Source organism: Aythya marila, assembly GCF_965140915.1.
Source record: "Aythya marila genome assembly, chromosome: 3".
In the NCBI taxonomy this organism is placed as follows: Eukaryota; Metazoa; Chordata; class Aves; order Anseriformes; family Anatidae; genus Aythya; species Aythya marila.
In genome coordinates this window covers 76685104-76757192 of record NC_139044.1, presented here as the reverse complement: position 1 = coordinate 76757192, position 72089 = coordinate 76685104, and the positions used below count along the sequence as shown (strand labels likewise).

At 37.9% G+C, this 72089-nt stretch overlaps 1 protein-coding gene across 1 annotated transcript; it reads right to left on the bottom strand.

Moving 5' to 3' along the window:
• Window positions 1–43137: 43137 nt before the first annotated feature.
• On the bottom strand, window positions 43138–52636 carry GJA1 (gap junction protein alpha 1). The gene is made up of 2 exons (XM_082755878.1): window positions 52332–52636; window positions 43138–46207 (listed from the first exon to the last, which is right to left on the bottom strand). The coding sequence occupies exon 2, from the start codon at window positions 46193–46195 to the stop codon at window positions 45050–45052; it is 1146 nt and encodes a 381-aa protein (XP_082612004.1). The 5' UTR covers window positions 46196–46207; window positions 52332–52636; the 3' UTR covers window positions 43138–45049.
• Window positions 52637–72089: the final 19453 nt, after the last annotated feature.

Here is a 72089-nt window from a genome sequence, read left to right as displayed (position 1 = left end):
AGCTTTAGAAATCAAATGTAAATGGTAGCATTTCTTAAGATAGAAGTCAATCTCTAGGCACACAGCAGGAGCACAAACATGTGGCAAAAATTCAGAACATAAAGTGATTTGTTCCCATTAGCAAACTACAAGGAAAGGCTCTGAGGAAAAAAAAAAAACAGATTGGAATACAACAGGGAAAATGAAAAAAGCATAAGCCAAAGTACTCTGTGACCAGACTTTAGCTCATCACCTATAATAGCCAAGCATTGCTTCAGACAGCTTAACTCCCACTTCAGTTTTGTAACTTGTTTCTACAGAGCAACAAGACGCAGCTCACGTCCAGCGGGTAGTGGCCATATAATTGCATGTGCTAATGTGAAGTTGTGGATCAAGAAAGTGCAGGAACATTTAGGGTGGATCCACAGAAACAGAGGTGCACAAATACATGCTTTGTTCTTCAGACCACTTAGTAGGGGCTCACTCTTTAGGTGGACATTGAAGGGTAGTGTTAGGCTTCTTCAAGTTTTCTATTTGATTAGAACAGATCTTATTGAACTTTCTAGGTTTTAAGAGCAGAATAGTCATTTGATTAAAAATAAAATAAATAAAATCTCTTTCATATATGCAACTATGTAATAAATGTACCAAATTCTTCAGATTAGATTATTTCACCAATGGGTTTTCTTCATTAATTTGTCCCTATTAATCAACATTTTTTAATGAAGGTAGCACACAAGTCACTAACACTCAGATCCATCTGTGCCTAAAATGTATTTTAATTTGATAAAATAAAAAGAAGAAAATAGACTGGTCTCAATTAGATGAATCATACAACCAGTTCTTCTGACTTGTTATAATACAGCTCTTAAGTAGATGAAGAAAGAAACACACAGTGCTTACACAGACAAATCTCCCCAGAACAATAGGGGAAATCTAGAAAAAAAAAAAAAAAGAAAAAAAAAAAAAGAATCATTTTCCACTGAGTTAGCAGCAAAATCACTATTATGCAGCAGTCACTTAGTATTATAGACAAAAGTATTGTCTTGCTGCAGAACATGGCTTTGGGGAGATTTTGACTTCCTGACTTGAAAACAAATCCTGCAGCTTGCTGCATTCCTCCTGCTTCATGTGATCTTGATACACCACTGCTATTATTGTATTGATTGTTTGATTGTCCTGTAGGAAGAATCCCAGCACAGAGAGGAAAACACTTCTTAGTGTTCAGTTTGTCTATGGCAGTATGGGGGTACATGGAGAGGGGAGGAAGACACTGTGGAGTGTCTTCACCTGCTTTCACATTAGTAAGACTGATACTGTTTCTCCCACTGAGAAGTAATGCATTCTTTAAAACGTTAAAAAAAAAAAAAAAAAAAAGAGGTAACTTATTGGCTGGAGAGAGGCTGAGCCAGTTACAGTGCCATGGCGTGATTGATTTGTTTGTTCTAACACAGCCTGTGCAATATCAATGAGTTGAGAACACCCAGATGAAGGGAGAAGGATTAGGTAATACTGATTGAATTTCTCCACATTCTTTTATTACCCAAAAAAACATTTTCATTGGAATAAGACATATTTGTCAGATTACACTAAAGGGAATACATTTTCCTGGTAAAAGGGATGTTCTTGTGGTTAAAGCATGTGCCTGGTAATTTGGGTTTTCTATTCTCAGATACTTGTCATGTCAGGCCACATTCATCTCTGGCTATCACAACAGCTCCCATTGGATGCAAGGGGAGCTATATCTGCTTAAGCCAGGTGTGCTGTTTCTGTCTAGGAAGGGTACAAATATTACTTAATGACTCTCTTTTTCCAAGTGTGTTTATGAAGATAACATTCCCTCCCACTTTTGAGCACTCTGAGGTGCTGCTGTAACACCAAAACTGTTTATCATTATTTTACAATCATAGCAATCATGCAATTCTACGATCCAGAAAGTCCAGACATTTTAGTATTTGATTTTATTGGGGGCCATCCTAATGATTCTTTAGGGAAGTGCACTTGTCCCATGACTGGGCTTCTTCTCCACTAAACTGAGAAGGGCACCAGAGAGACATTGTTCCTATAGCCTCAAAAAGGAAAGATTAAATATGATCTTACATCATGAACAGTTTTCAGAAACTCCAAGCAGTTAAACACATCTCTCTCTCCCTCTGTAGCAAGTTAGGCCTGCCTGGTTTTGAGTCCCCATCAGAAGCAGCATCTCATATTTTTCTAAGTGTGTCCATTTTCATCAGAGTTTCATTTAAAGAAGTTGAATTCATGCTATTGCTACTTCTCTTCTCAATCACCTGTTCTTCAGATTTAAAGGGATTAAAAAAAAAAAAAAAATCCATCATATTTTCCTTATAATCTTATTTTCATAGAGCCTTTTCTGAATAGAGTGCATTGGTTGGTACATACATATGCATGGTATGGTAAAGTGTGTCAAGTGTGGGGGAATTGCTGTCAGCAATTTACTAGACTCTACCTTTTTGGATTTCAAGATAACCTACTACCCCAAGCTATTTCTGTACTGATGATGCACAGCTTTTAGTTTTTATTTTATCTATCAATACCTCTACCACTCTTATTATTGATTCAAGGTAGTGGCTTAAATTCACTCTGAAACAGGTAACCCATTAAGAAGAGGGGCTGAAGCTACTTAGTGCTTATTTTGAGGTGCTTTTACCATCGTTCTCCAAGCCTCCATTCAAATTGTTTAAATTTGTGTTGAATGCATATTACCATCTGAGAGCAGTTCTGCTAATGTTTTCCATCACATGACATCGCAAAGAAAGTTGTAAATCCCACGAGAGACAGAAAAAAAAATAAAATTAAAAAAATATATATAACCACTATAGAAATCTGTGTTCAAGGACTTTGGTTTGTTTACTCCATTCTTCAAAACATTATCTTGCTATGAGAGTGTGAGAATTTGATAATGTGGACAAGGTCGTGGGAAACATAAGTCTTATTTTGGAGGTACTCACTCAACGTTATTCTTATTCAGCAAAACACTTGTGCTTACCTTTGCTTATCATGTTCTGAAACAAGCAGGCTGGCAAAACATCCACGCCACAAAGACTTCCACTGCAGTTAGAAGCCATATATGATAGTCTGAACTGAGTTGAACTCAGAACTGGCCATTTTTATCTTGTAGCATTTTCTTAAGAAGCCTTTATGTTACAGTTACATACATATAAATAACTCCACCTAAAAAACGCTCAGAACCATCATCACATTGCACAAAATAAGAAAATAGACTATAAGAAAGAACAATCCTAATTTTCTTCGTGCCCTGTGAGCTATTTCCTACCTGGAGCAAACCCTAAGTGTGGGCATTCCCTAGTTTCTGGCCAAACCCAGGCCATCCTAGAGCTACCAAACCCTCCCTGATGCAGCAGGTTCAACCTCTCTCTGATGCTACCTTCAAAATTGCATGAGTTGGGCTGTATAACATAACAGCACACTCTATCCTTGAGGACATTAAAGAGGGTTTCAGAAACAGAAATGTAACGCTACCTCAACAAAATTGGCCTCCCTAACCTTGCCAATAACCTAATCTCCTACTAATTGCTCCAGATAAATCTTCAGTCAGGAAGAAATAAGATGTAACAGTGCGGTCAATTCAAAAAGTAAAATAAAAACAACCAAAGCACTGCAAATTAATCCTATAAAAACAAACAAACAACACAGATTAGCAAACACAAACTGATCCCAGACTCTTCCTTACACTGATTCTGTTCAATCTGTATAGAGTACTTCCTAGAGAGCACCCTCTATTTTCACTGCAGACAGCAAATACAAAAAATAACAGCCAAACAAACAACAATAACAAAAAACTTTTGCCTTAAATTCATGCCTGCACCCCACAGCACTGTCATAACACAGCACCCCAGCTGGTCCATATTATCATAGTAAAATCCATTTCAGTGATGACATTAATTCAGTCCAGCTGAAGACCTCAGTGAGGCTTGCTAGATTCAATGAAGATGTTAAATTCAACCTGGGTCTTCAAAATATCTGTAATCAGCAATGGTGTCCATTTTACACTTGTGTGCTCTTAAGAAAGGGGCAAGAGGCCTTTATAATTATATAAGAAGACTCCCAAATTGGGCTTGGACTCCTCTGGTGGTAGTATGGTCATGGCCATCTTTTTATCATACATCACTATATTTTGAGTCTGGTAGGAAAATTATGTTTAGATAAGCTCTTACGAATGATTGAATGAGTTTTTCCTAACAACTGAATTTTAAAATTGACTTTCAAAGTAATATGTCTTGTAACTTATAGTTTTGTAAAATATTACATACATTAAGCTGTTAGCATTGAGATTTTACTCTTCAGACTTATTGTGATTATTTAAATATATGCATATTTTTGTAAGAGAGCAGAGCCATGGGAATTCCAAACAAATTATATTTCTGAGTAAAGGGTTCTTTGCTGCAGTGTATATATATGTAGTTTTTAACATAAATATACTGTAATAAAAATCATAAGAAAACTTGGCATTCAAACTTTCCCTTAAGTAGTTGAAAAATTCTTAGCTTGAAATTGTCATTTGTCTGCCATTTCTGAAAGGTCATTACATCCGTAATATAAACCACAATGTTAAAAATAAAGGCACTAAACATTCATAATAGAATATGCAGTCTCTCTTTACATTAATCATAGCATTCATGTGTGTGTTTTATGTTGTATTTCTCTTTATCTTTTTTTATATTTATTTCATCTTAATCTTAATTGTTTCTATTAATTAATTATTAAGATTACTGTTCTTACTATTCTTTTTAATATTTTTCTAATATTTTCTTGTGTAGTTGCTTAAGGCATTCAAAATGAAGAGTCTTTCTTCTAAAAGAGCTCTGAAGGTTTTCTCTTGAAAAAGTAAACTTCTAAAATGCACGTTTCTAATTAGCTCATACCTTTATAGTCCACATTTCTTCTGCTCATTTAAAGAAAGAAGAATAACAAGAGGCAAGTAAATGTTCTCTTTTAATGTTTCATCCACTGATCAGAAGTGACTCTGAGTTTCAGGCTTACTCAGGCACCGACCTCTCAGTGAAGGATGCTAGCAGAAAAGGTGCTTTGGAAAAATATGTACTTTTGTGAGCTCTGGGATAATGAGCAACAAATGTCTCCCACTAGGCAATACCAGATGGCAGGTAATGACTTAAGCAGTATCTGACATGGCAGAAATCATTGGTACAAAGCAGTTTTTAAAATACTGCCAGTACATTAAAAAATCAGTATTTGTATGGAGTGCTGTTAGATCTGTAATGTTTCTTTGAACTTTGTGGCAGGCTTTGAACAGCCCCAGATCTCCATTTCCTTTCCTCCCCACCTCTGGAGGAGTTCCACTTCCATTAACTCCTCCATCCCAGCCTTCATGGCCAATATTATCCTTCTCTGCAAACTCAGAGGCAAATTACACAGTTATTTCAGGGACAAAACCAAATTTATCTGTACTGTGCTTACTAATTACTGCCACATGTTTAACGAGAAGTTTCTTCTTTCCTCGAACCTTGTATCTGTCAAAAATATTTTTTGCTGTTGTTCCAGTTCTCTTTCCAAAGTTGAACTTACCTCAGCTTCTAACAATCCACTTTTTCCTTGACAACACCAGCTTTTTTAGCTGATAAAAAAATGTTGTCAATTCCATCTCTAATTTCCTTCTGAAGCTGATTCTTCAATCAGTTAGATGAGGAACATTTATATATGTCTTTTGCCCCAGCACCAGCTATTGAATCAGTGTTGTTCCTGGTCTACTTAACATAAAAAAAAAAAAAAAAAAAAAAAAAAAAAATCCAGCTTGCCCATGCATTGAAATCCTTGAGCTATTCAGTTCAACTGATGTCTTTAACCAATCCACAGTTTTGCAAAACTGGGTTTGTTAGGAATTTATACATATGCACAAAATGAGAAACACTTCTCATATGGACTGACACATTACATAAGTTGTTGCTTGCTTGCTATTCTTATTCTTAACCTCTTTATTTTCTGGAAATTCTTATTGACTTGCTTACCTGTCATATGCCTGATGCTTTTCTTTCACACCTTTGTTTACATTTCTATTTCTGATAGCTGCCTGATGTAGGGTTATTGTTTTGAAAGTGTCAGGTCAGACAGTGAGTAGTTTTTTTACCAACTCTTTTTACAACTTAGATCTTACTCCTACTTGGTTTAGATTCAAAAACCTGTTTTAAAATGTCTGAAGATGGCTTTTAATTGGTGTTCTTCAGAAAAATAATTCTAGCTATCTTCTGGTCCTTTATGATTTTCTTCTGTTTCTTTATGAAGTAAAACGTCAAGCATTCATGCATTTTGTTGTTGTTGTTCTCTCGGTAATGATCTTCTGACTCTTTAGTTGCTTCTTTAGAGCTTTTATCCCCCTTTTAGTTATCCTGAATATGAAATCTGTGTTTGCACAGTGATTCTGTACCAAACCACTATCCCAAATAGTGCCATTTTTAGCTCACACTCACATCTGTGGATTTCCTGTACAGTTCAAATTGCTGTTTGAAACTTTTTCCAGGGCTGCAAATATAAGTTGAGACTGCTACCAGTTCATTTGTTTTCCACTAACTTTTATGCCAGTAAAAGTTGATCACTGGGGTATTCATAAGAAATGGTCTTGAAAAGGATGGTAGATGAGTCCTCTCATTTAATGAGCATAGAGTGACTCTCTGTAAATAATTATAAGGGATTGCTAATCTTATTTTCTTAAAACATCTCTCTGTTGGGTCAAGAGATTGGGCCTGGAGCTTTTGGGATCTCAAAATTGAGTATAATTAACAACAAAATAGGCAAGCCTCTAAGTTAATCTTTTTAAATGACAAAATCATAGTAGATATAGTTTGTATTGCTTATCCAACACTATTTTTTTTTGTTTTTTCAGAGTTTGAGAATTTTTCTTGCTTTTAAGCAAAAAGCAAAGGCATAAAAAATGTATTATTTTCTCAGTAAATGGATTATATGTTACAATTATTTCTACAGAATGGCAAGATGATCAAGAGGCCAGAAGAAGCTAAGTGCTAAATCCAGTCATTTCTGTTTAGACTTTTTACTCATTTAAGCTGTCTTTCAGACAGTGAAACTTGAGTGAGGGATTTTGGGACTTTGGTAAAACCCAAAAAGTTCCAGAGTTTTGTAATTTCAAGGCAATCCTTATGATTTCCAATGAAGTCCAACCTTCTCATCTTCTGTCCTAGCCACAAGCTGTGACTCAACAAGTATGCTCTTCACTGACTCTTTTTTTTTTTTTTTTTTTTTCCCATCTATGTGCCATAGTGTTAAAGTGCCAGCTGTGGTTTCTGCCTGGCCTTCCTTTTCATTTGCCACTGCCTGTACATGTAGTTGTATTTTAATACATGGCAAAGACTTCTTACTAAGAACCCTTATTAATAGCTTGAATGCTGTGTTGCAGAGAGCAGGTACATCTCAGCTGAAGATCCTTCATTCCAGTTACAGACCTGGGACTTCAAAGCACATTGTCATATACGAGCCATCCAGCAAAACAAGCACAGCAATGAGATCTCCAGTCTTGCTACAGGCACAAATGCTGTTGTAGCGACTCTTTCCAGGGTGGATGAAACTTCCCAAGTACAGCATGGCTGCAGTAAATATGCTGAGAGTTACTGGGAAACCCAGCAACAGGGAAGTCACTGGGACCAAGTTGCCAGACACGTAGCGCTAGCACTTCTGCCACTCACCAGCAAAACCAACATGCTTCTGCAAATCCGTAAAGATGACAACTACAGCTGGCTATCTGACAGAGCTCCCCCCAGTGGGAAATACTGTGGCTAGATCTGCAAAATATTTTCCATTTCCTAAAAGTATTGCTTCTATTTGTTCACTGTGAGCTTTAGCTGACCTTTGTGAACGTACTTATTTCAGCCAGGCATTCAGGCCTCTGGATTGTCAGCTTGGGAATGAAGTAGATGCATGACTGAGGGTATCTGCATACTGCTGACCTTCTAGATGTTTCATGATTTCCTCCAGGGTGATCAAATAATAGTCAAACAAGATAAACGTTAATAAAAAGCACACTTGATTCATTTTAATTACAGGGTCATAATTTAAAGTAAAATAATAATAATAATAAAAACAGCACTAGCAGTCTGCAATGTGTTCTCTGTAGGTGAATAGAAATCAGGGAAAACCAGAACTTCATTTCTGTGCTCATCATAGGATTTTTAAAGACATTGAAGGTCACCACAGACTCCAGTGAGCTTCTCTATGAAATAGGCAAACTCGTCCACCTATAATATAACGTTCTTCAGGGTTAGTGTGAAACAGTAATGACTAATATAGTGATTTATTGGGCTGAATAATGTTGACAATGTATTTTAGACACGGAAAAAAGACCAAGCAGAATGACCTTATTATTCAAGGATTATCTGCTGAAGAACAAAATAAACAGCATAGAATATAAAAAGAAAAGTAGAATGTCTTAGGCAGTGCTTAAAAGGCATAGATTTAGAATGACTGAACTGATAAGGAAATGAGAGTTGGATCTGCCAGCATTAAAGGAAAATGAAGGCGAAAAAAGTGCCTAATGATCAGAATCCAAATTTAAGAGTAATTTTGTTTGTTGTTTTTATTAAAAATATGTATGGTGCAATGGAAAATAGAAGCCTCAAGATGCCAGTGATGACTACATGATTAGTCTGTGAGTTCCAGTCTTTGACCAAGACCCTGCTCTGCTGGGTGGGGAAACAAATGGATGGTTGCCATCTCTATGAATGTATAACCTAGAAGAAGAAAAAAAAAAAAGGGGGGGGGTAGAGGGAGGCATGGGGAGAGGATATTAATATGCACATATGCATAGTCAGTACAAAAGAGAGTAGAAGAATATTTTTAAAGGAATTATCAACAGTGCCAGCACACCAGAAGTCTACTTGCTGGGGTAGCAAAATTTGATTTTGCCTACTCTGCTGAGAAGCCTTGAGCTGGGAATGTGCAACTACATGTCTGAAAATCTAAGAAGTGGGTAAGTGGGTGGTGAAGGCTGGCCAACAGAGAGAAGGAATCTGGCTGCTAGAGAGGATGGCAGCAAGCCATGAGGCAGCCTCAGAGGAGGAAGGGGTTGTTCATTTGATGTGGCAGGGAAGGAGGAGCCAGTGGAAGAGCAGAGAGGGGGAGAGGAGCATAGGAACAGGCAAATAAGCACTGCAGAAACCTCCTGTAAAGATAGGAGTAGGGCAGCACTGCATTAGCAAAAGAAAGAAATGAATGTTTCAATATAAAGGTTCATGGAACTTTAACAGAGATCCCAAACAATATCTCTGGATTGTCAGGAAATTTTCTTATAAAGGCGTTACAAAGAAGAGTTTAGACACAGTCTGGATTTGTAGAACTAAAGGAGGCAGTGGATAATGCTTAGATTACAAATGGGACTAACAGGCAGGGGGGCGGTGTATGAAGCACTGTACAGACATCAGGTAAACTCTGACCTGAAAAGTTTGCAATCTCAAACACAAAGCAGGTGTTTAAGGCAAGCAGTGGCCAGTTAAAGTGGAGGGGTGAAATGTGCTTGTAATGCTTAGTGGAGCTGTAGCAACAACCACAGCTCACAATTTACATAAGATGTTATTGCACAGCAGGTTCCTTTTATGCATTACAGCACAGATGTATGTTAAAGTGGCACTTGAAGTAAGATGAGTTGAGACACTGGCATGTCCAGACATGTGGAAAGCAGCTAACACTGCTTCTGTGCAAGTGCCTAGATCTGGAGCCAGGAAAGGACGGAAGGGAACTGAAACTTCTGGTTATACATCTGGTTTGGGGTTCTACAGCATTTCTTGACTACCCTGCTACTAAATAATCAGCTAAATATTTACTTGCTTGCATTATCAAAACCAGACTAATGTCAGTATTTTCCTTTTCAACTGTTATCAGTATCATAGATTTATGGTTTGGGTTAGAAGGGTCCTTAAAGACCATCCAGTTCCAACCCCACTGCCATGGGCAGAGACACCTCCCACCAGACCAGGTTGCTCAAAGCCCCACCCAGCCTGGCCTTGAACACCTCCAGGAATGGGGCATCCACAGCTTCTCTGGGCAACCTGTGCCAAGGTCTCACCACCCTCTGAGTGAAGAATTTTATCCTTATATCATATCTCCCCTCTTTTATTTTAAAGTCATTACCCCTTTTCCTAACACTACATTCTCTGACAAAGAGTCCCTCTCCAGCTTTTCTGTAGGACACCTTTAGGCACTGTCAGGCCTCTGTAAGGTCTCCCCAGAGCCCTCTCTTCTCCAGGTTGAACAACCCCAACTCCCAGCTTGTCTTCATAGGAGAGGTGATCCAGCCCCTTGATCATCTTTGTGGCCCTCCTCTGGACTCATTCTAATACTTCTATGCCCTTCTTGTGCTGGGGGCCCCAGAGCTGAACACAGTGCTCCAGGTGGGGGCTCACATGAGCAGAGGAGAGCGGGAGAATCACCTCCCTCAACCTGCTGGCCACACTTCTTTTGTTGCAGCCCAGGATACGGTTGGCTTTCTGGGCTGCAAGCACACATTGCTGGCCTAAGCTGAGCTTCTCATCATCCAGCATTCTCAAGTCCTTCTTCTCAGGGCTGTTCTCAATTCATTCTCTACCCAGACTGTGCTTGGTATTGCCCATATGCAGGACCTTGAACCTGGCCTTGTTGAACCTCAGGAGGTTTGCACAGGCCTACCTCTTGAGCCTGTCCAGGTCCCTCTGGATGGTATCCTTTCCCTCCAGTGTGTCAATTGCACCACACAGCTTGGTGTCATCAGCAAACTTGCTGAGGGTGCACTCAATTTCACTGTCCATGTCATGGACAAAGATGTTAAACAGTTCCGGTCCCAGTACTGACCCCTGAGGAACACCACTTGTCACTGATTTAAGAGTGTATTGCATATTCCTAAAGGTGAAAATTTATGTATTTATTAAATTTTATTTATTTGTTTGTTTGTTTGTTTGTTTTTAACGTAAGATTGGAGTGCGAGTTATGAAACCAAGTTAAGAGAATGATAGTAATGTACATGTTGTTGTAAGTTTTGGGGCACAGTGTGGACAAGAAGAGAGATCACTGAAATAATGGAAATTGGGTAAATAAATCCTCTGAAGATCAGGAAATTACTCAAGGCACAAAAAGGGCACAAAAACTATATGTCACAAGTTGAGATCCAGAAGGTTGTTTTGTTTTTTGTTTTTGTTTTTCTCATGAGAAAGCTGAATGACAGAACACCACATTGGAAGACAAATGTTCTCTCCCCCAGCTCTGCAGCAGCTTCAGTTCCTCAAACCATCCTGGAGTAATGTCCTCCCCCTTCCCAAGGCTGTACTGGGCAGTGGATTTCACAAGCTTTGTTGGGAACGTATTCCATCACATCACTGTCTTTCAACTTACTTTTGTTGTTGTTGTTGTTGTTGTTGTTGTTGTTGTTTTTTAAGTAGTGCAGCAATGACTTTTTATTGCAAACTAAATCAATAACTTCTTGTCTACCTCCATGGACATGGAGAATAGCTAGCTCTGTACTCTGAAAGGCTGCTGCCATATTGTTCTCATCCTCACTTTCTAGACTAAACAGAGCCAATTTTCTTGGCCTTTCCTCATGCAGCATGTTTTTCATACCACTTATCATTCTTGTTTTTCTCTTCTGGACTCTCTCCAGTTTGTCTCTATCATTTTTAAAGTGTGGTGCCCAAAACAGGACAAAGTACTCAAGCTGAGACTGCCCAGTGCCAAGCAGATTAAAAGAGAATAGCCATCCACATCTTACATAATACACTCTTGCTAATATATGCCACAGTGAGATTCATCTTTATGCAGTAATACAATACAGTTCTTACCCTGATTCACTTTATTGGCCACATTGTCTTCAGATTTCTTTCCTTTCCTTTATCCCACATAAATATTTCCCATTTTGCATCCATGCAGTTCTCTCTCCCTAGTGTAGCAAGTCTTACTTGTCTGTTTGTCTGAATTCATAGTACTTCAGATCATCTCTCCATGCTTTAATACAGTCCTTCAAAGTGCTAGCACTTCCTATCTGTGATCTGCTTGTATAACTTGAAGATGTACTGCTTCACCTCCCATGTTTCTTCTGGAAATATTGAGTAGAACTAGACCAAGAATTAACATCTACTCTGTACATATGTCACGGTGAACTCATCTACAATGTATTTGTCCAGTTTACTTTTGAGAAAAGCATGTAGGACTGCATGAAAAGCCTTCTTAAAATCAAGATCTAGAAACTTTAATGCTCCATTCTTATCCTATAGGACAATTACTCTGTCAAAAAGAAATGAGATTAACTTATTTTTTATAAATCTGTGCAGTAGTTTTTTATCACTTTGGAATGCTTAAAGTGCTCATAAACTGATTATAGACTATAAAATTGTAGACTTTGTTTGGTAGCAGGATTATCTTTCTAGGCATCTACAGTTTATTAGACCCCCATTTTTACAGATAGGTGCTACAACAGACATTTTCTTGGTATCTCACCCTTATATCTTCCCTGGTAATCCTTTGGAATGGTAAGCAGATTCCTGTTTCAAGGATTCAGTAGTCACTTTCATTCTTTTGGGACCAATGCTAACAAATATCAGGGTGAATTTTTAGGGGTGTGTATGATAACCAGTAGTTAAGTATATCTGACAACAACAGTATCTTAATATGTTTTCCTTTCCTTCCCTCATATTTTGTTTGATCACTGCTTAGCGTAGTATTACATCTAATGCTGTGATTACAGTTTATCTTGCTGGTTAGTTTTAGGATTAGCAATACTTTGTTTCTTTATGGTTTATCCCACCTCTGTTATTATAATATCATATTGCCATCTGTCTCAAACAGATTGAGAAGAGCAAAGTATTTAATAAATGCTATGCATTATCACTGCTGCCTCTTGGAGCAGCAAAATGTATTGCTCTGGGTTGAGTGTTCCTGCTCACTTGTCTTAAAGGCTATTTAATTAAAACATGAACAAAAGTACCTGCTCTGGCCAAACATAAAATGCCATCCTAAAAATAGAGCTAAAACCTTCACTTTGATGTAACAGTGCTCAGATCCAACTCACAAGTTAGTGAAAATCTTCCTACAGCATAGAGGAAACCTAACTCAGTGGCACATAAAAACATGCACACAGAACTGAATGCACTACTCAGAAAGCCAGGGGTTTCTATAAAGTTGTCAGTAGCCATGGTATGCAGAAAGAATAGATTTGTACAGGACAAAGGAGAAACTAAAGACTTTAGCAAGCAATAAAAATCATTAACTCTCTAGGCCAGATTCTCATCTATCTGACTATATCATAAGTAACAATACAGAGATAATCAGTATTATATCAGAGTGAAGGATATGGTGTTCAAATAGGAATCAAGCACAAGGTAAAGTCAGTAAAAATGGCATGCTGTAAAACAGAGAAGTGTTACAAAAAAAAAATTATGTATAAGAGGGTTCTTCTTTTGCAGGCATTTCCATGTCAGACATATGGTGGGTCAAGGGGAGTATTGTTTTGAAGTACAAAGTCTATAAAACTAGCTTTACTGTAAGCCCAAAGTGTGGCTTAATATCCAAGGACGTGTACAGAGTTAGTATCAAAATAAACTACTGGTGTTAACCTTCTGCATCTATTCAAAATGAAAATTTCGGGGAAATTTGCCAGCTCTAAAAAAAATAAACATTGCTGGTTAATGTCCCTGAACCAGAAAAAGCTCAGCATGAATAGATTTTATTTATATAAGTGCAGAAGCAGGTTCCATTTGCTATTAGATCTTCTAAGGTAAACTTTCTTATATAAACTATGGAATCTCCCACTAAAATAGTACCATGAAAGAAAGCCAAAATTTGGGGTTAAAACACAAAGGCTGTATTTATTCTCTGAAACACACACAAAAATTCATACTTTTGCTGCTTTGTTCATCCAAGGATTACAAGGCCACAACCAGTTATAATAATGTCAATGCCTACATTAGCATATATTGTCATAGAGTAGGAATGGACCCATAGGCCATAACTGGGGAGGATGAAGAGGTCCACTTCAGAGGCTTACCGATCTGAAATAAAACACCAGTACAAAAACACCCAGGGAATTAGGCCCTGACCAGCAGTAGTGTGTGAAGCAAACTGCATTAAGCCAATTTCATGAATGGTGGATGAAGATCCATCAGATTTACATAAAAAGGAAGTGGCAGAAGAGTGATGAGACTAACTACTGTCCAGAGACAGCATTGCAGGGTACTATGTCTGCTGCAAATGGACAAAGCAAAGTGGTGGAACTACTGCAGGTAACCAGTATCAGGAAAAACAAAGCAGAACCAGAAGTTAAGGGGTCTGGCTTGACCAAGTTATCTTTTTCAGTAAATAAGGATGATTATAGTTAGACTATCTGTGGCAAACAGCAACTTATGGATTATGAGACACAAAATTAAGTGAAAAATATGAGGGCAAAAGAGATTGCACTCCTTGTCTCAGCATTGTCAGATTTAGCACATGCCCCTTAGTCACTGGATGGAGAAACGATCACCCCTCAGATCATCTACTTCCATCATAGCTACTTCCAGGAATACTAGTATTGACACTAGAGCTTCCAGGAGAATTCACAGAACCCAGTTATTTGGACTCCATTGCTATCACTATAGTGACTTCATCACCACAGATGTGTGTATGTTATTTTAACCAGCAGTAAGATCTAATAATGTCTTATTTTGTATGATGCATTCTGTAGTTATCATGTAAAGTAGAGCTCACCATTGCTATTTTTACTTTTTTTCCCTGTTATTAAATATCTGATAAAACAGCAACCCATATTGGGTATGATATCAGCTAGATATTTAATTATTATGTAGCTGTTCTGGAAAGAGCTATGAGAATATTTAGGTATCCCAGATGTACTAGTGTTGGTTTTGGGCTTAGCCTACATTTTTTTTCCAATGAAGAACTTTCATAAGTACATTAAATACATATTTCTGGAGGTCTCTAAAGGAAAGAATTGCCACAAAAACACTGGGAACAGAGAATGACCCAATTCATTGGTAAGGGTATAAGAGAGAAAACAGTGCAATTAGAAAATGGTCCCAGATATCTTGTTTGTTGCAGAAGAAGGCAGCAGGGAGCATGTCATGAAACAGGGCCCAAACTACAGTCACTCCAAAACAGCCATTCAGTAGATATAAAAATATCTGCTGTTTTTATAAATAAAGAGCCATACCTTTCTGTCCTCTTCATGAATTCAAATGTACTTCACCTAGAGGAACAATGGCTTCAAGCTTTCCATAAAAGATATATTTTTTTTTCTCTTCCAAGTGATTTTAGAAGGAATAAGCTTTGAATGCTGTACCTCTATTTGCTTTTAAGTATATATTTTAGCTTTCTCATTATATTAGGACATTTGGATATGAGAGGTTGGTTTTTTTGTTTTATTAATAAAAGGACAGTTGCCCTTTAAAAAAAAAAAATTAAAAAAAATCTGCATCTGATCCTTTCCAAAAATTTGGTCTTCATCTGTTTCTGATCTCTGAAAACAAGCAACAGCAAAACAACACTCAGGTTCCTCTCTCAACCTCCATACCCACCAAAGTTCATTTACAATTGCCCTACTGTTCAAAAGGAGCATGAGAAGTAATTGTTTCAAAAGTCACATAGTGTCAAATGATTGATCGGGACATCCTGCCACCACAGTAGCAGGGACTGCAATTCCTCTGGAAATTCTGTTCCTTCCCTTCATCTGAACTCCAGATTGTGATGCTTTCAAGTAATGTGCAAGTGAACAAAATATAAAGATTTAACATGATGCTGCATTTCAGGGATTGGAGTAGGTGATCTTGGAGGTCTCTTCCAGCCCAGATGATTCTGTAATTCTGTAATTTATTTTGGTCTGACTATAAATTAGTCTTTCTTTCTATGATACTTCCCAAATTCTGTTTCATACCCCTTATCACATTCTTTGGGAGACACTTCAGTTTAAAGTATTTGGTACATCATTAATGTGTAATAATAAATACAGACCAAATAATACTGTTATGGACAGGAAGCAGATAAGTTGATGAAGAGGCAGAAACTTGTCATGAAGACTAGGAATGCATCCTATGGCATTTTAGAAGATGGAAAGAAAATTATTCGATTTTTCCACAATAATCTTAAATAGAAAATATTTCAGCAGTGAAATTTCCTTTTCTTCTGTTCTCTATCCATATTTACAGATCATTGAAAGAACTTGAGCTTATACAAACCAGCAACTTTCTGTCAGTTTCTAAACTATTTGTCTTCTCCAAAATTCCACCTATCTGTCCTCCTCTGGTAATTATGCAACCTATTCAGGAGTCATTTTGACCCCATATATAGTGTCACACTGCATCTACAGCCTTAACTGTGCCTCCGTAAATAACAATTATGTCTCCTTCTGGGAAAGTTTAAATTCAGATTTTTTTTTTTGTTTGCTTTTTTTATTTATTTTTTTCTCATTAGCTCTGCTTTGCAGCTAACAAGATCACAAAGTTGGTCACTCAAAACATTTATTCCCTTTGTTTTAATTTCTTATCTGGGAGAATTAGAACAGACGATTAATATTTATTTGCTTAAGTACAGAGTCTATTTGTTACTTTGAAGTTTAACATCACTAACATCCCTTAAGCTCTAGGCTGAGAACTGAAAGCTAAGGTTTTAAAACTGCAGCCTACCAAAAATATATATATATATATATTTTATTTTTTTTCAGAGTTGCGAAACCTTAAGAACAAAATGTTTATTTCTCCTAATTTCCTTGTTTGTTTTTATTTCTGGAGAATCAGATTTATATTTTCAGATTCATATTTATAATCAGATTTATATTTCTGGAGAATCAGATTTATTTTTATGAGCTCTATATCAATTAGAGTACAAGTGTTTAAGAAATTTCTTCCTTAGCTGTTTTCTGACTAGATTCAAGACAATATTTGGAATTGGCATTACCTACAGACTCCCAAAGAATATAATATTGTCTTCCTACAGTATTTCTGTAAGGTTTAATATATTTTAAAGCCATTTGTCTGTTGTCAGACTTGCATAGCATCACTGCATATTGCTAGGATACAGTAAATGTTTTTAGAAGTGAAAGGCCTCCCCTTTTTCCTATTGCTATCTAGAATATAAGGCTAGATTTTACCCTCTGATATGTGAGTGCAACTCCCAGTGGAGTTAATGGAGTCCTAGATGTGTGGAATGGTAGAATTTGGCCTTAAAGATTTATAGAGCTATAAAAATGCAAGTAGATAGCTTAGATGATATTTTCTGGAACTTAGGACTCAGCCAGCACCCCTAAAAAAAGTTTTTTCTTAAAATGGCATTTGTATCTCTTGGAATATGATTTTTGATTATTGTAATGCTCTTAAGGTCCTTGGATTCATTTGATCCTCAGTCTGATCTGTCAAAGGTAAAATTTACATTTGGCAAGTCAGCCTCATTCACTTCCGTCTTGTTCCCTTTCCTATCATCTGGTTTCAAGGGTGGGGCAATATAGGAGAGAAGTCAGGAGCAGAAATACTGTACTGGCTAACTCAACATCTCCTGGAAGCTGCAATAGAAATTCTCCCACTCTCCAGGAGAAGGGAGGAGAGGTGGGAGTGGAGATGTGTGGTGTAGAACGACGCTGGAGGCACTGACCTAGAAGCCTTAAGTAGGAGGGGAACAACACCGGCTGTGAGCTGCAATAGTAAATTACTCAGGCTTTGCGCAAGTGGGTGAATCTCATTCTTCTTCTGACTTGTCATGGTGTCCCACAAGATCTTTACCCTCTTCTTTATTTCTGAAAATAATTTTCCTATCTCCTAGGCACTCACTTGGGAGCCTTCCACTGGCCCTTTGAGAACTGTATAGCATAATGTATTTATTGCAGACTTCCTTTTTATTTACAGTCTGCTTTTTTTCCACTCTCAAAACAGAATTATCCCAAAATAAACAACAGACAATGAGAATCAAAAGCATGTGTAATAGCCATGCCATTTCGTAACTACTTGTTACATCTTTGTTTGGCACACTGGACTTTGTTTAGCAGAAACATGGTAGTATCACAAGGTCAGAGTCTCCACAACTTAATCCATCCCTAACAAAGACAGGAATTCAAACGACACAGACTTCTGTACAACAGTTTCAAATGAATTTTAAAATAAATCCCCTCAAAATGGTGAACAAAATGTAGTTAATTATAAAGAGGAAAAACTGTTGAAAAGAACCCCTTCCCCAAGGTCTCCTTTATTAGTTCACTTTTTTTTTTTTTTTTTTTTTTTTTTTTTTTTTTTTAATATAAAATGAACACCTTCATATATCCAAGATGCAGTTGTTTTGTTCTTTTGGCTAGGTGCCGCATCACCTCAGCTGTGATCATGCCAGATCTCAAAAACTAAGCAGGGCTAAGCCTGCTTAGCAAAATTGCTCAATGGGGAGTTCTCCAAGACAAGCACAGGTGCTTACAGGGCTTGCAAGAAATATTTTAATAAGAGCGGAAGTAGCAACCTTCTCAGATGTACAGACCTATGATGGATATTAGGAAGAATTGTGCTACTGGGGAAAATGACTGCAACTAGGTTCAAAAACCAGTGGTGGGGAAAGATGTTGCTCTATAACTCATAGATGCAAGCATAGATGTATGTGTAGATAGCTGGAAGAATGAGACCTTGGAAGAAAAATCACACTTTTGTTCATACATTTCTCATCTTGCTGTTTTGTGAAGAAGACTTATCTCTAACTTCTCCCCCATAGCTCAATGCCACCCAAAGGTCCCTTGACATTTCTTCAAGTTTAATAATATGTGCTGAACTGAAGCATGGGTGACATTATCTGCTTTATAAACTTCACTATGACCCAGGGCCGTTCAGGACCTTTTTGCATCCTCTAGACTAATTCCACTGCTTTAACGCATTTACAGTCTTCTCCAGCTGCACAAAATCCAACTGACTTGTGGCCAAAAGTAAAAAAAGACACTGTAAGTAGCACAAACATTCTCTTAAAGAGCCCTGCAGAGGCTCTTCGCAGTTCTATGTCTCCTCCTTCTTTGCCTACGTGCATTGGTGTTGCAAAAACAAGAGCTGTTCTAATGAGAATTATACTCTAAATCTAGCATAGTAAGTGAAACTGTTTGGAGATCATCCTCTGTTCTCAAGAATAAATGTTGAGCTCATGATTTGCATGCTTTCTGTTTGGCTTTCTCTGGCTCTGTGTCACTGTAGGACATGGTAGCCTCAACCATACAATTTACTGGCAGCAGCCTATCAGATCATTGGCCATGCTGCTTACCAAATTTTATCTTGGACACTGTGAGACAAGGGCCAAAGCCATTCCAGAAAGTAGGTTAGAAACTAAACAATACCAATAGTTATGGGAGAGTAATCAAGCATGTGTCCTTCGTATTATAATGAGGATGCAAGCTATAGTCTCTGCAAAATGAGCAGGTAGCAAGGTGACCTGCTGTATGTTCTTACCAATTAGAATATTACTGATAGGGAAATAAGAGGTCTAATTAGTGTTTTAATCACAATCCAATTGTCTTTTTAATTAGCTTAGTGCATACCAGCCACTAATGCTAAATTTGTAATAATTGCCATATGCAATAGCAGCAGACTGTAACTTGATCAACAGCTTCTCTTATGTCCAAGTGATGCCAATGACTTGATATCTAGTAGGCAGAAAAAGTAAAGTTTAATCTAGTATATTTATCTCATGTTTACAGCCACCAAATCATGAAGTGGTTGCAACTATATTTAAAGTTTTGTTTTATTTTTTGTTGCTTCCTTCTTTTGACTTGAGTAGTGTGAAATAGCTGACTTGTGCCTGTATAACACGTATCTCAAAAATACTTCCTTTGGTCTTTTCCCAGCTAGAGTTATGCTGACATCTCTCCCCCTTGGAGGCTGAGAGTCAGTGCATTGCCTCGAAGCCACCAGTCAGAAGATGTATTTCCTGGCTGGGCAAGCAACCAACAGTGTGACTCTGTGTATGCTTCTGGCTGAGCCTAGAAGACATATGCATGCCGTCCTGCTGGCTGCAGCTGAGAGCTCTAGACTGCTTTTCAAGATCTCAAGCAAGTTAAACAGGATGTACCTACTTTCCAGTGCAACTTGTTTGGTATTGTAATTAATACTGCTGGGGAGGAGGAAGAGAAAGACAGGTATTTTTAATAGGAAGGAAACTTGTAGGTGAGGTTATGACAGGAAAAGGAGAGAGGCACGGTTTAATGGTAGCAAAATGGAGTCTTTACTGGTTTATCCACTCATTTGTGTTGGTGGCATTTAATCCGCAAGGAATGAAACAGCTAGAAGTGAGTTAAATCAAATAAATGAAGTCAGCTTCTGTTTTACCTATGCAAGTGTTTTTCAGCTGTAGTAATTTTATGTGTTACTTGAAACCATTACAGGTAGTGACTCCAGGCAATTGGATACCTGACAGATATTTTTTTATGACATTGACCAGGTCACTTCACACTAGGTATTAAGTGAATGTGCTGCACTCAGTGGCACAGATAACTTCATTTTCATTCAGGCTTTGTGATAGCTGATTGCTCTTCAAGCCAGACTCAGTAGATCTGCATGGAATTTTTGTTACAAAATTTATAGTTGTATTCCTCTGCACTTCAGGATACTTCTCTGATAATTATACAAAAGTCTTTAACACAGGTCCCAGAGTAGCAGCCCGAAATAACACTCTCTACAAACAGCAGTGAATGGGGAGATGGGAAGTGCAGATTAAGAGAACACGGGTATTTGCATTTCAATAACACTTGCTATTGTACCACTTTAAAGCATTGATATCCTGGCCCTACTTCCACTGAAAAGAATGGCAAAACTCTCACTGAGGTCAGTGGGAGGCTTGACCTGACCCTAATTCATGAATGGCCAGATTCTGGTACCCTGACTCCTACTGAGAAAGCTGTTCAGGCTTGCAATTCCACTTAACTTCTTATTTTTTAAGTAAAGTACTACTTACTCTCAGTGTCTGTCATGAAACTCACAACACTTCTTTGAGTTTCATCAGTAAATGTGATTTTTTTTTCTACAGGAAATGATATGTATTAGTAGTGCATACCATCTATCTGCTCTTTAAGTAATTATGAAACATTTCTGATAATATATTTGTAATTTTTATGGGCTTGTGACCTGATGGTTTTATGACTTTTCTTTGACTCTTCACTATTTATTTTGTGAGATTAGTAAGCTTAATCACATGTAAAGTTTATCTTTGCTGACTGGATGCTAACATTTCAAACACATTTCCCTACAAATTATAAAGAACAAGTTTTTGGTATTACTTTTCATAACAGTGGCTAAAATTTGCATAATGGCATTTCTGAATAGCTGAGAATCATCAAAATTCTCAGAACAAGTCCAATAAAACCTTGTAAAATTCAAGGGGTTTTGCATAAAAATAACCTTGCATTTGCTGTATTACCTTTGATCTTTAGGTGACATGGAGTAGAGTACTTAGAAAGTACAGAGACAGATTCATACTTGCCTACCAGTGGAGGCACTCCGAATTGAATGCAAAACATTATATTGCAAATTTGTCTCTTGGAAAAAAATCCATATTTTCATTTATATATTTCCCTACATTCTATATGTTATGGAACTGTTGCACAGTGTTAAATATACTTTTTCACAGCTGGGATAGTTTGCTGTAAATAAGTAACTGCTCTCCTTTCTCTAAACCATGTTTTTTGACTTCTTTGTTCTTTCTCACATAAGAATATCCATCTCTTTCCAACACTGTCTTGTCTATGGAAAAGATTATGAAGCAGTGGCAAGAGCAAAGTTTCTAGAAATTTCAAAAATCCTTCATTCGGGTGTTGCAACAGTCAGTCATAGAGAGAATGGAAATGATGACTGAGATTGGATGCAATCACTCATCATGTGTGATGCCGCGAGAAGATTCACAGCCACAGCTCCTTTGGGTGACATGGATCTTCATGAAGATTTTTAACAAAATAGCTAAGATTTTTGTTTTCTTATTTTCAGTATGAAGACAGAATGACAATGTCCCAAATATTGAGAAAAATATTCTTATTATCATAATAAACAACAAACGTCACAGAAAACTCATAAGATATCCCAGATTTACAATGTATATAAAAATAAATAAAAAATCATGAGATAAAACAACATTCAAATTTCAAGTATCATCTATCACTAGTATATCACTAGTATATCATAATATCATGGCAAACTGAAGAGACTAGAATAAACTAGAACTTTTTCCCTAACAGCTGTGAATACTTGGACAGTTAAGTAACTTTCTGGTTACAACTCAGCAGGAATTACTTTACTTTCAGCAAATATTGATAATAAATACAGAATCAGCAGGGCCTGGAGAACAATCTGCTCCAACACTCCTTTCACAATCAATTTATTTTAGTAAAACCAGCAAGATTTGTTCAATCTTGAAAGCAAATACAAAATCTGTTCAAGCTTAACAACAAATGCCAGATTTTATTCTTACTATTAGCGTTATAGTCATCACAATTGCACAGGACAGAATGTCAAATACCTCAAAATCAATGGAATTTAAAGTCCAAAGTCACATTGATTCTGCATTAAGATTCTTGTTTTTTTGTTGTTGTTGTTGTTTTTGTTTTCTGTTTTATATATGTGTGTATATATATATATATATATTTGGCCTGCTATAGTTTTTGAACTGTATTAGTTATAGCAGTACAAATACTTATCCTTGTCTTCACTGGGATAAAGGGCTACTGTGATTAAATTGAATTATGAAGTTGTGATCACATACGACCTACAGTCTGACAAAGCCTGTTCAAAACTCTCAATAACTTTTGGTCCACTGTTGATAATCTTGACTGATCATGGAGATTTGGAGAAGTGCCCAAAGACTACAGCAAAGAAAACATCACTCCTATTTATAAGAAGGCCGAGAATCTAGGGAACTGCAGGTCAATCAGCTTCACCTTGATCCTTGGGAAGGTGGTAGAGCACTAATTATGGAAACCATCTCCAGACACATGAAGAACAAGACAGTCAGTGATCAGGGAAAGTCATGCTTGACCAACCCAATAACCTTCTACAATGAAATGAATGACCTAGTAGACAAGTGGATAGCAATGAATGTTGTCTACCTAGACTTCATTAACATTTTCAACACCCTCTCCCATCAGATCCTCACAGAGAAGTTGATGAAGTATGGGCTGGAGGAACAGACAGTGAGGTGGAATAAAATTTGACTGAATGGTTGCGTCCAGAGCACAGTAACCAGTGGCACAAAATCTAGTTGGAGACCAGAAACTAGGGGTACCTCAGAGGTCAAAATTGTGTCCAATCCCATTTAAAATCTTCATTAGTGATCTGGATGATGGTGCTGAGTGTATTCTCAGAAAGTTTGTTGTTGACAAAACTGGGAATTGTAACTGATACACCAGAAGGTCATACAGCTGTTAAGGAGGACCTCAACAGGCTGGAGAAATGGTCTGACAGGAACACCATGAAGTAAAATAAGGAGGACTGTAATGTCCAGCACCTGAGGAGGAAGAACCCCAGGCTCCAGTACATGCTGGGGACCACCCAGCTAGAAAGAAAAGGACCTGGGGATACTGGTTGACACCAAATTGAACGTAAGTCAGCAAAGTGCCCTTACTGATAAGAAAGCTAACAGTATCCTGGACTGCACTAGGCAAAGCGTTGTTTCCAGGTCAAGGGAGGTGATTCTTCCCCTCTATTCGGTGCTGGTGAGGCAGTATCTGGAGCACTGTGTCTAGCTCTTGTCTCCCCAGTACAAAAGACATGAAGCTACTGGAGAGAATCCAAACAAGGGCCACAGAAATGGTAAATGGACTGAAGCATTTCTCCTGTGGGGAAAGGCTGAGAGAACTGGGACTCTTCAACCTAGAGAAGAGAAGTCTGAGGGGATCTTATCAATGTACATAAACACCCGAAGAGAGGGTGCAAAGAAGATGGAGTCAGGCTCTTTTCAGTGGTGCCCGGTGGCAGGTCAAGAAGCAATGGGCACAAACTGGAACACAAGAGGTTCTGTCACAAAACATTTTTTCAGTGTGCAGGTGACAGAGCACTGGCACAGGTTGCCCAGAGTGGTTGTGGAGTATCCCACCTAGGAGACCTTCAAAAGCTGGCTGGACATAGTCCTGGGCCACTAGCTCTAGGTGGTCTTGTTAATAGAGGCTAGCCCAAGAGGGTATTTTTCACCCTATGTCATAACTGCAGGCCAAAGCAGTACTCCACCTTGCTCCTTGAGAGAAGTAACTGGCAGGCCAGGTTCAGTTCAGGTTCTGGAGTCTGCAAAACATGTGCAAAGCAGTCCAAACATAATGATCCTTGTAACATGTTATAAGGCCTCTTTGTGAGCTTTTTTAAAGCTTTTATTATTATTATTAAATTTCCTAGATGATGAATAACTGGAAAATAGTTTGAGACATGGTGTCAGGGTTCCTGCTGAGGGGGATCATAACATGGGTGCTGTGGTTTGGGGTCAGTGGTTTGCTAGGACTGCTGCACCATGAATCAGTATGCTAGCTACTATTAAGACGCAAAACCAGTGATACACATTAGTGTTAGTGTGGTAACAATCAAAGGTGAAATCCTCAGCCATGCCTTCATGAAATGCAAATCCAGTTTTTGGGTTCCTGGTACTTGCCATGTGATCCAAAACACTGATCTGATATCGATTCACAGTGCCAGACCAACCATGTTCAAAAATATTGACCAATCAGCTTCACTCTGGCAGGTATTGTGCTTGCTCAATTATCATGTGCTTCTTTCCCTGTGGTTCTCCACAGGCTTCTTTAGCTGCTTTAATATCTGTCCTTTATGTCCAAGGGTCATTTCCCTCAGGAGTCCCTACAACACCTAACAGCTGCTGAGATGTGATTGCCTTCTTCAGGTTCCTTCATATGTTAAAGTGCGAAGTGCCTATCTCTAGTGCGAACTGCCTATCTATAACACATGGTAAAACTACTTAAAATACTATAGTAATATAAAATAGTAAATATACTATAGCAGAAGAAACCTTGCACTGAAGTACCAAGATAAGCTTTCAAGACTATTTTCTCTAGTTTATTTTAAATGGGTTTTGGAACCTATTCTTGGAAATCAGTTATTTTTGTGAAGGAGGAACCTGCAACTCTTGTTAGAATCATAGAATCATAGAACAGCTTGGGTTGGAAGGGACCTTAAAGATCATCTAGGTTGACCTGCTCCGTGGCAGGATAATGGAAATATGGTACCATGAACTGGTGTACCATTATGCAGCAATAACCACCATAAAACTCAGTTTTCAGGTACTTAGAATTTGATTTGTATGTGCCGTGCTACAGACTTCAATTATCCATTATCTCTGTTCTTTCCCTTAATGATGGTACTGGTCTCCCCTGGAGCTGCATCAATACTGTACAATAAAGAAAACCTCAGTTGCATGATTCCTACCAATATCCGTCGCCATAGAGGCTGAAAATGGGTAATTAATTATACAATGGATTGCAGAATTAATTTCTTCTTCAAGGCAGACATTGGCCTGGGGAACTGGGCTCTTCCCATAAGTTTCTAGAATGGATTTTTTCAAAAGTTGACCAAATCACTCTCTGAGAGAGAGCTGTCTTCCTCTGTTGCTGAAGAATATCATGAGGTTTAGAAATGTGCTGAGCTCTTTCAGCTGTAATCAAAGTATAGGGGAGCTGTGCTAGAATATGTTATGCCACACAATGCAAACCACTTAAAAATCAGGTCTTAGATACTTCAAATCAGGCACATCAGATTAGAGATTATTCTGTCCAGGCTCTGGTTCCTCATCTCTAAATGGAAATAAATCCAATTTATTTCACAGCAGTTTGACAAATACAAACATTAGTTTCTAAAGCTACCATAAGCACTGCAGCAAAGCGTGTGAGGAAAATAATATTCCTAATTTCAGATGGGAATACAGTAAATAAGGTACCCAACCACATGCTGAACAAGGAGAATACAGCTGAACATTGCTTAGTATGTTATATGAGCGTAGCCCATCAAACTCACTAAATCAGGTTCGGATCCTCTTAAAAAGATGATATGTAATAATGTAATCAAGAATAAAATAATAATGTATATATAAGATAAATGCATTAACTCAGCCCTATTTCCTGGCATGAATGTTTCATTTGGCAGACTTAGTCATCTACCTCATTTAACATAGGTTTCATTTTTAAACACTGATGTTACTGAGTAAAAAAGGAGAAGGCTGAGTCTGGCTCAGTGAGCACCCATTCATCTATCACTCAGTGAGTAACGAAAACCTCCTGATATTCCTTCCCACCTGTTTTGGGGGAGAATGGCATTCACTTTATCAGGACAGGTTTTGTGTAGTGTATATTGGGAGGCTTAAATTCCTATGTGGTGGGGGAGGAAAAGGTAAGGGATAATCATTTGTAGTCACTAATCACACACAACCAATAGAAGTTGAAGAAGGTTTCAAACTCCTTGCCCCATGTCTCAGCTTCCCCTCCTTGCACCACTCTGACTCCCCACAGATGGGAATCTTCCAGTTATACCATGTCTTACTCTTGCCATGCTCAATCAGAGGTAGCCTTTGGTCTTCTTAATTTAGTACTGAAGAACTTGATATAAATTGTGAACGTGACTTACTAGACTCCTTCCTGTGTGATAAGAAGGCTCGGGGAGACCTTATTGCATTTTACAATTACCTTAAAGGAGGCTAGAGCGAGGTGAGGATTAGGCTCTTCTCCCAAGCAGCAAGTGATAAGACAAAGGGAAATGGCCTCAAGTTGCAACAGAGGAAGTTTAGATTGGATAGATAGGAGAAATTTCTCTACTGAAAAGGGTTGTGCAGCATTGGAAATGGCTGCCCAGGGAAGTGGTTGAGTCACCATCCCTGGAGGTCTTCAAGAAATGTGCAGATGTAGAACTTCATAGCATGGTTTAAAGGTTGACTAGATGAACTTAGAGGTCTTTTCCAACCTGAATGAATCTATGATTCTATGATTGTTCATTTTGAAATAAAACATTTTACCATCATTTCAATGCTACTTTATTTGTATTCAGTTGAAAGTTGACTCATATCTTGTAAATTCAAGGCAAGCCAAGAGAAAGCAGATGGAGCAGACTTAGAATGATGAACACAGTAGAAAACTGGACTTTGAGTTAGAAGAATAGGGTTGACAGGCTGATAGGCATTGGAAAAATGCTCACCAACCTTAAAAAAAAAAGTCCATCTGAACATACATTTAATTTTTGTTCCAGATCTAATACTATCTTGCTGTTCCCTAACTGCTGCCCTTGCTGAACACCACCTTTGTAATCTCCACATGGGATTCTGTTTCAGTGTGAGAGTTTCTAGATCACAACATTTATAAATAAATAGATTATTTTTAAAGAATCTGAATGGCCAAGGACCATTTCAACTAAACTCATTATCACTCTTATCATCCCAACTGCAACCTGAGATTAAAACACTTACTGTAAATAAAAAAATATTTCTGTGACAGACATGAAACTAAAATGAAAAATATAAATATAGAAATGATATACTAACATAAAAAGTCCATTCAATTTTCAAGGAAGGATTAACCCTCATTTTTTTAACAGATAATTTTAATGGTTTTCTTACCTGCTTTAAAGTATGCCCAATGTTGATTTAAAAGAAAGATTATGTTTCTGGAAAAAAAAAAAAAAAAAAGGAAAAAGAAAAAAAAACTAACATCCTTAGTGAAGTATTAGACCTTGGTAATATAGACTTTTCCACATTTTTTCTGTGAAAATTAAAGTTCTACAAAAGAAGGAAAACTGTTTGTCTGCTCCAGCACATCACTGAATGTAGGAATTTTGTCTGCTTAAGGAGTGGAATGGTTGACAAGGAAGAATTAAAAATAAATCAGCTAAGACAATCATTCTGCTTTCTTCCTACCCCAACCATGACCATATCAGATAGTTTCTGTAGGACAGTTCATTACTCACTAGAGCGTGCAAAGCTCCACAAACATCATCCTTAACATTCATAAGAACCACACACTGTCACAGGTGCTCCTGCTCCAGTGGTGCCTGCCATTACAGTGGCTCTAAGTTCCTTCCCATCTCTAAATCATTCAATGTCAGCTAGTTGTAGGTCGTCTCAGAATCTCTCAGTAGGTTTACTGTCTGGATTCTGCAAGTCTCCATTGCTCTGGCCACAGTTGCTGGCCTTGTCATTCAAGTGACAATTAATGATGGTTCAATAAAGTCGGTAGGTAAGTTCTCATTTTCTGTCTCTTTCCTTCTTTACCTCACAGACCCCATAGTCTCCTCCATCCCTCTGGCCCTAGAATGGTGTAGAGGGTGAGAGTCTCTGGTCTCCTCCCAGAGACTTATACCCCTTCCCACACAAGAATTATGCTGTTCTCTGCCCTTGGGACAGATAATGGTATTTCTACTGAATTGCTGCTGATACCTTATTATCCCCTTCCCTCTATCTATTGCCATCAAACATCCTGTCCCTTCTATTAAGCTCCACTGGGATGTGACTTGCTTTATCACAGAGCAGACTGTATAAGACCTTACTTATTAAGACCAATAAAAAAAAAATAAACACATTTGCTTATTTCAAGAACTTATGAATTGTTTTTGAAACTTTTCACATACTTCATTCTTCAATGAAGTGTTTGGTAAGGATTGAAAACAGTGACCGATGAAAGTACAATATTGAAAAAAAAAATCCAAACTGAAAATTTTCACAGCCCCTTTTCACATCAGCTTTGGATGTCAGTATTCATTCTCTTGAATATTGCATGTCCTCTGGAAAATATATTTTATTCTCACACCACTAAAGGTCAAATATAGAAATAAAGAAGAAAGAAAAATATTTCAAATGGCTTCTTTTCTCAACATTAAATATAGACAGCAAACTTGAAGTACAGAAGAATAATTAGTCATTAAGATCATGAAAACTGCACAAAAAATCCTCAATACCTGCCTGTCCCCTGAGGAGCATGGTGCTATCAGGTTTTCTGTCCTGTATAAGACAGAGGTTTTATTGTTTCTGATCTTCTCCTGTCTGCAGGGAACAATGTGATTAAGATATTACCCTTAGTGGACAGCTTTCCTAGTCATACTTCTCAGCCTGGAAAAGTGCTCTGCAATACAAGGAAAGACTGTGAAGGGGTAAACCATTGTGTATTTCTGTTATTGTTCTTTTTTAATTTTTATTTTATTTTATTTTAATAATATATTTTAATTAGTTAGTTGGCTGATTGGGCTGAGTATCTGCCCAAGGAGAAGCATGTCATCCATTATACAACACAGGGACTACCATCCTTCACTATTAAACACATTGAAAAACATCATGTGCAATATAGATATCAACAGGCTCAATTAATAGGTTAAACTTATATATTTTTTAACAGCTTCAGTTCATAACGTGTTATTGCACCAGAGCTTGGGAAGCCAAAATTCAATTCTATTGATTTCTATAGGGAGAAAAAAAAAAAAAAAAAAAAAAAAAAAAAAAGGGACAATATTTTTTCCTATTCTAGGTTACCAGAAGGCTGCAGTACACGCTGTACTCTAGAGCTTGAGCACGCACTAAATACCTTTCTTCCTATTCCATCACCTGGTTCCCTAACAACAGAAGAAGAAACAGGATTTTGAAAACAGAAAAGAAACAAAACCAAACACACATCCAGTGCACACACACATACATAAAAAATATCGTGCACATGTATACGTATGTATTTGCATACTCATAAACATTTATGATTTAAAGAAAGGTCAGATGAAGTTTCAAACAGTCAAACACATAATTAGTTAACTTTATAAAATAGCCAAATATATAAATCAATTTACGTCACTAATATTAAAATGATGTATTTTCCATACAGTCTTTCAGAAGCTCCCTTAAAGGATATGCTGTTGATGCAACATCTGCTTTTAACACCTACTGTTTTCCCTACCATTTAGAGTTATATTTGGGGGCATTGCTGATAAGGATTTGTACAAAGAACGCACAGTAATAATCTGTGGTGATTGCCGCTTGACTTAAAACAAAGAGGAGCAGCCTTTTAAGGTCAACATCAGTTCCATGTTTGGATTGTTCCTACTATTTGGAAGGGGTTGACATGTTTTAAATTACTAAGTAATGTGAAAATACATTACTAGCACAAGACTGTTGTCTATGTAAATATTTTATGGGTAGAGTCACTCTCCATTGGTTAATAAGGTAACACAGATTCAAAGCTATTTATGTTGACTCATATTTTTAAGATGAGGAATTTAGAAACAAGAAAATGTGACAGAGTTGATCAGGACGTAAGACAGTGGCTCACAGACAGACTGTTTATGTCTTGCATGTCATGAAAAGCTCTTTCAAATTACTTACTGAACAGAAATGTAACATTGTCTATGTGAAATATATTAAATGCATAACACAATTAGTCACCTAATGATCTTAACTTAAATAGCTAAGATTCTAATTTTTGCAGAGATGAAAGAAAATGATCCTGATAGACTTAGCTTCTCCTGAGTCATGTTTTCTCATTAAAATGGAAACTACCATCTCCAATGTGTGCATGACAACAAATACAATAGCAAACATACATGCATTGGTGCATAAATATACATTAATGCCATCTTCCTGAGGTTAACTGTATGATTAGGGAGTGAGTGCAGCTCACAGGCTCAGCCTAGAACAGCCACCCCCTTGCTGCTCCCTGATCGCCTTCATTCACAGGGTCCATCAGGGTCTCCATGCTGACTTGGTCTGTTTGGACTTACTTGCTGCCTAGGCTCGTGCAGGTGGTCTTTCTGCTCTTGCCTGACCTTCATTGTGAAAGATCAAACAGAAGTGCAGCTACAGGAGCTGCTTGCACTGTTCCACTTCCACTACAGTCCATGAAACTGGAAGATAGGGGATGCAACAATATCAGGCAGGATCTGCAACACAAGATCTTGCCTTGTGCAGAGCCCATCAGAGACATCCAGTGGCTGGCTTTGGGAAACCTTCTTCTTCCATATGCCTGCTTCAACAGAGAGAAATCCTGTACCACCCTTTCTTCTGGGCAACGCCTCACAAGCCTGCCTTAGTCTTTTGCAAGGGAATTGGGGGTAACAAAACATGTACAGGCATTGCAGCTGATTTTATGGAGCTGCCCAACAATGAACCGTGTGTCATTACTATGCAGGACAGCCTTTCAACTTTCCTGTTTTCCTGATTTCAATCAGCTGATCATGAATTTCATCAGGTCATGAAGTCTCTGTTCTAATGTCTGTCCCAAACATTCTGTACCTTTGTTTAAATACTGGACCATATGGTCCAATTAATATGCATTTGAGTTCTCTATAACTTAGTTAGTTCCAGGGAGGTCTTCAGGCAGCATATTAATTTCATTTTATGAGTCAGTCTCCTGCAGTTTTACTGTGTTCCATTACTTTTTGGACCAAAAAAAAAAAGTCTTATGTTCAATATCCATTGTGTGTACTAGGGAAGGATGAGAGCTATTCAAGAAGAAGCTGCCTGGTAGTATTGGTTGATTCACAGTGGTAAGTGTATAGGGGCAGAAAATACTCTTTTCTAGAGGTTTGAATAACCTGGTAACCTTATACACTAGGATTTAAGCCACAGGATATCAAGACATTGTCCAGACCTAGAGCTGGACTAGAAATTCCTGTTCTTCTACCACTGGGAGCCCATCTCTGAATGTCCTCATTTCAGTGTAGTTTATACCAAGATGATTTGCCAATTCCTGCAGGGGTCTCAAGTAGTTCATTCAGTCCTGACTTACAGACAGGAAAACATCTTTAGTATGTGCTGATGTTTCCAAAACCCTTACCACTCAAATTCAGCTGTCAGAACTCTATCTTTAGATAACCCTTCTAGCAGGCTCCATTGTTCATCCACACTTACATACAGAGCCAAATTGTTACCCTGTTATTCTTAGAAGAACAGGAACGTGTGAAGGACGCTCATCTTTTTGAAAGAAAATGGCTATAAAGCCACATTTCCACTCTGGGGAATACAACTAAGCAGGAGCTGCGGAGAGTCAAAGTTTGGTAGCAATATAAGAGCAATTATAATGAAAGGGCTTCTGAACCTGTGCAGAAGGCGACTACATATGTTTTCCTGAGAGGTCAGGGTACGCCCTGGTAATGTCCTCACTGACCTGTTCCTAGGAAGAGAAATCAGACAGGAGTGAGAAGATATCTAACTGTGCTGGGTGATGCCATGTCAGGTCAGAGCTGCATCAACAGTGTAACTATTTTCATTAAAGTTTAGGCAGACAGTTTGGTGTTTATGATAGGCATCCTCACACCCTTATACATGACTATCATACACGCACAAATTTCAAAGGCAAAGACACACCCACACACCCTTAATCATTTGAAGATGAAAACAAAATATAAAATAAAATAAAAAAAAGCAACAACAACAATAAAAAAACTTATGTTAGCAGTTTGGTGCTGTGAAACCTCACATGGGAACGATCTGTTTCTGGCCTGCTAAAATAAAATCCCTGAGAAATGAAGTTTATGATGTGTGAAATAATGTACATGGACAACACCTCCTTCTCATCCTCTCCTCCCTCCAGCTCCTCAAAATAACCCTATACACCCCATGCACAGCCAATCAATCTTTCCTTCTGAGCCCACAGCCCAGTGGAGCCTCATGTCTTCTACCCTTTATTCCCCCTTTGGTTTATGCAATAGATTATATGCAATGCGTGATATTTGGAAGCCACATCCTGCTGTAGGCAGGGCTGGCTGTACTCCTTAACACAACACTTGGGGATGACTCTGCTTCCAGCAAGTAGAGTCAATGTGCTGGACGTGGTTTAATTGGTGCCAGCTTTGTCCTGTTAACAACTGTCGGCTTTCTTCACTTGATGCATCAAACAGTGATGTTCTGCAGGTTATAGCACCCTTATGCATTAAAGCCTTTTGTATACATTGCTGCCTGATTAGACAGGAAATAGTGCATGGCACCAGGGGATAATTCACGTGAGTAAAGTTACTTGCATGCATATGTATGTGCAAAACTGGGGCTCCAGATGCGAAATACATCTTTTTCCAATCCCTGAGCTATTCACTCTGAATATGTCTATATACACATTGCATGCTTATTACTTTTTATTACTTTTAAGACTTAAAAATAAAATTGGCTTGAATTTAGTAGGAGGACTGGCAACAATCCAGGGCAATTCTTGTTTTAACTAAAGCAGTTTGCCCACTGCTAATTTTAACACAAGCGATTTATTTTATTAACATGGATGCAAATGGTAAGCGCTCTCTCCCTTCCTACCAGGCTGTAGCACAAGGCCCTGGAAACAATGGCAACACAGATCAGGGGAGATGCTCTCTTTGTCTGGAATAAAGGTGTTTTTAAAATGCCTTATTTTCATACCTGTCTTTGCTAGCTGAGCAGGAAGGTAGGAGCTAAAAGCCTCACACTCCAGACGGCCCCAAGGAAATAACTGAGTGAGACACCAGGTGTAATTATCCCAAGCTTTTCATTCCCTTTAACTTCAGTGTAGATGTAATAGGCCTGGCTTCATTATGGTAGATGATGAGACTGCAAGCACTACAACTTCAACTAGGAGAGGGGGAAAGCCATGGGTAATTGCTATGTATAGACACTGCAACTAGTGAGAGACCTTTCACCTGTTTATCTTTCCTTAATAAAGTTTTTGCAGTCTATGAAAGAATGACTCTGTTATTCCTCACCAAGCTTCACCACATGACCCAGCTTTTTCTACCATTCAAGGAATGCAATTTAAAATAGATTTAGACTCCTCTGCATAGCCGAGCATGATGCCTACTGGAATGCCCAGCTTATGCCGAACTCTTTGCTTCAGTTTAAATAAATAAATAGCATTAAAATCTAATAATGGAAAGTATAGCTCTTAAAAATAGACTGAGGTAGCGCTCACCCAAAGCTTCAAAGAAAGGTATGTGCAGGAGAGAATCTAAGAACCAATTCATCAAGCACAGGAGCAACCAGACAACCAAAGCTGGCGAAGTTTCAGGCACGTAAGCATCACCACTGCATCTCCCCACCCTACTGCAGGAGTTCCCAGCAGGAGTTAGACCTGTTTTCCTTTTTTTTGCACTTCAGCCACCTGCTTTCCCTTCAATCAGATTCTCCAGGGGACACAGGAACTTCATGAAGCTATCTGTGGTGAGCCTGGCATCCAAGACAAAAATTACTACGTTATATTTCTCCACCTCTGAGGCAGCTGTTTAAAAATGCAGCAGTAATAGAAAGAATTTTAGGTTTTTGGTTTGTTTGTTTATAACTTTTGATGCTGAGTTTTGTGTGTTTGTCACCATAAAACATCAGTATGCAAAATATCTCGTGAATCCAGATGGCAAAGACAGTTTCTGTCTGAAACTATTTCACCTCATGCCTCTTTCTGCTTTCTTTCAGTCCTTATCCTTGAACATGAAGCTATAATTTTTGATAAGGGCATATAAGTTAATTATGACTCCTAATGAAAAAACAAACAAAGAAACAAACAAACAAAACCCTTACAGATGTTTTACATACCAAGTTACTTGATCAAGTTGGGTTTAAAATATTTATTAATATTCATATATAGAAAATAATATTCCCTCCAGTGCAACATTTTTGGATTTTCCAAAATGCACCATGGGTCACATAATGGCTGACCATGATGCTTCATGGGACTTTTAAAATAGCTTGGAACCCATCCAGGAGAGCATAGTCCAAACAGCAGCTGCCACAAAGACCTGAGGTAACTTTTCCAAATGAGCATGCTGGAATTCCACTGAATTCCACTTTCCTTTTTGCTCTTGTAAAATTAAATGCATGTGGGAAACAGAAAATTTCTGATCAACAGTACTCAATTACACTTTATTTATTTATTTATTTATTTACTTATTTTTGGTAGTTGAATTTCCATCTATACGCTTTTGGCAGACAAATGATGGTGCTGCCTGTTGGCATGGCAGACAAGGTGCCGCACCACCTGTTCCACCTGCTCTGCAGAGAGGACAGACCTATTCATGCATCTGCTCCTTTTAGACTTTAGAAAATGTATGTCAAATTTAAGATTTTCAGGAGTGAATAAAGGAAGTAAAAAAATCTATAGGAATGGGAAGTAAAAGATGTACATTCATGATGAACACATCCCACAAAAAGCAACATAAAAATTCCAGCTCTTTCTCTTGTAAATTTATTAAAGTGCTCAGGAGTATGCAGGTGATGTAAGAATGATTTCCCAGATACTCTGGTTCTAAAAACCTACACAATTAATCTTCTTCCTTTACCCAAAACATTTAACAGCAGATCAGTTACTTAATTTGCATGCTTCTACAAATGGCCTATTTACATTTGATAGGGACTTCCTGAAAAGCTTACAGTTTGAAAAGCTTGTCTGAGTATGGCCCAGAGCAACGGAAAACAGAACAAAGAGAAGAGCTAGTGTTATTTCGAGGTGGGATGACACAAAGTGCAGGTGGGATACAAAAACCTAAGAGAAGGAGCAGCATGGAGAAAGATGCAGGACAGCTTGGTGCAGTTCTTCAAGATCTGTCCGTCTCTGAGCCAGCAGCAGCATGGGCCAGTGTCTCCTGGTGACTCACTGCAGCAGGGTGTGACAAACCCAGAAGCAGTGCAGGCCACACTGTTGTGGCTCTCAACCCCAGCTAGTAACAGCACCTTCTGTTGGGCTCAATGAGTCAGTCACAGCACTGCTAGGATGTGGAAATATCGTTTCCAGTCCTAGGGCTGGCTGTGCCTCTGGATAGTTTTAGCATCTCTGTATCGTATCTGACCACTGAGTGAAGTGAAAAGTGCAAGCAAAGACAGATAAATTGCAAACAAATCTGGGCCAAACAGGGATCCAACAGGGAGCAGCAACAGGAAAACACAGCCTTTCAAATGTTTTTGAAAAATAGAAATCAGAGTCTGGGTGGGGGGAGGGAAGGAGGCGGTACCTTTGTACTAGACAGTGTGCCTCAAGCATGGCTGTATATTGCTCAGCAATACTGTGAAGTAAAACAGATTTATCTGCTGAGATATGTATTCATCATTTGTTTCAAAAGAGTGTACTGTTGGGCCCAAAAAAAATCCATGACTTTCTAGAGACTCTTAAGACCAGAGTTTCTCACCTCCAATGCTTTCAACACCCTCATCTCAGATTTGAAGTTTCATTTTTTTTACATATGTGAAAATCACAGAACACCTACTACAGAGCCACTCTTTCTTTTCAAACATCCGTTTCCCGGTAGTCAACTTTTTTCCTACACCACCTTTCATATAGCTGTGACTAGTCACTCCCTTTCCTTCCTCCTGCTCTGAGACCTGCAGCTCTACCACTGTTAAAATAACTGACATGGAATGCTAACTTCTCTTGCTGGACAACTGAGACAGCCGTGGTTGTTCAAAATGTCGAAGGACTGCCCAAACAATTCATCTTGCTGTTCTTCCCCAGCTCCATTCTTGCTTTGCTGCTTTTTCAGAACCTTATTTCTTATTTGCAGATGGCTGTTTGTTGTGGCTCTACCGATGAAACTGCCCTGATGCACCATGGGAAAATGAAAAGGAATCTTTAGGATGTACCTCTGATGTTTTTGAGGTCATCTGTAGATTCTTTCTTAAATAGTACAGGAGTAGCTAAAAATATACTGGATATTACATATATAGAGAATATATTTCACCTAGAGCAAATGGAATGAGCAGTAAAAATAAAAGCAAATAAAATGAGTCCAAAACATCACTCATCATTAAAAACCTCATTCAGACATATGGTTATGTTTATGATTTTGTGTGATATTTAAATATAAGAGGGAAGAGCACCCTTTTTATAATAAAACACACACAAACATACACACAGATCTGAAAATGGAGCAAAAATCACAGCATGTGGATGCATGTGTTCGTTGACTGCATGGGAAGCAAATTACATGTATTTCTGCATGTTCACACCTTTTGAACCTAGGCCCAAGATTATTCTTCAGATGACTGTTCATATATATTATGGTTTAAAAAGGGCATCCACTTGACCTCTATCAGAAAAGTTTATTTGAAAACAAACAAACAAACAACAATAAATAAAGCAGATTAGCCTTTCTGCTGAGAAAATACAGGATAATTACTGTATGAGTCTGGGGAAGATGGAAATGATAAAAGTTCAGAATTGTTCCATATTTACTTTATCCAAGATGTTCTGTTCCTCTGTGGTGTTATATTCCCCAGACTGAATGGGCTACTATTGCTCTTTTTTCTTCTTTGTTAATGGTGCAGTTTTGAGAAGATTGTTTGCAAACACATGTTGGGATGATAAACTCCAGCAAATATTCAGCTTGTTTTATAAGTGAGTGAACTTCTCAATATTCACAAGCAGCTGTTGTAGACACGCTGAAAATGCTTGGAAAATACTACAATTAGATTATGCTTAGTTGGATTGTCAATTTCTGCTGGTATACTATGGATAAGTTGTTCCCCAGGAGTCTTACTAAAGTCTGTAGAAACATATATAATTTTCTATTTATTATGTCTGCACCCCTTTTGCCTTCTTCATATTAAAGCTTTTTTAATAAAAGAAGTATGGATATATTCAAGTTACATGAAGATGAAGACTCCCTGTAATGAGATAATCTACCTGTGATCTGTTGCCAGCTTGACTGAGACTAAGTTCAAGGTAAAATGTGTTTAGAGATCTGAAGTAGTAGATTACCAGCAAAGAAAACTTTCCTGTTTCCTTATCTTAGGGAGACTGGCTTCCTCCTAGCTGTGGATACTCCTCCTTCATGGAGTACTGAAATATCCTTGTTCAGCATTTTCTATTTAATCTTTTAGTGATAATGGAGGTTATGTGTAATTTCTGTGGCTGTTCAGATTCCCTTTTTGGTTCCCGCAGTGGGTAGAACTGGTGTTTGTGCAGTATCATACAAGATGACTCTGTAGCACGCTAATTACACAGGGTTTTCAAAGTTCTTTGAAGATGAAAAGTGCTGTATCAGTGCAATTCCAGGTATTATTATTATTTATATAGTGTTCTCAATCATTAGAGTAAGCCTAGCTTTGAGTTCCTTTGGGACTGAGGTTGGAGGAAGATTTGGAGAAACTCCATATCCTTGCACTTTCACTGCATCTGTGCAGAGGGGTAAGGTAGGTAACTAGCATCCTCAGCTCCCCTACGGTCTTCTTTAATTATAAAATAATATCTAAAAGAAAGTGATTGAAGTAAGTGTGGACTGCTATAAGGGAGATATAGAATGACTTTTTAAGCTGTCAGCCAAAACTTATAGTTGTTAACACCTGTGATATTCATACTGAACAAAATGCTGTAAAATGATTCATGTATTCATAGATTCATGTTTGGATCTTCCGTCTTCTCCTGAAATAAAACTACAAGGACTTCAATAAAAGAAGAATGTACAAAGTAAAGCTCAGAGCAGGATTTTCACCTCACGTCACTCAACAGAACCTCCTTGGCTTCAACGGAAGTATGCCAGGTTGGACCAGGTAGGATTCTCGCCTGAGTAATACCTCTTTGCCTACACACACAAAAGCCAGGTGACAATCTCACAGGTGGCTAAATACTCAGGTTTCAAACAACCACGATGAGTCTCCCAAATATATGGCAGAGTAGTTGCAGCAAAACACTTTGAAGTAATGATGCATAGATAAAAACTGGGAAAATTCAAAGTGTAAGCAGAGCCTGTGTTTTGAGGAGGCCTCCCTGTGGAGGGTGTCCTATTATATGTAAATGCCACTGAGAACAGCATGCAAATATGGTCATTAGCAAGGGTTTGAACTTTTCCAGAACAACTTCAATTTTGAGCTAAGATACTTCAGTCTTCAAAGGCAGTGAACTTTATGACTCAGCAAAAGCTGAGACTGAAAACGTCTGGCTCAACAAAGACTGGTGGTTTTAAAATGCCAAAGTATCCAAAGGCTTTTCTAATCCCCTAAGAAATTTTCTATTCTGTTTTCCTACTCAGTTAGTTGTACATGTGTAAAAGAGAATCAAATATTCCATGTTTGCACTGTTTTGGTATCGGTTATCATTATATTTCTTTACATATTTGGGGTTGCTCATGCTTTCCCCTACACAGCTGGATGGTAAAAGAAGGAAAAAGAGGAGGATACAAAGACTCCCATCCAAACAAAGCTCACAGAAGAGCTAGTGAGAACAGAGGCACATTCAGCAGCATGGAAAAACTGCTCAGGTGTCTGGAATATGAAAACCTTTCCAAAAAAGATGAGAGGCAAAGTGAAGATTTCATTCCTCAGCCCAGATGAGTTAGACACGTTATACAATACTCTACACTCCCTTATTAATTTCATTAAATTTACGAAATTTATCTGTTAAAAAAAAAAAAAAAAAAAAAAAAAAAAGGAAACTCTTAGATTATTTTTTCATAAACTTGCCTCTACACTGAGTTACAGTAAAAAGAAAGTTGTGAGGAAATAGTATGATTGCACACATTCAAGTGGTCATTCATTCAAGACTTAATAGCTTATACCTATAAGCTTTCCCTTAACAGTTATACTAATGAAAATTAGATGTCATAATTATCTCTTTATGGATCCAATCTGTGTATTTCTGAAATTGAAATGAACTTTTGCATTGATTTAACTGAGTGAAACACAGTAACTCGTGAATATTTTCTTAGGTTTCCTGTCAATTCTAATGGGAAGTATGCAACTGTGGTCTAGGCTTGCTTCAAGGAGCAATTTAAATGTCTGAACATTTTCCCTTTTATATGAGTCTAAGCTCACGTCTCATTTTATTATTCACATCTTTTCAACATAGTAGCAGAGACTTAGTCTCTTGAAATGACAGGAGAGTCCACAGTCACGAGAAAGCCTTTACTTGTGATTGATTTGACTCCACTTACTGTCTATTACTAACCCAGTACAGCCTGTCCCAGAATCTCTGCCTCTAGCTTCTAGCATTATACTTCTTCAGCACTTAAAAGGAACCCTGTGAAAACATGTCTGTCTTCGCCCAGGGTGCCTTTGCATTGCAAATTCAAGCATGCCAATAAACTGGATGCAGCATTTTGGCTACCATGAGAAAAGAGTGAGGGCAGCCATTTTGGAGGTTGTTAATCTTACCAGATCACTGAGCAGCTGTGTCTATTTAAATAACTTCTAGACATAGTACACATAGATAATGCTTAAGGTGCATACATGCAGGGTATTTGTATGGCTTCACAGACTCTCCTCATAGTGCTATACATTAGGAAGCATTTAAGTTTAAAACAAGCATTCTTTTGTGTGTGTGTGTGTGTGTGTCTACCAAAATACCTTTGAAATAAATAGACGGACCAATGAGTTCTTCCTGTTTTAATCTAGTGATGCACTAGCATCATATAATTTTCATCTGACACACTTTCCAGGATGGACAGAGTCTGGGTGTGAATATGTCCTTGGGCATAGTCAAAAGCATGTGGTTTAAGTCAGGGAAAAGCGGTCACGCCTTCGTAGAGCTAATCCTGTAGTCCTCTCTTTCTGGAGCCTTTATGTGCAAAACTAGTCTTGATCATAAATTACAATAAAATAGAAGACCCTCAAATAGTTCAAGGGACTGGGACAGAGAATACATCTAGGTAGTGGTTACTCAGGCGTGGCTTATGCTTCCAACCTTATTGCCTATGTTGGCAGTAGAAACAAAAGTAATAAAGGAGTAGCTTCAACAACTCTGTGCTGTCTGAGCATTTTGTTTTGTTTTGTTTTGTTTTGTTTTATTTCCTTCCTTGTTTGGAGAGCAAGGGCCCCTCACGGGCCACCTCAGTCATCCTTTGGTAGATTCAACTGCAATTATCTGGAGTTAATAGCATGAGAAGGAAAGGAAGACATCTTCAAGGAGATTATGGTCAATATGACTAATAGTATAATACACCACATTTTAATAATACTGTATATTAGGGTGTTTCATGAGCTCAGTAGAAAGCCTGAGCTCAGTAGAAAGCCTGGTACTGCCATGTCTGGATTAGCAGTAAACAGAGAAAAGAAAATTATATAGAAGACAGGTAAATCCTATTCTCTCCTTTATTTTGTTTGAATTCTGGAAAACGAAGCAGTAGTAATCAATGAGGAATTACAAGAATAGTTAAAAGAAGCCCTGACCTAATGAGTTAGAAACAGCCATAATCAATACTGGAAGAGTTTCTGACCTTACGTACTCAGAACTCCACATGAACCAGTCAAAGTAAGTTCAGATCTGGATCAACTCCCAGATCTGAGTTCCAAGACTCAAATATTTACATCACTATTATTATTATTATTATTATTATTATTAAATTGGATCAATACCAAGTTGCAGAGAAAGTTGGACGGAAATGCCAGCATGATGGCAATATGCAAGGGAGCTGGTCATCCTGTGTAACACAGCAGAATTGCTAACAGCCTTATTTCTGAAACAGTAAGATGACTCCATCATTTAAAAATGACTGGTTTCAGAGGGTGTGACAGGTACACTCAGAAAGTTTGTCCTGGTTCTCAATCTACTACTGCAGGCCATAATAGTTTCCAATTTAAATATGGAAATTTCATTTCTAAAATAGGAAAGAACCTCCAGTGTGTGCTCACTGTATTTAAAACATCTTGAAATTACATGATCTGCATATAGATTTCAGGCTGTCTTTAACTTTTATCCTTCTAACTTTACTCTTTACAGACTTTTCAAATTACTGGGTCAGGGTGGAGGCCTTAGAGTAAATTTGCCTTTTTTTCAAAATACTTCTACACAAAATATCAACACAAGCTTTTACTACTTAACAGGTTTTGAATTTTGTTTTTCTTGCTGTTTATTTGTTCATAATACCTTGTGTTTTTGTTTTGTTTTGTTATCTTCTCAAATGTGTATTTTTACAACACCTTTTCCAGTTTGAATTCAGTATCTAACATATCCTTCTTGAGAGGTTTAGCAATATGCACTAGAATCATATCACACAATATTTTACATCATTTGCAGAGAGAATGCTACTGCTCCTACACAGATGCACTGGGAGAAAGTTTATAAAGAATTGGATGAATGGCACACAACATTATATCTTTGTGATGACTTTTAAGCATACAAGAAATATACTCCACAAAAATAAACCTAGGTGGGAGAATTGGCCGTAAGCACACTTACCACCAAAAATGAGTCAAAGAGCCTTGGCACTGCAGTGGTAATTTATATCAGCTGTCCAAGATGCCTGAAGGAACTGAGTCCGTAGTTTGGGGTGTACCTGACAATCAGCCTAAGAGACAGATTTTGTCTCAGGGTAAGCCCTTCTCTGGATGTTTCTCTGGACCTTCCCAAGGGAATGATCTTCACAAAATGCTTGGAATGTTCTTCCCTTTGTACAGATGAACCAGGACAAGCCAGCTTAAAATGACTCATTGTTATTATTGAAGAAACAGTTCAAGGAGTCATTCCTTGTGTTTGTGCTTGTATAGTATCTCTCCTAGCTGTGAATCCACTAACATTGTCCTGCTTATTTTCCCCCTCTTTACTAGTAGGAAATTTGGACTTAAAACACCAAACAAATTTTAAATTTGAAAGCTGTGTCATAACTGCATGACCATTATATTTTGATTTTTCACATTAAGAAAAAAAAAAAAAAAAAGAAAAACAAAAAGAAAAAAAAAAAGAAAAAAAAAAAAAGAAGAAAAAAAAAAGAGCTGAACCATCTTTCTTTCAGAGTCCAGTGCATGAAAGCCAAGCACTGGGCATCTTCATTACTGACAGGGACCTAAAAGGTGAAGCAGTAACCATTATATGAAATCCCAGCCTTATCAAAGTCAGTACCTTGCTCCCACTGAGTCTGAAAGGCTGAGGATTTTATTCCAGAAATTCAAACTGACTGTCAGTCAAACAGTCTGATTGCATGCGGAAATGTAAATTTGGGGCAATGATTTTATAATCCATAATCTAGGCTGCATGAGAAAAATGCTTTAAAAATTGTGTGACAGTATCTTGCCGTTATATTTTTTATAATCGTTTGAAAATAATTATATATATATATTCTGAAACCCATGGCAAGATTTGCATTACAGTAGTTCATGCCGAGCCTGACTTTTTTCCATGAGTGTCACAAACAATGCTTATTTTTCCAGTGTTGTGAGGGTATCTGAATTTGTTCCTGTGAAATTTCAATGCAAAGTAAATCCAGATGGATTAAATCAAGACTACTGCTGAAAGGCAGGGGGAAAATGAAGAGGGAAGGAAGGAGTTCGGATTATAATACCGAAACAAAAGATATATGGGCATATAAAACAGTAAAAGACAATTAGAAGATATATTTATACTAAATTAAAACTTTATTGACTAATGTTCTCCAGACAACATGATCTGATGGACTAAGGTTGCAAACATGCAATGAAGTTGAACACAACAGTAGTTTAACATGGAATGTCAAACAAATTAATATATTGTAGTAAATGAAACCATTTATCTATGTTGCTGCAAAATGAAACCAAGCTATGTATTTCCTTGGTCAATCTGTGTTCAGCTAAGAGGCAATGCATTTGAAGAAACTGGTACATTTCTTTAGCATATATTTCAAATAAATTAGCTAGAATTGTACTCTTTTAAAATCAACTTCACTTGCATTTCAAACAAAACCTAAGTGTAAACACTAAAGTTGCTAGAGCCATCTAGAAAGACCTAACTGTCAAACTTGGAGTGGACATTACAGTTCAGTAAATGTGAATATTTAGTACAAGAAAAATACCAGTTACTGCAAAAGTCATGTAGGCATATTTTATTATTAATCCAGCACAAAGCATTTCTTCTAAGTTTCTCACATAAGACTAAAGCTTGCTTACAGTACTACAACTTCTATCATTCAAGCATCATTATTACCTATCAGGGAGATTGGCTAGATGACCTAATGGGTCTTTTCCATCCCTAACTTCTACAAAAGAAAATCATTCATGCCAGGAAGAACATGGTTCGCTACATCTTGGGCTTGATCCTGTAGACTTTGTTCAGGCAAAACTCCCACTTATTTAAAAGAGAGATTTTCCAGAGCAAGACATCCAGGATTAGGCCTTTTTTTATTTTTTAAAAAGCATCCATTTAGGATACATGGAAAATATTATATAGAATTAAAAAAATATATGACATGTGCTTCACTTGCATTGAAGGAATCAGAGAATGTAAACACCATAGTGGCCCATATCTTCACAATATCCACAAGAAAGTGTCAACTGCAAGTAAAGTGTGTGCGTATGCTTCTCAACTTATGCTTCTGAGCGTGTTTTGTGTATACCTTTATCTCCATGTCCACACACATATGTGCACCCTTAAAATACATAAAGCTGTGAAAAAAAATCACTAAAGTCAGTTACTTGCCTGTCTTAATGCTTAAATCTGCAAGTGGCAGCAAACTGGATTTTATATGATGCTAATAAACTTTACGTGAGCAGCAGGACATGAATATTACTGTGGACAAGAGAGTGTGGTTGCTGGTTCTACAAGCGTGGAGCCAACCCACTTACGCACATCACAAAATCTACCTGCATGAAGGGCTGGAAAAAGCAGGTGACCAAAGTACTTACTGGTGGGCCATGTCTGAAATTTGAGTTGTAGCCTGTCCTCACAGAAGCCTTTCAACAACCTGGAGGACCATATAGGAAAGTTTACCTTCAAAGTGCACTTTTTAAGAATGGAATGTTCTTGACAGGGAAATGATCAGAGGCAATCCTGGATTTTTTGCTTGTTGAATAGGAAAAACGTTTTCATCTTCAGACAGCACTTCACCCTGACAAATGTGAGTTCAGTTATTATTGGGTTTTAGAAGATTCTTTAGAAACAAACACAATAGTACGCACATACACATACACTCAGATATTTACAGCCTTTCTAGAAAAACAACCCCCTACCTTAGTAATGACTACTTATCTTTTTCCTTTTTTTTTTTCTTTTTTTAGTATTTAAATTCTTTAAACCAGCTACATTAAATACCAATGTGTATTGTACCACCCCACACCAACCCCACATCTCCCCCAAAAAACAGCAAGTATTTTAAAAGTTTGTTTGCTTGTTTGTTTTTGTTGATTTTTTTTTCTTTTTTCTTTTTTTAAACATGATTGTTAAAATCTCCTGCTTGAGACTATTAAGTACCACCTCCACTGGAACAAGATCAGCACTGACTGCATCTTCCAATGCATGTCGTTTCATAGTCGAGCAAGTACTGCAGCAAGAAGCTTAGATCTCCAGGTCATCAGGTCGGGGCCTGCTGCTGGCTCGGCTGCTGGCTCTGCTGGGAGGCCTCTGGTCCACAATGGTGAGGGGTTGCAGCTCATGTCCTGACGCCAATTTTTTAGTGTTCTGGTGCTCATCAGGGAAGTCGAAGGGCTGGGCATGCGAGTTGGAGATGGTGCTGCCAGCCTGCCCCATCCTGTTCTGCTCCGCACTGTAGTTGGCCCAGTTTTGCTCGCTAGCTTGCTTATTGTAGTTACGACAGGAGGAATTGTTCCTGTCTCCGGTAACCAGCTTGTACCCTGGGGGAGACATGGGAGACAAGGGGGCGGTCGGTGAGGAACACCCATTGTAATAAGCATATTTGGGGGAGCCACAGTCCTTGGAAGGGCTCATGGTGCCACTGTGGGAGTAGGGGTCGGTTTTCCCTTTCACACGATCCTTGACACCCTTGAAGAACACGTAGAAAAGCTCGATGATGTTCAATGCAAGAGACACCAAAGACACTACCAGCATGAAGACGATGAAGATGGTTTTCTCAGTTGGGCGGGAGAGGAAACAGTCCACTCTATGTGGGCATGGGTCTCGCTCACAGGTGTAGATGGCACTCAGGCTGAACCCATAAATGTACCACTGTATCAGCAAGAAAGCCACCTCGAAGACAGATTTAAAAAGGATGCTGATGATGTATGTACGGAGCAGTCCCCCACGCATCTTCACCTTGCCATGCTCTTCAATCCCATACTTGAATTTCTTAATTTCTATTTGTTTGAGGTGCATATCCACATTGACACCATCATTCTGGACCACCTTGAGCTCTTCTTCTCTTTTGTTCAGCTTCTCTTCTTTCCTCATCACGTAGAACACATGAGCCAGGTACAAGAGTGTTGGTACAGACACAAATATGATCTGCAGAACCCAGAAGCGCACATGGGAGATAGGAAAGGACTTGTCATAGCAGACGTTCTCGCAACCAGGCTGTTGAGTGTTGCACCGAAAAGCAGACTGTTCGTCTCCCCAAGCAGACTCGACTGCCGTCCCCAGTAGCAGGATTCGGAAAATAAAGAGGACAGACAGCCATACTTTCCCTCCTGCAGTAGAATAAGCTTGAACCTTGTCAAGAAGTTTTCCCAAGGCACTCCAATCACCCATCTTCACGGGATGCTGGTTAAAGAATGAAACAAAGAAAAAAAAAATAGTGATGGTTGAGACAGCTCTTTAATACTTTTGATGTACGGAATCAAACAGATCAATGCTAACAGTGCAGTGGTGTAGCTTTGTTTTAATTCATGTGTTTCAGTTAAGTTGCTGGCAGAGTGGAAAGTAAGGGAAACTTTAAAGATAAATATTATATTATGTCTCAGAACACAGTTAAAAACGGTTTCTAATTTCACTTCAGTTTTCAAGAAGTCCATGAAAACCCTTGGCTGCCACTGTGGTTTGCTCAAACCAGCCTTCTTAGTGGCAGCCTCAATTCAATGACCAGTACCTGCCTCAGGCAGAAAACAGCTGTGACACACTACTGAAGCAGGATGTGGAAACACTTAATGGCACTGCCTGAATATGCTAAGAATAAATGAAAGATTTCTCTTGCTCATGTGTAGCTCATTCATGGTGATTTTTATATTCAGTCTTTAAGTGAATAGAAAAGCAAAACATAGTACATTTTGTATTTAGGTTATACTATGGTCAGATACCAAAAATTTCATCATTGCAAATGTGTGTTAAATTTCCTATGGCAACATTAAACTCAGCTATTGCACAAATTACTGCGTGTGATACATTTAAGAGTACAGCTCTTAATGATGCAAAGTTTTTACTATATTTACCTTCAGAAAAAATAAAAAAAAAAAAACACTTGCTATGTAAAACAAATGTATTGCATTAGCATTTGCAGCACAAAGATCAACATCAGTATTCTTTACCCATATTTTTATGAAAGAACCAAAAATATTAAATACATCAGGTGTAGATAAGCTCAAATCTCTATATTGGAAGAACTGGTTTCCTAGCTATCTGTGTCTTGCTTAATTTATTGTCATTTCAGCTTTGTATTTGCATCTTTTTACATTTAAATTCCTTCACTTTACTTTCAAAGGAAAAAAAGATCTAGCCAGAAAAAAAAAAAAAGTAAACGAGCACTTTCTGTTTTTAAGGCAATTCCTGGCGTGCAGTTTGCATTCCGAATGTTGAACACTGGAAGTTTAAATTGTCTCTCTCAACGTAAGTGTGTATCCTGGGACACACGCAGCTTCTTGGGCATATCTGTAAATACACAGGGTGACATAAAACCAGTATTCTGACTTGACATTCTAAATTCCTAGGAAAAACAAAGTTCACTGCAGGGATTTTATAAACTTGAAAATGGTAATCTTTTCTGGACAAAAACTTACATTTTAGCTTGCCCCACATGAATAAGCATGTGAAATTGGGCACCTAAAAGAAAAAAAAAATAAGCAAAAAAACTTCCCTTTTAAAATAAATGTTACTCAGCAGAGGTATTTGTTCAGTGCATGCTGAGTAATCTCTTCCCAGTATTAATAGTTTTGACAATGTTCAAACGATTTCCTTCCCATCACATCATGGATATATTCCCTAGTGAAGGTCATTTATAGAAGAAAGGAAAAAAAAAAAAAAAAAAAAAAAAAAAAAAAAAAAAAAGACAATAAAACCTTTTCTGGATAATTCATAAAATAGGAAATTTTAGCACCGAAGAGATTTTCTTTCAAGAAGTGGTGAGTCACTGGAAACACAAGATTATAAATTTGGCAAACTCAATCATAACAATCTATGCCAAATTAAAATAAATAAATAAATAAAAACACATCATCTTTTTTGCCATTGGAAAGAGTCTGAGAGAATAATGGGAGACAAGTGTTTAAAGTACTTGCTCCAAGAGCTCAGAGACGACAATTATCTTTGAACTCCTGCAAAATATCCCAGGGCCATTTCTCCACTTAGTCAGCTTGCTCTGAAGTGTAGAGGAAGTTTACCTACTGGGGTGTTCAGACCCTTCCTCACATAATTAGTTTGTCACATGACTGAAGTCCCATCAACGGATGAGGTCTTCTTCAGACTTTTAAATCTGGAAGCCTCACTGGGAGAAATATACAATGCGTTTCTCTCTGACATATTATTTTAGTCTTTCCGAGGTTTAGTCATTCCCCGGAAAGATTAGTTTATCGGTTCAGGTTGGTAGGAATGGAGTCAGCACATGAGCATGGAGGTCTCTGAAAAGGCTGGAATGAAATGTTACCACGTTCCTCCTTAAACTGAGATTGTTAAAACAGGGAACAGTCTGTAAATGTACAACATGTTAAGTTTGTTTTAAAGGCAAACTATTTTCTCCGTGTCCTAGAAGTGGAAGTGGACAGAAGGAGCCTTTTTCAAGTAACAGCTTCTTGATTTAATTAGTGAGCTTTCTGATGATTTGAAACTACTGAACTGACAGAGTTTCCTCAGACTCTATGTATTTTTTTTACTGCCTAAATGTTATTTCAGTTTGAAAGTTTGATTAAGAAAACAGAGGATGTGTTATTTCTAGGCAGCTATGTGTTGTTTGTTTTTTAATTATACTCAACTCTGGTCAATTAATGTAACATGATTTACTTCAGTATTGACCTACTTAATCCCACACCTGCGATATTTCGAGAATTTACTACCTATTTTATAATTTGCTTCAGCATGCAAAATTACTAAGCTTCATTTATATCCTCTGGCAATATAAACTCCAGGAGGAAACATTCCATGCTTGAATTACTCATACATAGTTTTGGAAAAAAAAAAAAAAACAACACTTTTTTTTTAAGAGATCAGTTACACGCTAGCCTTTGCCAGTGATAAAAACCCACATCAATTCAAAACATTGTGCTGTTAATCAGATAACCTTGTGGTGGCACAAATATATTATTCCTCTACTTAAGTGGATTCTGTTGCTTTATGAAACACAGTACTTCATATTGCTTTAGAGAAAACTTATTCATCGGATCTAACTTTTTCATTTTCAGAACACTGAAAGACCATTTTTATTAACTGATTACAAAATACGTTTACTCTGTATAAAAAGATGTTCTTCATCAAACAAATATGTATTTTAGTTTTGTAAATAGTTTGAAATTGATGGAAGATTGCCTTTAAAATGATTTATTCATCCTTCAAGTCTCTTTTTAACAATTAAACTTCTTTTAACAGTTCCACTAAATAACACAGGTTGACCTGATCTACTGGTACAATTTCGGCACTTCAGAAATTTAAGGATATGGGTGATGATGCATATGTGCATTCCATGAGTTCTTACTGATTATTACTTACAGGATTATTTATTTATTTGTTTGTTTATTTGAGTTGGACTAATGCAGGCCTATTAACCTTTTTAAAAGTGGATTTCTGCCAGCTTCTACTGCTTGTGGGTAAAGATAGGGAAGAAAAAAAAAAAAAAAAGTAGCAGGAGATATGACAGCATTCATCTGTAAAGGCTTTTGGATGACCACATATATAAGAAATCTGATTTGCAAGCCACAATTAAGAAATTCTAGAACTATTTTTTATGGACAACATTCATCATGTCATCTGGTTCATATTTTTCAGGAAGAATAATATAAACTCAGTGCTGTGGTAACATGTCCAGGTCTGACTACAGTGTTAGAAGGTCACATGCTAGTGGACGGAAGAGCAGTAAGGGTTTAGAGTGTGATCTAAAACAGGATTGTGCAGCTGAAGCAGTCAGAAACAGAACAAAGTTTTTGTTCTCCTATAAAAAATTAAGCACACATAAAAATTAAGTAGTCAGCAAAAGAGAAGCTTCTGGACCTTGAACATCAACCAACGTGATCATTTCCCAAAAGTAACCAGCACTGGAGAGAAAGCAAGTGAGATGGACAACTGAAAACATTTAGATGGGTTGCAATAGCGAAAGATAGTTTTCTGATATCTCACAAAAATTAGCAAATGTCTTTTAGACATTCCCCTGGAAAGGTGCTGTTCATTTAATCTGCTGGACAAAGGTTACACTCTAAATGGCTGCAGTAAGTAGAATTTCAAGTGCCTCAGCTGTCTGCTTTTTTCATTGTCTGTTGGTATTGTTGGTGGTCAGACACCAGTGGATCTTCCCCATAGACTTTGCCTCTCCCATGTAGTATTCTGTACTGCCAATTCACTTCTAAAACATAATTACAAAAAGACCCAAAGCAGCCAGAAGCAGTTTCTTGAACACTCTCTAGTGGTACAAGTCATGTCTACCCTCTACGTTATTGCCCAAATTCATCCCTCTTCTGACTCACACTGGAACTAAAAGAAATGCCGAATTCCTTGAGGGGGCCTCGGGCCCTCTGACGTTCATACTTGCAGATTTTGAAATTTGTAACTCTAACAAATACGTGTACAGAATAAGCAACAGACCAGATGCCTCCATGAGAGATATATTCTGTGGGTAATATCTGGGGGGGGGGGGGGGGGGGGGGGGATAGAAAGATGGGGTGGAGTGTACCAGAGACTGAGGAAGGAGAGAAATGTATCTGATGAAACAGATATTGCTCAATGTCATCTAACCTTCCCCATGCCCACAAAAATCCTTGGCCTAAACTGGTGTTCATTTCAGAGACAAATAAAACTAATCTTGTAGGCTTGCATTATGTGGAAGCAGAGATAACTTTGCAATGTTGAATCTGTTTGCACTCCTGAGCATATAAGCATTCAGATTTATGTCACAAATTAAATCCCTTGTGTCCCTCTCTTCCTCCTCCTGAACTCAGCCTGCCGCTCACCCTTCTCCCATTTGTATGCTTGTTAGGTATCATGGGTCAGTGCCAGTGTTTGGCTTTGAAGTTTTTGAAGGAAACACTTCAGTAAACATCTCAAAGACTAGAGGCTTAAATTCTCCAGTGTAGTGTGCTGTCCAGATGTTAAAAATGGCAGGATGAAAGCTTCACACCAGTCCTCCAACTTGTTCCCTATACACTAACGCACATGCAAGCGCACACAGAAATCAGGCACAAGGTGTTCGTAGGACATTTTTATCCCCATTACCATAGGCTTTCAGGAATTTCATGTCTAAAGGAGCTCCTCAGACAAAATATGCCCCTACACATGGCTTGCTGGTTATCATGAGGCAAAACTAAGGACAGACATAAGCACACAATATTCTTGTTTAGAGAGAAGAGCGTGCTACTTGATAAGATAGATCCCGCGCTTCGTATTTCAGTTGAAGGTCCTTTCTCCTGCTGTTTCCTTTTTCATGTTGTTCTTTCACTGTTTGCAAGCAGCAAGCAACAAACGCAATACGAAATCAATCCAAGTATTGCAATTTAAAAAACTTGTGAGTACGCCAAGAGATGCTGCTCAAGCATTCCTCTTCCCCACGTTTTGAAAGTATTTAAGCCTTCAAGGTAACATAAAAGGAATGTGTCATATTGGGATTATGACACATATTGTGTATATTCTTTCACAGCTCTTCCTAGACAACTTTCATTTATATCCACCCAAAACTTTCACAGACATTGCCAACGTGGTAAGGCATATCATGATATCTCACATTCCTTCTCTAAAATCCCTTTACTGAGGTTGCTAAAACAGAGTAACTATATACAAACTAGGTTAAAACTCCGTAACCCACGTCTGGCTTTTATCACATCTGTTTTCAAAGAAAAGGGGAAAAATCATCAGAAAGACCACGTGAAAGTCACCACGTTGGTAGCTGCTGCATTTAACAAAGCAACTAATTAAGAACCTTGCTCTGCACAAGCGAGTCGGCATCAGTCGGGGCTGCCATAGGGAAGCCAAATGAGTGGGGTGTAAGTGGGGCACACTGGGGACAAAGTCTCACTTCTGCAAACTTCTGGTGGGATTTCAGTGCAAAGTAGAAGAGCAAAGAACACCAAAGTGTTTTTTTCTTTTTTTTCTTTTTTTTTTCTTTCTTTTTTTTTTCTTTTTTCTTTAAAGGAGCTCATTTAGGCAGAGACAAGCACACAGCAGTGATTTCACTGAAACATGAGCAACAAGTCTGCGTCCCAGCTGTGCAGGCATAATTTCACCGCAGTTCCTCTCTCAGTGGCGCATGGTTAGAAGTTGTAGTCGGGTCGTATTTTCAGAAATGTATAAAAATATGACAAAGGAAGCAAAGAATAATCCCTGTAAGTTTAAACTTACACGCATGCTTTGTTTTGTTTTGTTCTGTTTTCCCTAACAAGTTCGACCACCAGCGAAATAACACGAAGTTCTTAGAGTGGAAAAAAAGTTTTTAGAAAAAAAAACGTATACACAAAAAGATGAGAAAGGAAAGCTTTCAACTTACCCTTGCTGATCAGCAGTGAAGCTGGATCAGGATACTTCTCTGGAGGGTTAAAGTAAAATGGAAGAGCACGTTCAGGCACTCAGACCTGTCTATTTAAACTTTAAAAGTCTACTGCTGTTTTGTATTTTTCATCCTTCCTTCCCCACCAGTGAAAGAAAAGTGCTGATACCTCGTAAAAGTTTTTTCTAACTTGGACCACTGGGAGAGCTTTTAACAAGTTTTCAAGCCTCTGACTGTGAAAGAGGAGGGGAAAAGGAGGGGTAGCAGCCCAGGAGGAGGGGCACTCTGCAAATGGAGAGGAGGAAGGTGGGGGAGGAGGGCGAGAACTGACGGCACAGCAAAAACGGGGACGGCCAGGAGGAGAGCGTGAGCTCCTTCAGGTCGGCTCCTGCTGATGCAACAAAACCGCGGCCAGGGCAGGCCCCCGGCTCCCAGCCCCCGTTCCCCAGCTCCCGGTTCCCGGCCCGCCCTGGCCCAAACCCGGCCGGGAGAGGGAAGATGCTGCGGGTGGGGGACCGGCGTCAAGCTCCCGGGTGCTAGGGCTGGGCTGCCCGGCTGCTGTCGCCGTCTCCTGATCACTGTGTGGAGAGAAAGCCCTCTCAAGTCCCCTTACGTTTTGTTGTTAGTATCACTTTGTTTACTCGGGTCCATTTCCTTTACGTGCAGACATGAAAGTACACCGGTGTGTTTGTTTCGACGGGATATATCCATCACACATTTTTTAACTGTTGCTTGTGTGTCTGTGTGTGCATGCATCCCATGGGAGAAATGAAGAAATGATCTCACATTCCAGGAAACTCTTTCCAGGAAATTTCAGAAAATAAAGCACAGTTCAGAAATTCAGAGTTAAACAGTGGGAAGAAATGCTCCTGATAATTTTTCAACTAATTTTTACAGAACAAAAGCATGCTCCAAAGCTGATCTATTCAGTCAGAATGAAGCTGGTTTGGCTTTGCTCCTGATCAGTCCATGATTAAATGCTCCCTGCAAAAAGCCTCTTCTGCAGAAGAGAGATTAATTTATTTCGGTGTGTGTGCTAAGTTCCTCACACATGGAGTCCAAACTATGTTAGGAATTGGTCTCATACTTTGTGTGTCATGGGGCATTAGCTCCTCCACAGGGTTGCTTAAGAGCTTTTCTAGACGTGGTCAGTGGTTTGATAGTTCTTAATGAAGTTTCGCATTTTGGATCGTACCAGCCTTGTTTGAGTTTCAGTTCCTCTTATTCTAATGGGATATTTCTGGGATCATCCATGTTAACTAGTATGGAAGAGTGTTTTTGTTTTCTTTTTAAAGGTTATAAGAAAGGTGAGAAGTCCAGTAGTGGCCATTGAGAGTTTCCCAAGTAAAGATCCTCATTTACAATTTATTCTTGAGGTAAAGAACACTACACTCTATAACACAGCATAGATATTCCTGCTCATTTTTCGCAGCTTGTGCCTAAACTTTTTCCACCCTGAACTCACTAGATGAGAGAACTAAGACAAGACCTTTGTAGAAAGGCACTCAGCAGGGAGCTTTGAAGCTGCGAAAGACACACACAATCATTATTCTTGCTCTGGAGTCGTTTGCAGAAGACCACACTGCCTCCTGTTTGAGAAGAAGAGCCAGTACACTAGAATTGTCCACCCTCCGTTCTCCTTCTTCCAGCTACAGACGAAGATGGTTGTTTCCCCAGCTTGCCCCCTTTTGCTTTGATTCTGGCTGTTAGCTTTGACAACATTTTTTCCTTTTTACACACACACACACACACAAGTGTTACAAGTGTTACAAGTGTTAAAGTTTATGGCTTGGCCAAGCCATATGGCAGAAAGAAACCTTTTCTTCATCTTCTCTGAGTGTTGTTTTAAGGTGTCTTTTTCTCTTTACAGCTTGAGGAAAAGGAAAGTGGAAAGGAAGAAACAGAGCTCTGTGCTTAAAATGTGGTGGGACCGTCTTCAGAATTAAAATGTAATATACAAGCCATAGTGCCACAGTGCCTTCATGACTCTGTTATAGGTAGTGAGTGGAGTACACATAATGCTCCTACTACTGCCCCCTAAAACTCTGGTTATTCTAGTGCAAAGTATAAAGTGCCAACGACATGGAAACATGCATGCTGTTGCAGGGACAAGGAGATTTGAGGTGTCCAATGTTTTTGTGCTGAAAAAGCTGCCCCTTAGGAAAGCAGTGCTTTTTCGGGGGGTGGGGGTTGGGAACCACACACTAAAAACAGAAAAACCAGCAGAACAAAACACTCCCTTCCCCCCCCAGCCCCTTAAATTATAGCATGCAACCACACAATGCTATCATTCCCTCTCAAAGATCACAGGGTCCAGCTTGCCTGATCTTGCATTTTTCCCTGCACATTCCTGTATTGGCTTTGCAATTATTCAAGCATTCTGTTTTTAAAAGAAACACCTAGAAGTATTTCTCCACTTAAATAAACAAACAGTATTAGCAAGAAGCCCAACACTCACAAAGTCCACTTTAAAAAATAAAACATGTATGTTAGGGATGAATAATTTTGCAACAATAATAAACATAACACTTGGCTCTGATACAGCATTATCCACATGAAAAAAGGAAAGTATTTCAAGCCTCCACTGTGATACAGTGAAGAATTAGGAAGAATTATGAGTCCTGACAAAAATGCCTTGAAGATGTCTTTAAGAGTTTGGAAGTATGTCTCCATGATCACGTTTCACAGCCTTTTATCAGAACATATTCAGCTTCAGATACAGCAGTGATCCACCATTTCAAAAGTTGACCAAAAAGTCTTGCACTCATTTTCATCACAAATGGAAAGAAGCTTTTCAGACTGAACAAATGGTTTTTCACACAAACCCCTCTTCAGCTGAAACTGTGTTCAAGAGAAAAGCATGGAGGAGTCAGACCTGAGACCTCCTGCAAGTCTGTTTTTAATTAAGAGACGAGTAAAAAGATTGCACTTTGATTTGAAGCCTTATATTGCAGAATACAGACTCTTTAGACATCACAGAACTGAAGATTTGGGAGCCCAGAGCTCTCTGGGGCCAGTAATGCCCTCCATTGACACTCTGCCTTTTGGAGCAAGCAGCGCTGTCTTGTGAAGCAATCTTTTAGCGTGGCAATGCTAGGACTGCAGAACCTGTTTGTGTTTGGTTTGGCAGGCTACAGCACCGTCAGTAAGGGCACGTTCACACTGTGACCCAGCGTCTGTACCAGAGCCTGGATAGCCCAGGCTCCATCCAGTGCACCTCTGGGACTGAACCTTCGAGGGGACTTTCACAGGATTTCTGTCTACTCCATCACAAGTCCCCAGCTCAATCAATGAGACAGTTTAGAGTTTAGTACTGCTGCTGCTTTTCTACACAGGCTTATCAAAAGAGGCTATAAATTCCAATGGATTATTTAGTATTTACAGCCTTTGACACAGATTCACAGTTAATTCACAACTCAGTCCATTGTTTTCTTTCTATTACCTGAACATAAATACAGAATTCTATACAGAAACATTTTTCCTTGTCTTTTCTCCAAATATTTCCTCAGAAATATTTCAGTAACCTGGATAACCCAGAATGCCCTAGTGAATGTTTCATTTGGAAGACTCTCCAGTCCTTGGACCATTACAAAATTTCCCACTGATACCACTCAGTTCACAATCTACTCCCAGTTAATGATGTCTGTGACTTATGGAGCTCTTAATACATAGAGCACGTCTTCACTTGTTTGCAATTTGTTTGCAAAATTTACTTCCCAGCACTCCCATGCACATCACTGTCCTCATCATGTGCAATTTCAAAGATGAGTCCATGAACTGTACGGTAAACTGCAATGAACACACACATGCAATACAGATTTTATTGGGTGCCTTTCAAGGCAGCTGTGCAGTCACCCACATCCCTGGATGGCACGTAAGCTTCAGCACGTTTTCACCAATATCCCTTCTCACACATTTGGCTTTCAAGATGGGCTTGTGAATAATGCGTGGCCCTGTTTCATGTCTTATTGAGGTAAAGCTTCTCGGAATGTCCAAGAAACAATAATGTGGTATTTCTTGATTACATAAGCATATAAATGTGCAGACTAATGATGTTTTTTAAAGCAGACAGTGGTTTTCGCTTGTTTAAGAAACTTACATCACATAGAAATATAATATAGCTTGGAAGTTGCTGGCCACAGCACTTGCATCTTCTGTCAGCTGGAGAGGCTGGGCTGGAGCCCACTGGAAGCTGCTGTGCCCAGTTCTGCCGACTCTGCAAAACAGTTACAAAGGGTCATTGGTTCTTCAAAGCAAAGGCAACTATCACCCATAAAGGCAGTAGCTATTTCCACGTTGTGGCACAGCCCATGACATATAAAATAATGTTTTCTGACAATAGTAAGGATATTAATAATAAAAAGTAGGATAATCACAGGATTTTCTCTTGGTGAGCACATTTGCCATTCCTTGTTGAAACCGGTCCCTCAGATTCATTGGCTATGGGGCTATTTCCTCAGGGAAAAAGGAGGCTTAGTCAGCACAAGACAGATCCTGCTCTTACCAGTCTGCTTGCAAAAAGAAAACAAACCAAAAAAAAAAAAAAAAAGCAACAGCAACAACAACAAAAAAAAACCTGCTATTTTAAAAGAGACCATGCTGGAAACACATCAAGACTGAAGCACCTCAGATGAAATTGTGGAGAAGTAACAGATGCCATCAGACCTGAGTCCAGTACACAGCATTAAGCCTAGCAAATAGTCACTAGTCTTTCAAAACATTTTGCCCTGCTATACAGTCATCTGTCTAGAATCTGAGTGCTTTATAAACGTTAACACAGAACAAGTTAAGTTATATTAAACTCTTTTACAGATACGGAAGTTTGTCATGGAGAATATCAGCAACTCCTCTGAGTCATGGACAGTTTATGACACAACCAGGAGTAGGAGTCAAGTTTCTTAATACCTGGTTCTGTCCTTTAAGCACAAAATTATTCTGCCTGCCTTTCTTCATTATTATTATTTTCTTTTAAGTATAAACTAGCAGTGAAAAAAGCAAAATGAATGTTTCTTTTTAAAATTTATGAGGATCACAGAGAAGGGAGATACAGTGTTTAAAGTTTGGGGTAGCTGTCCTTTCTGTCCTTTGTGCTACTGTCTGCTACTTCATACCAGTAAAATGTCACCACAACTTCTTCACAGTACTCACTCACTTTCTCTTATTACATTTAGAAATATCAATTAATTCCTGGTTCACTGTTGGCTGATGAACAGAAAGGGGAAAGGTAATAATACTTGGAGGCTTGGAAGCTCTTCACCTGCACCAAGGAATTTCTAAAGCTCCTTACAGGCAGCACCAAACACCAGAAAGGTTGGTCTTAAAGGATTTATTCCAACATTTTAACCGATTCCAATCAATATCTCCTCAGAGCAAGCTGCTCTTCTAAAAAGACAGTAAAAAACCATTAAAAGAAAGAATGAAGTATGAGCTCACAGATCTTTATGAATTTGGCTCCACCTTCTGTACACAGTGAAAATAAACATGTGTTATATTGTATCTTTAATGTCAGTAAAGCTTTTTGTTTATTTCATTTCGCATTTCAATTTCATAAATCCTGCACTGAGATGGTGTTGTGGTATTTTGTGATCTATTATTTCTGTCTATTGATGTTGTGGTTTTCCAGTCATTTGGTTCCAAAGGATGAGAGGTGTTTGGTGGTGTTTTTTTTTTTGTTGTTTTTTTTTTTTTTTTTAATAAAAATAAAAATAATATGGATAGTTCAGGTTTTCAAAGCATAGAGTAATGTAGTGTGGAAGTAATGGAGTCTTTCAAAAAATAGTCTTTAAATTTCTTCAGGGGGTCTTGAAATGATCAAATATGTTAGCAGTGAAATGAAACAAAATTTCAGAATATGTATTGATACCATCTGCTGCTTACTCTGATGAGTAATCTCACTGGATTCAATAAATCTGCATAACCCAGAAATGTGAATAAAGGCTATACAGCCAAATGTAAACATTGAAGCCTATATGAATAAAAGAAAGCCAGAGTAGGTAACTCCCCCAGATTCCTACCCAACACTTTTGTACCTTCACTGATGAAAAATAATTTATTTATTACTAAACAGAAAATCAGCCATACAATAATTATTGTGCTCCTGATGTTTAGAAAAAAAAATAAAATGATTTTGATGTAAAATGTAATACATTTTGTTCAGGTTTTACAAACAGCAACTGACTTACTGTGATAGTCTTTGAAATCTTGGAGAGCTTGATGAATTTTCCACATGTGGCTGAACTGTGGGACAGAAAGTTTGTCTGTCTACTTTGGTGGTATTGGAAGAGCAACAATGGAATAGGGGAACTCCTTCTCCTCAAGAAAACTCACTTTTTCCATCCTGTATTCAGAAAATCCTCAGGTTTTATTTATTTATTTATTTATTTATTTATTTATTTATTTATTTATCTTCTCATTTAAATCATCCCAGAGTTTCACTTAACACTTGAATTAATATGGGAGTCAATGTGTTTTAGTCATACAGCCGTATTTTTATATTTATGTGGGCTACTTTGTTGGCTACAGTTAAATAAACTGAACTGCTTTAATACTTAAGTAAACATTGAAATCTAACCAAAAGTAATTTTTATCCAGGAGATCAAAATCAGCATTTTACTTATGGTGGTATACAAATCATTTAATATATGGAAATAGTATACAAATCATTTTATATATGGAAATAAGTCCTTTTTTTTTTTCCTACCACTTTCTACATAAAACAGAACAACAAAACCAAAACACACACACACACACACACACACACACACACACACACAAAAAAAAAAAAAAGAATACAAAAATACAAAACCAAAGCTATAACCAATTTTTTTAGACTCTAGTTTGTTATTTCATGCATTTGAATTTAATTTTATTTTTCTGTCCATTACCAGATTAATAAATGCTTGTGGGCAACCTTTTTCTGTAGATACAATAATTTTCAGATTAACCCGTTCATATACATTTAGCTGAGTGAACATGTTCACTCACCTGCAGACAGTTTATGCCAGATATTTGAACATTTTCTCCTGATGTGACTGCCACAGAAACAAAAAGGATTAGTTATTCCCTTGCTTTAACTTTTTTGGGGTGGCAGATGAGAAATGTAATATCACCCAAGAGAATGAGCCTGAAATACGCTATTCTGACAGATTTCTGAAAGACGAAGGCAGGGTGTCTGAGATGTTCCTGCCTGAAAGGCAGAGGCTCACCTGGTCAGTTTCTTGATAGCATCGCAGGGATGTCAGAGGGTATCAAGGCTTCCCTCTCATTTCCCTTATACCACTCAGTCTCCATTTTTTGTACAGATGCATATATACTGGCTAGAATCAATCGAGGCATGTAATCGCTCCTTTCATTTGGTAAATCTGCAGGATTAACATTGTTGTAGACATGAAAGAGTCTGCAAAGAACTGAACATCAAGAAACTTTACATAAAATTGAATAAAAGTCATTAATAGAGTTGACAGCTTGTAAAATCACAAATTGCTTAAAAAGTACTACTAATTAAGGGGTTCCCAGAAGAACAGTTTGGGGAAAACAACTGGAAAATTCATGTCCTGAAATTAGCAGTTTCTGTTATTTATAAGATTTTCCCAGAAAAGAACCTCTCAGTATAATCCATGAGTACTTTTCCCAGGCAGCAAAGAACATCAACATGTGGTATGATGTATGTACTTTCATTTGTTTAAATTCCCAGAAACTTTCAAATGAAGTGAACTCAATAATAACAATAATAATAACATAGTAATTACACAGTGTATCTGCAGTTTAATGACATGTACAAACCAGACATAAAGAACGTAAAAATCCCTGACTTGACAATTTGTACTAGGAAATTCTTGTTGCTAACACTGTTCAACAAGGGAAAACATGACATAAGAGAGAACAATATCATTCCATTATTAAAGTTTAATACTAACTACATTATATCAAAATCATTCTAAAAGCATACAAGCAAAAATCAGTTCAATACACTGAGAAAAAGTAGTTATAATGTACTGAGGAGTTAATGTACCTTATCTAAGGGTTAACTTTTACATATAGACTTTGAATAATAAAACACAGCAGCTTTACATCTGAGGCTGCCTTCAAAAACAAACAAACAAACAAAAACACCAACTAACTTTCAGTTACCTGTCCTCAACAGTAATACTGGTATATTATCCATAAGCATACTTCTTGTAAACTTGATTACAATGAAAACCCAAATGGGTACCAATAATCTCAAGCTGTTCCATATTTACAAAATATTTTCAAAGTACAAGAATGTAAGAATTAATTTGGGTTTCTCATAGTTAATCAAGGTTATATCTTGCAAATTAATCTAAAACCTAAACAGAAATTCATAGGCAAAGCCAGTTAGATATTAAAACCTATGAAATATAAATGTGTCCTTTTGTGAGTAAGTGTTTCTTACGGATGATTACTGTATGCATTAAGGATGAGATTGACTGCAGGGTGTAGATTCTACTGCACACACGTGGAGCTGAGGCACACATCTCCTAATGTCTGTCCCACAGCCTTCCCCCTGTTATTACCAAGATCTGGAGAAGCTCTGAACCCCTGCAAGGTTCAGGCAGCACCCACAGTGTGGGGCTCAGTGTGCCAAGATCCACACCTCCATGTGCTTCTCAGAGCCCACCTCCCGTGCTTTCTTTGGCCAAAACTAGAGGCTCACCCACCTCCCTCCCTACAGAGGCCTCATTTTGCCATATTTTTAGAACAAGTCCATGTCATGAGCTTCTTCCCAGCTGAGGCCAATTGTGATTCAGCTTCTGCCATTGCTGAAAATTTTGCTAACTATCAGTGAGCAGTACACTTGCCCCTAGAGTGGTCAACTTGCTTGCAATTCCTGCTGAGGCTGTAAGTGTCAAAACTGTATCTTCAGATTTCCAAGCCACTGCTTTATTTCGCAGGACAGAGGACAGCTGAAGGAAAAAGGATGGATCTTTTAATCCTGTAGAGAAAGCTGTGTTGTTTTGGAAGAATAACTGAAAAGTTAATCAAGCTGAGAATTAATATATATATATATATATATATATATATATATATATATATATACAGAGTATTAACAGACTTCTGTCAGAATTTAAGCCCTATATTGTGTTGTTAAACCTCCTAATTTTGTTCTGGTTTTCTTTGACTATGCCCAGAAACCCCAGAAGCAGAATTACATCTCTCCCAGGGGAACTCTCCTTCACACAGAGAAAGACTAGCCAAAGAATCTCTGTTTAATGACTGAGAGGTGGTATTGTATTAGTGCTGCTGGTAGTTTCACACCACACACGGAAGCAATCCCCATGGGAAGAACCAAGACCGACTTCTCTTCACCCAGCTAAGCACTCCAACCACTAAGGCAGAAAGTAGGCATTTTAACCTTGCAAGTATCTGTTTTCCCAGTTTTCATTAGGCCTCAATTTCACTGCAGAAGGTCACATTTTCAGGAAGTAAAGATGATGTATAAATAATCTTTGATATATACAAATATATCTTAGATTAAACATATTTTAGAAGCTCTGTAACAGCAATTTACATTGTGGCCAGTACAAAACTCACATGATAATAATTTGCCAATGTGGTTTTATGATCTTAGGAAAGTATTGATCTTTTTCGGTTTTGCATATTTTTGGAACATATTTAAAAAAAAAAAAAAAAAAAAAAAAAAGAGAGAGAGAGAGAGAGGTGTGACACACCAAGGTTCTTCTCTTGCCTATTTCACAAAAGAACAGTATTCTTTCATGTAAAATATTGTTAGAAGTTCTTTGTTGTCACTCAAAAAAGTCAGTAATTCAATAATGAAATGTGAGGAAATGTGGGTAATCAGTGTAATATATTTAACCATTTTTAAAATTTTCACTAGCTGAAAAAATACAAGGCAGAAATCCAAAGACTTTCACAATGTACTGTATAATAAAGCTATTTTTATGTTTTTTGAAAATTTAGAATCCAGAACTCTGAAAACTTGCTTTTTTGACATCTTTTCCAAAAACACTCTTAAAAATGGGGTAAGTATTCATAGCATGGTGTTGAAGAAAACATACTTCTGACAATTTTCAATGGGCAAAGCACAAGCTGATACAATCTATGTGAGCCCAAGAACACTTTTTGTTGCCTGTAGTACATTGTTCCATGGAAGTTGTGAGAGATTTCTCCATTTCAGAACTATTTTTAGTCCCTGTTTATACCTCTCGGATTAAAATCCTTTTTTTTGAAACCTGAAAAGTAGTCACAGGTATGAAGCCAGTTAAGTTAATATATGTAGAAGAAACTGTCAGAAATGTTTACAGATCAAGGAGGATCATCATTAGATGAATAAACTAGCAAATGAGGGGTAATCCTAAGTACAGAAAAGGGAAGCATAATAAAAACTGAAAGTTTGCAAATGCTAAAACTGAAGTAAAATCTCTGGATTACTTTATGAAGCTGTTACATAAAGCACAGATAATTTTATGATTTCATGCAAAGTGAAGTGATACCAATGCACCTTGCATGATTTTTTGTTTCTATGACTCATAAATAGATCTTTACTTATTCAACTTTTGTTCCCTGCCCTCAATACCATTTGATTTCAGTAGGAATTTTACATCAAGAACAAATAGAGCCTCTACTGACCTTTGAAATGGAAATGTAGAAGTTTTAGTGTGAAATGGTAAAAGTCCTTGACATGCAATCTTCTTGACCCACAGACTACATTTGAAAAGTGCTATCACGTGTTTTAAAAGCTCTGGTATTATATACCACCATAAAAAAGCTCACTTCTACCACTGATCTCTGCTGTAACAACTCACCATGAGGTTTTTTTTAAAAAAGAGTTTTGATCTGATGGTGGATATGCGTACATTTATAAAAGGACAGGTGATTGAGAATTAAGTATATATTGCATATAATTACTCTGAATATTCATGAAGTCTAGGGAAGTGCATTTAAGACAATACTATGCACTTAAAAATGTGTGGAATGTCCTTTGGCTGCCCTGCAAAGCAGGCAAAAACATTTTGTTTCTTTCATTCTGGAAGCTGTCCCGAGGAAGTTTTATTCCCATATACCTAATATTGGTTGCCAGTGTTTTCAGCTTAGGGGTGAAAGCAAAAACAATGAAAGAATGAACAAATATAGACTGTTGTATTCTTGAAGATACTAAGAATATGAAGGAAAGCAGGATAGCAATGAGCTGATCAGATCCATAAAAGGATCCTAGCACTGCACTTCTAATCAATGAAATCATAGTGATGATCACCACAAAACAAACAAAAAACCTATTCTAATTCCTATTCTAGCTTAGAAGGATGCTTTCCTTACATAGACTCCACAGGCAGAGGCATCAAACAGCTTCATGCTCTCAAGACTGGCATACTTGCATACATTCACAGCAGGAAGCAATTAAGGAACTTCTCAGAAAATTAGGTGCCTCCAGATACAGCAATTGCTGACTTGGAGCTTCCAGACTATTACAACAGTTCAGAAAGACCTAAAACATAATTCAGCACCAAAAATTTGTGTGCCTTCCAGCCAAATTTTTATCTTAGTTCTATATGTTATTCAGAAATGTAATCTTTCTTTACATCACTGTTAATTACTGGTTTTACTACATGCTTGTATTTCTGAGTAGCTCTGCAAATGAAGTTTTCAGATAAATATTAGACACATTTTTTCAGTTTGTGCCAAGAAGAATAACTGCTACTGGGTAAAATGCCTGACAGATTGTTTAACATCCCAGTCCTAAGCAGAGTAAGTTTTGCTGGCTAGAAATAGTGTCATCTGCAGTCACAGCAAATTAACCTGGAAGACACTGAAGGACAGCACATACAGGCCTCCATGTCGTCCTTACTCAGCTTTGCACCACATCTAAAGAAGCTCTGTACTCAGAAAACATATGAAAGCATACCTTAAGTCACTAATAAAATGTTCAAAAATTAGATATTTTCCATTTTAAAAATGTTTTCTTCGTGGCCATATTATTGTAGAATGACAGACAATATATGATTTTACTCAACAATAAGGCTTAACAAGAAAAGATTTGTTTAAAGACATGAGGTTTATAAAAGGAGGGATTTGGATGCTCACTCTTCCTGCCAGATCCCGCTAGGGGGAGGTGTGAGATAAAGGAGCATCCCTGGATGCCAGGAGGACAGGCGCTGGTGCTACAGCCAGTGCTACTGCTGTGAATAGGCTTTGCTACAAACGGCTAAAGGCAGTTGCAGCTGGCATTCAGGGATCAGATTTAGTCGGGGTGAAAGCAAAGTGAGAGTCGAAGAAGGGTGCAGACCTGTAGTAGCAGTGCCTGTGGTGGTGCATCCATTGTAACTGCAACAGTGAATAGCCTGTACATTAATCCACATCAAACCGAAAGGAACCTCCACTACCTTTCTGTTTCATCGATTCCTTATACCTCCATCAGCCTACGCACATGCCCATGTATACAACCACAAATAAGCACTTTTTATATTACATGTTAAAAATAACATGCATATTTTGTGGATCTACCAACAACAAAGAGGTTCATGGAAGCAAGAATTAACTGTAAAAGTAAAAAATGTCATTTGGACATCAGAAGTTTTTTGGTTCGTTCTGGTTATTCTTCTCTTCTTTCAGGAGTGAATACCCAAGAATTTGAAACTAGTGAGTTTGAAAGGCTTCCACCTGAAACAGTAATGAATCTTGAAATACATTTCAAGGCTTTTTATATCATGGTCTATAATATATACTTGCCATAACATTTTCAGACTTTGACAAACTGATAAAATACTTGTGTTTGGTTTTATTTTTCTAGTGAAAGTCAAGATATGTCACAGAAATGTTCGCTTAGCTATCTATCAGCTTGGAACATCTGCGCAATCAATCAGCTTTCACCAAGAGCAAGTACATTTCAGAAGGTCAGTCCTTTTTCCTCTTTTACAAGGATTTCAGTATCATATATGAAGTACCAAATGTATATAGTGTAGCAATTTGGCTAGCACCCCAGAACTTTCAAGGTCTATTAGTACAACTAATTAATTGTCATTAACTGTTTTCTGTGTTCTTTATTGTCATTCTTATTACTCTATCCAAATGTCCGGGCTCTTTTGGGAGCAATATGTTGCATTCTTTTGTCAATAAACGTACAACATAGACATTTTTCATTAAAGGTGTCAATCAGCTCTATCTGAAGTGAGCACTTATTTATAACTGAATTGGTCAATTCCTTCTAGGTAACATTATAGAACAACTATTTTAACAATTTAATCTTCAGAACATGTATTTCAAGCCATAATGTTTTTGTCTGGGGATTGTGTTCACCTGCAGTAAAACTAGGTACTTAGATCACCTGAGATCTAATTGTATTTAAAAATATTGTAATTCCCTTACAGTAAGTAAATAGAAAAAGTATAGATTAATAACAATACTTAAGGACATGCTGTCACATGCTGTCACTTCCAGAAAAGGCACTGTATGTGTTTGGGACATACAGAAATACTGCTGGGGCCAGTCATGAGTGTCATTCCCCAGGGCTCAGTACTGGTGCGGATTTTGTTTAACATTTTTATCAGTGAGGGGAAGAGGGGTTTGAGTACACCCTCAGTAAGTTTGCAGATGATAACAAATTAGGTGGGACTATAGGTCTGCTTGCGGGTAGGAAGGCTTTGCAGAGGGATCGGGATAGGCTGGATCAATGGGCTAAGTCCAATTGCATGACATTCAACAATGTGCCAGGTCCTGTGCCTGGGTCATAACAACTCCAGGCAGTGGTATAGGCCTGGCAAAGAGTGACTGTAAAGCTGTTCAGCAGAAAATGGCCTGGGGGTTGATGGTTTACAGCTGATTGAACAAGAGCCAGCAGTATGCCCAGGTGGTCAAGAAGGCCAATGGCAACCTGGCCTGCATCAGAAACAGTGTGGCCAGCAGGACTAGAAAGATTGTCCCCTTGACATGGCACCATTGAGACTACACCTCAAATACTGTGTTCAATCTTCTAAGTGTTTGCACTAATGTATTCCTACCTCAGGAAAGCCCCTGATATTCATCATTCCAACTCTAAATTCCCACAAGTTATTGGTAGGCTATGGTTTGTGCTGCTAGTGTTTTTTACAGCTTCATTGATTTCATCTTAAACCCACACTGGACTTTCTAGGAGATCATGTGATGTCCTCTAGGTCATCCCTAATAAAAACGTATTTTAAAAAGCATGTTAATTTGATTCTAGTATAGCAAAAAAATGCCTGTAAATAAAGTTTATCCCGTTTGACCCTAAAAAAAAAAAAAAAAAAAAAAAAAAAAAAAAAAACTATAAGGATACAAACATAACAGGTAAAGTGCTTAAGAAGCCAAGATAATCCCATCTCCTCTGTTGGCCATAAACTACATGAAGGAGATATGGGTTTTAATTAAAAAACACTTTCTTACAGAATTTGTCCTTTTTTAAATCTATGTTTTTCATATCTATGAAAATCTTCTAATGCTGGCTGCATCTGAATTACATAGAAACAAATCAAGACAGTAGACAAAACAGTATAATTTACAATCCAAACCCATAATACACAAATGGGAAATGAATTGGATAATGGCAAAGTTCAGAATTTTCCTATTTGTCTAATTATTTGATTTTCTCTAGAGAAGAAGAGGAAAAAAAAAAAAAAAAAAAAAAAAGAGGAACTGAAAAAGAATTGAAAATAGAAGGCAGACTACTACAGATGCTCTCAAATGAAGGAAAACCTTTAGCAATAATCAGAGAGTAGAAACTAAAAGTTCATGTCTTTTGTTCTCTGCCTCCTCAGTCTTTGTATGGCCTGAGTTGTTTATAACTCACTTGGACAAAAATCCTTGAAAGACAGCAATTCTGAAGTGGCAAAATCGTAGATGATCTAATGAAAGCTACTTCTACCTCTTAATATTCTAGTTCTGACAGTTGAGGTCTACTCTTTTATTGTAGCGGGGAAAGCTGAAATATAGGAAAATCAGAGATGGCTGTTTCTTGTGTCCTCTTTGAAGGCTGTGGAGATTAATCTCCATGAACTGAAAAGTATAAAGATATATTGCCAAAGTCATTGGTGATTTTTATACATCAAATCAAAGAAGATGAAGTAATCTGAAAAGAAATATATTACCTAAGGATTAAAACCTCTTACGGGTTTCAACCCATGCACTGCAGGATGAATGTGCATGAACTTGTTCAAAGCACACTTTTGCATGGCAATTTTTAGCTAACTATTGTCATGGCAAAGATAGCATGATATTTTAGAATTTCCAGTAGTTGGAGAGATCTGTCAAACAGGCAGGTCCTACAAGATTGTGAGAGATTTTCATGGGAGAAAAATACATATAGGTCTGTATGAAATATTAATGATACAAAATATACAGGGGTATGATTAATATAGTCTGGCTTTGTTCTCACAGCAAACAGATTAAGGCATTTGCTTCATTGTGATTACCCTACTACCCATTTACAAAGTTGTACCTTGGGACCAATGGATGTCTTAATATGATTTGACAAATGATGAACAGGTCTGTATCTTAGTATCAATAGTTTAAAAGCTTTTTATTGTCTAAGAGCAATTTTAGGTAAAACAGTTTCACAAAAACACAATTTCATGGTGATAGGCATTTTCCTAAGAGTTTATCTGTTTCTACTGGATTCTAGGAGCTGGTTGCCTTACTCACATTTTTTTCCCTGGCTGTAAACAAAGAGAAATTCCTCTCAGATGGTTTTATAACTTGGTTAAAGTAACTTGGCTATCAGATTAACCCTCAATTTCCATTCTTTAGTGTTTTTGCCTCCAAAGAATGATTTTCCAAAAAGGAAGACTGTTGAATTTTCTTTCTACCTTGAATCTGGATATAAGAGAACAGCTGGTTTACACAGTGAGTTTCATTTTGGAGTTTTGTTACCAGTTTCTCAAGATTTCTGTGTATTTGAATGTTTCTGAATTATTAAATAATTCAGTTGTTTATGTTCATTTGAAACAATTTTCAGTGCTTTCAAAGAAATTTTATCAATGCTTCTAATGGAAATTTGCATTGAGACCCAAGTAGACAGCTAGTAATCTGAACAATTTCTGTCAAAATAAGCCAAGACTATCAGTAGCTATGTATGTGTAGAGCAAAATAATATGAATTTTAATAAAAGGAACTGCTTCCCCTTCAGCAGGATTTTAGTTGACATTTGTTTCCATTATTCATTTGAATCATTTAATAATCTGTTGCAGTCCAATTAAAAAGTGAGATTGTTCTGAATTAGGGCATATCACTTTCTTTTGCTGTCAAAATTCTGTTTAATTAGCGCTGAAATTTGCAGCACCTACCTTTCCACCTAAATTACTCTAGCCAGCTAAAATACAGTGCCTCCATACCTGTAAAATCTTCAAGATAATCTGGAGAAAACATGTTGTGCTTTAGCTCAGAGTTTTCACATTCTCCTACATATCTAGCTGAATACACTCACATACAAAATCTTTACCAGAAGCAAAGAAGCAGATCACAGACCTGGCAATACATTCAGATCTATTGGAAGGCAATGAGCCTATTCAATAATTCAGGTGAGTTGAATCCATTACTGTCCTGGTCTGAAAGCAAATCTGTTATTTTAATGTTCAGTGTGCTCAGTAGAGCCAGGCTGGTGTGTGTGTGTTTGTATAGAAGGAAGAGCAAAAGGAAGAATCACTAACCACAGAAACATTAAAGTCCATATGTTCCCAACAGCTGCACAAACTGGAAAATTGTCAGAATCCAGGCTATATCGGTCTAACAGTGTCATCTGCCTGGGTGTGCAGGGTGCATGGTTTTAATGTCACAGCCAAATTGCTGCATATGGTGCTGTCTCAATAATAGTTGTGGAGCTTTACCCTACTCCACAAGTACCCTTCATTTTTTAAATGGTTTTAGTGAAATAAACAGGATCTTTCTGCACAGGAACTCATACTGAGTTTCAGTGGGATGACTTCCAGGGTAAGAGACTGAGAAAGCATTTTGGTATGGTGAAGAGCAGTCTTGCTTTACAATTAATTTCTTTTTCTTTTCAATAACTTGCCTTCATCAGTAGTTGGAATTTCTATCTGGACACCAGGAATTTTAGTAAGGGAAGAGCTACATTGAAGCAGTTTGCTGCACAATCATTATGGTCTGTACTGGAGGTTCTTGTCTCATATTTTTTACCACCACTAACTTTTACTTTTTCTGTGGATGAAAGTTGCAGCTGCAGAGCATGGGTTTATTCTTACTGAATAAACAGCTCAGGAACCTCAGCAGCAGGAGTATGATGCCTAATTTTCAAGTACCAGTCACTTCCAGACTGTTAAGAATAACATGGAACAAAAATAATTCCTATTTTGTTGCTAGAATATTTTTTATTGTTTTTATATTTTTTTTTCTCCTCCACTGACACATCCTAAAGCTGTTGCCCAGGTTTGTCCTTGAGAAGATTGAACTAAATTCTGTGTTTCCATTATGAAACTCCCACCATTTTGATGTGCGTTGAACCAGAGCTCTTTCTAGGACTAGGTAAGGAGTTCTTCAAGGTGAATTGAACTGTGCAGCTTTGAAATATGTTTTTGTGTTAGGAAACTGACAAGTATCACATTTTTACCTTGTGCATTCATTCTTTGAAATATAACTACAGTCAGCTTCTAATATGCCAAACACCTAAGCCTCTTTTTCCTGTCATCTGTGAAGGAGTATTTTCTTGATATAGAAAACTGGATGTCTTTTGTGTGTATGTGTGTGTGTCTGTCACTGGAAAACAAAAACTGTGAGTTCTAATTTAAGTGACAACATCACTTCAAAATGATGAGTTGTCACTCTACTTTGAAAAATTCCAAATTGCTAAGAATAACATACTACAGTAGAGATGTAACTTTGATGAAAATCTTCTATGACAGCAGGGTTGTGTTTTTTTGTGTGTGTGCTAAAAAGTGCATTAAACAAGACACTGCTAAGACTACATTGATCTTCAGGTAAGAAATCTTAAAATTTTATTTCATTTCATTTTATTTCAGACATAAAGAAAAGGAGTTGAGTGTCTTCACCTGTCATTCATCTAATAACTTCTGTGTTCATGGCTTTGATCTTACGTTAGAATGCATTTCCACATGTGCGTTAAAGTTAGGAGGGAGGATTGTATTACTGAAAAGCAAATAGACTGGACTACCATGTTATACTTAAATGACAAGGCACTGTTTCATACACAGGATATAGGCACCTAAAAACCTAAACAGGAGCTAAGGAGACATTAAGTATGAAATTTAGTTGCATGAATTGCAGATAGTGAAACTGTGTGTATTTAAAATGTGGCTAGTGACATTTGATAGGTACACTTAGGATATCCAAGACATCTACATGGGGCTGGGAGAAAATCACAGAGATACAGGAGATTCTCAGCTCTCTAGCAAGACTTGCCTGTAAGTTCACCTTAAGTTCATTGAAACCCACCTTCACTTTAAGCTCACGTGAAAGAAACACACATGGCTTGACTCAGTGGACTAAAACAGGCATCTAGTGCCATTTGAGATGTCCTAAAGCATAGAGATGACTGTATGTATCTGTCAGATGTGACACAGGACAAACAGGATGCCTACACCCTTCTGGAGCAGCTGGATACCAAACAATGTGCCTCGAGCATCTCAAATAGATGGTATTAGATACCTGTTTTAGACAACTGATTTTGCTGCTTATTGACTGGCCAGCCTGTTTACACTCTAGACACCACTGGTTGTGTTGTCTTGCTTGCTATGGACAAATATGTGAATCTAAGAAAATTGAGATGCATTTAAACACCAACATGTAGACTTCTAAATTTATATTTCTCAGGTTGCCACATGCCCTTAAAGCATGAATCAATTGCACATTATGTTTGGGTACCCACCTCACCTTCAGGTGCTGTCCCAGGAGTGCATGGATCTTACACAGATCCTTGTGACATCTTTACTCATACCATGTGCATTTCTCAAGCTTCCTAGCATATTTCAAATGTACTAGACATCTATGTTTGTGCAGCTAGGTTAAATTTAGAGCTTAAAAAAATGCCCATGTAGCGGACTCTTAAACTCAGCAAACTTATCTCCGAGTTTGCTCTAGATTTCCTAGGCATCCACATTTTGGCTATTGTGAATTTTTCTCTACTTATTCAAGTAATCTTTAACAGTACATGTCCTCATTGTTTAGGATAATTGTATTTGTGAAGGGTGTGTGTGAGGGACAGGGAGAGAATCGGCTGAACTGCTAGAAAGAGGCTACAGGATATATAGAAATCCCATGCCCTCTAAGAAACTTTCAAAGCCTATAGCCACAATAGTGTACTGAGGTATAACAAAAGAAACCTATACTTAACCAAGGCATTTTAATGTAAATTAATTCTGAATAAGAATTGATTTTATTAACAGACATTATTTTCCCATTGTTATCTTAATATTGTTCCAAAGCATTCTCAGTATATCTTTAGGGTACTTTACAGTCCTCACTGACAATGACAACTTCTAAATACCATGCAACGTGGCTTTGTGTTGCTCAGTCCTGCACAGCAGCATGTCTCACATAGCCAACAGATTAGCACTTGCCTGTACTCCATCACTAAGAGTGTAGGTAGGGGTAGAAATAATTTTATGAGACTCCTTTGAGTTCACTAAAAAGAATGGTTTCATTAATCGTTAATTGTACTTTAATTCTCAGCATTGATGATGGGAAAATTAATGACTCAGATGTAGACAGAGTGGAAGTAAAGGCTAGTGATTGCTGCAAGAGCCTCTGAGCTCTTGTGCTTTTCTGTTGCAGAGAGTCTGTCAGGGAAAAAGGCTAAGC

Excerpts from the sequence above, each read along its gene's own strand:
- GJA1 (XM_082755878.1), bottom strand. The coding sequence starts at position 46,195 with ATGGGTGATTGGAGTGCCTTGGGAAAACTTCTTGACAAGGTTCAAGCT.